Source organism: Homo sapiens, chromosome 5 (assembly GCF_000001405.40).
Source record: "Homo sapiens chromosome 5, GRCh38.p14 Primary Assembly".
Lineage (NCBI taxonomy): Eukaryota > Metazoa > Chordata > Mammalia > Primates > Hominidae > Homo > Homo sapiens.
In genome coordinates this window covers 177,913,517-177,981,545 of record NC_000005.10, presented here as the reverse complement: position 1 = coordinate 177,981,545, position 68,029 = coordinate 177,913,517, and the positions used below count along the sequence as shown (strand labels likewise).

Genomic DNA, 68,029 nt, shown 5'->3' with positions numbered 1-68,029 from the left:
CCCATGACACCCCCGCTACCCGCTGCACAGGCCAAGACCCGGGAGTTCCTATACTCCATTCCTCCTCACACACCTGCCGTGACCTCAGCGAGTTGTGGGCAGGTGAGGTCACTTCACGCACCCGGTCTTCCCGCTTCTCTCCAGCCTTCCCACCATGCCCAGCCCATGCTGTCATCATGCCCACTCCCACCACAGCAAAGCCCACTAACATCCATCCGCTTCAACTTGTGCTTGCCACGGCAGCTGCCCATGTTTCTCAAGTGTGACCAGGTTGCACTGCTGTTGGGATTAAAACCTGCAGCCAAAAGAGAATCTGAAGTGGCCACCAGAGTCCATGAGGCCTGGTCCGACTGGGCGGCTAGCCACTCTGCCCCACTTCTCTCCACCCCTTGTTCTCCTCTCTAAGCCCCACCGCAGCCCTGCCTTTCACCCTCAGGGCTCTGCACTTGCATCCACCTGTGCTGTGAACACGCTCTGCCCAGTCCCGGCACGGCTGGCTCCCTACTCGTCAGAGACTCTGGCCTCCTCCTCTAAGACAGCCCGCCCCATCTCTCTCCCCCGCTCAGCCAGGAGAGCCACCCCCTTCCCAGTCTGGCTTCCACCAGCCTCTGAGTCTTGGCAAACCAGAAACTCCCCGCTGGCTGGGGAAACTGACTGTCTGATTGGCTGGGGGCGGACAGAGCCTGGCTAACCCTGACTAACAGTTGGAGGGCTACGTGAGAAAAAATGGCTCCAGTAAGTGCTTGGAAGCCTGTAGTTTGAGGCAGCAGCAAGCTGGGGACAGGCCAAGGCTGAGGGTGGGACAATGGGCATCAGGCCTCAAAGAACCTGGATCCTGTGCGATCTCGCTTTTCCTTGCTGCCATCTGGAGCCGGGGAGAAATGCGCTCCCACGTGCTCTGTGTGTCACACACACACACACACACACACACACAGGGAGAAATGGGCTCCCACGTGCTCTGTGTGTCACACACACACACACACACCCAGGGAGAAATGGGCTCCCACGTGCTCTGTGTGTGTCTCTCACACACACACACACACACACACACACACACCCAGGGAGAAATGCGCTCCCACGCGCTCTGTGTCACACACACACACACACACACACACACACCCAGGGAGAAATGCACTCCCACGTGCTCTGTGTCTCTGTCTTACACACACACACACACACCCAGGGAGAAATGCGCTCCCACGTGCTCTGTCTCTGTCTTACACACACACACACACACACACACACACACACCCAGGGAGAAATGAGCTCCCACGTGCTCTGTGTCTCTGTCTTACACACACACACACACCCAGGGAGAAATGAGCTCCCACGTGCTCTGTGTCTCTGTCTTTCACACACACACACACACACACACACACACCCAGGGAGAAATGAGCTCCCACGTGCTCTGTGTCTGTCTTTCACACACACACACACACACACACACACACCCAGGGAGAAATGAGCTCCCACATGCTCTGTGTCTCTCTCTCACACACACACACACACACACACCCAGGGAGAAATGAGCTCCCACGTGCTCTGTGTCTCTGTCTTACACACACACACACACACACACACACACACACCCCCAGGGAGAAATGAGCTCCCACGTGCTCTGTCTCTGTCTTTCACACACACACACCCAGGGAGAAATGAGCTCCCACGTGCTCTGTGTCTCTTTCACACACACACACACCCAGGGAGAAATGAGCTCCCACGTGCTCTGTCTTTCACACACACACACACACACACCCAGGGAGAAATGAGCTCCCACATGCTCTGTGTCTCTGTCTTTCACACACACACACACACACACACACACACACACACACACCCAGGGAGAAATGAGCTCCCACGTGCTCTGTGTCTGTCTTTCACACACACACACACACACACACACACACACACACACCCAGGGAGAAATGAGCTCCCACGTGCTCTGTGTCTCTGTCTTTCTCACACACACACACACACACACACACACACACCCAGGGAGAAATGAGCTCCCACGTGCTGTGTCTCTGTCTTTCACACACACACACACACACACACACACCCAGGGAGAAATGAGCTCCCACGTGCTCTGTGTCTCTGTCTTTCACACACACACACACACCCCCAGGGAGAAATGAGCTCCCACGTGCTCTGTCTCTGTCTTTCACACACACACACACACACCCAGGGAGAAATGAGCTCCCACGTGCTCTGTGTCTCTTTCACACACACACACACACACACACACACACACACACACCCAGGGAGAAATGAGCTCCCACGTGCTCTGTGTCTCTGTCTTTCACACACACACACACACACACACCCAGGGAGAAATGAGCTCCCACGTGCTCTGTGTCTCTGTCTTTCACACACACAAACACACACACCCAGGGAGAAATGAGCTCCCACGTGCTCTGTGTCTCTGTCTTTCACACACACACACACACACACACACCCAGGGAGAAATGAGCTCCCACGTGCTCTGTGTCTGTCTTTCACACACACACACACACACACCCAGGGAGAAATGAGCTCCCACGTGCTCTGTGTCTCTGTCTTTCACACACACACACACACCCAGGGAGAAATGAGCTCCCACGTGCTCTGTGTCTGTCTTTCACACACACACACACACACACACACACACCCAGGGAGAAATGAGCTCCCACGTGCTCTGTGTCTCTTTCACACACACACACACACACACACACACACACACACACACACACACACACACACACACGGCTGCAGGTGAGTTGTTTCTAGAACCAGAGCTTATATGAAGAGAAAAATAGAAGGGACAGAACAGTGTGTTCCCAGATCACACCTGCAGTTCCCACAGGCTGGGGTGGGGGTCTGGGGCCCGGCTCTGCTGGCTCAGTCACTTTGCTTCTCCTCAAGTTCCCTCTGTGGAACTGGGCGCTGTTTCCACCAAACCGTCTGCTCTCCAGTCCCACAGGGGCTGCTGTCAGTCACCCTACGGCCTCTCTGCCTAGGCTTTGAAACTGATTCATTGTTCTTTTGCTGTATTTTTCTTTGTAGGTTTCAGAATTCTCTGTTTATTTATGATAATTTGGGAAGGATCCTGGGAGAGTGAAAATAAATGAAGTGCGCAATCTGCCAAGTTTCACTGGAGGCTCCACTGATCCTTCCACCATGCTCAAATGCCTGCAGGAAATCTGGGGAATCATCTTTCCTACCCTAAGACCCTGGGACTTAGCACTGGCCCTGAGGCCCCTGACAGGCATAAACTAATCAGCAAATGTGCAGGAAAAATGCGGAGCTGCAAGATCAAAGTCAGATTCCCACTCTCCCTAAAGGCCTGGATTCCCCTGGAAACCCACATCCTCACTGCCTGGAAGGAGCGATGAGGACCCAGGGGAGTGGCTCTGGGCATCAACTGGTCCAGGCAGGAGGCGGTTCCCCATGTCCCATCTTTCCAGCACCGAAGGGAGCCTCTCAGGGGAGTCTCATCACCTCCCGCCCCACCATCACAGAGCAGCCTGCTCCTGGCCTGTATTCAAACACCCCTGGGGGCGGCCGCCCTGGGCGTGCTCCCCTTTCCCTGATGGCCGCTAGAACTCCGTGAGGAGAGGCTCGCCAGGGTCACCCAGACAGTCCCTGATCCCACATTGTCCCGACACATGAGGCTTCACCCCGGAGGAAATAGGAAAAGGGAGTGAATCCCATGGGCTCCCCTCACAAAAGGAAAGCCACGTGCTGTCACTTGGGTGCAAGATGGGCTATGAGGCTGGAGAAAGTCTCCCAGGGACGCCTCCTGGAGTCTTTTTTTTTCCTTTGCTACTGTGAATAGTGCTGCAATAAACATATCTGTGCCTGTGTCTTTATAACAACAATTTATTTTCCTTTGGGTATATACCCAGTAATGGGATTGCAGGGTGGAATGGTATTTCTGTATTTATATCTTTGAGAAATCACCACACTGTCTTCCACAATGGTTGAACTAATTTACACTCCTGCCAACGGTGTATAAGCATTCCTTTTTCTCCAAAACCTCGCCACCATCTGTTATTTTTTTATTTTTTAATAATAGCCATTCTGACTGATACGATATGGTATCTCATTGTGGTTTTGATTTGCATTTCTTTAATGATCAGTAATATCGAGCTTTTCTTTTCTTTTCTTTTTTAAAGACAGAGTCTCGCTCTGTTTCACCCAGGCTGGAGCGCAGTGGTGCCATCTTGGCTCACTGCAACCCCCGCCTCCCGGTTCAAGCAGTTCTCCTGCCTCACCCTCCCGAGTAGCTGGGATTACAGACATGCATCACCACACTTAGCTAATTTTTGTATTTTTAGTAGAGACGGGTTGGGGGGGCGGGTTTCACCATGTTCGCCAGGCTGGTCTTGAACTGCCGACCTCAGGTGATACACCTGCCTTGGCCTCCCAAAGTGCTGGGATTACAGGCGTGAGCCACCGCGCCTAGCCAAGCTTTTTTTAATATGCTGGTTGGCCTCAAGTTTGTCTTCTTTTGAAAAGTGTTTGCTCATGCCCTTTGCTCACTTTGGAATATTGTTGTTTTATGGCCGGGTGCGGTGGCTCAGGCCTGTAATCCCAGCACTTTGGGAGGCTGAGGCCAGATCACCTGAGGTCAGAAGTTCGAGACCATCCTGGCCAACATGGCAAAACCTTATTTCTACTAAAAAAATACAAAAAATTAATGGCCTGGTGTGGTGGTGGATTACAGGTGGGTGCCTGTAATCCCAGCTACTCAGGAGGCTGAGACAGGAGAATTGCTTGACCCCAGGAGGCAGAGGTTGCAGTGAGCCGAGATTGTGTGCCATAGCACTTCAGCCTGGGCAACAGAGCGATACTCTGTCTCAAAAATAAAAAATAAATAAAAAATAAAATAAAGTTGCTTGGTTTTTTTCTTGGAAATTTGCTTAAGTTTTTTTCTTTTTTTTTTGAGATGGAGTCTTTCTCAGTCGCCCAGGCTGGAGTGCAGTGGTGCGATCTCAGCTCACTGCAAGCTCTGCCTGCCGGGTTCATGCCATTCTCCTGCCTCAGCCCCCCAAGTAGTTGGGACTACAGGCGCCCGCCACCACGCCCAGCTAATTTTTTTTGTTTTTGTTTTTTTTTTCAGTAGAGACGGGGTTTCACCATGTTAGCCAGGATGGTCTCTATCACCTGACCTCGTGATCCACCTGCCTCGGCCTCCCAAAGTACTGGGATTACAAGTGTGAGCCACTGCACCCAGCCTTAAGTTTCTTATAGATGCTGGATAGTAGACCTTTGTCACGTGTATAGTTTGCAAATATTTTCTCCTCTTCTGTAGGCTGTTTACTCTTGTTGATAGTTTCTTTTGCCATGCACAAGCTTTTTGGTTTAATTAGATCCCATTTGTCAATTTTTGCTTTTGTTGCAATTGTTTTTGGCGTCTTCATCACGATATCTTTGCCAGTTCCTATGTTCAAAATGGTATTACCTAGGTTGCCTTCCAGAGTTTTTATAGTTTTGGGTTTTCATTTAATTCTTTAATCCACCCTGAGTTGATTTTGTATATGGTGTAAGAAAGAGATCCAGTTTCAATCTTCTACATATGGCTAGCCCGTTATCTCAGCACCATTTATTGAATAGGAAGTCCTTTCTCCATTGCTTGTTTTTGTCAGCTTTGTTGAAGATCAGATGATCATAGGTATGTGGCCTTATTTCTAGATCCTCTATTCTGTTTCATTGGCCTATGTGTCTTTTTTTATACCAGTACCATGCTGTTTTGGTTACTATAGCCCTGTAGTGTAGTTTGAAGTTGGGTAGTGTGATGTTTCCAACTTTGTTCTTTTTGCTTAGAATTGTCTTGGCCATTTGGGATCCTTTTTGGTTCTATATAAACTTTGAAATAGTTTTTTATATTTCTGTGAAGAATATCATTAGTGGTTTGATAGGAATAGCATTGAATCTATAAATTGCTTTGGGCAATTTTTCTATCTATGAGTATGAAATGTTTTCCCATTTGTTTGTATCATCTCTAATTTCTTTGAGCAGTGTTGTATAATTCTCCTTGTAGAGATCTTTCACTTTCCTGGTTAGCTGTATTTCTAGGAGTGTGTGTGTGTGGTGATTGTGAATGGAATTGAGTTTTGATTTGGTTCCTGGTTTGGCTGTTGCTGGTGTATAAGAATGCTAGTGATTTTTTTTGTATGTTGATTTTGTATCCTGAAACTTTGCTGAAGTTGTTTATCAGCTTAAGAAGCTTTGGGGCCGAGAATATGGGGTTTTCCAGATGTAGAATCATGTTGTCTGCATCCTAATACCAAAACCTCGCAGAGACACAACAAAAAAGAAAACTTCAGGCCAATATCCTTGGTTAACATTGATGTAAAAATCCTCAACAAAATATTAGCACACCAAATCCAGCAGCATATCAAAAAGCTTGTCCACCATGATGAAGTAGGCTTCATCCTCAGGATGCAAGGCTGGTTCAACATATGCAAATCAATAAATGTGATTCATTGCATAAACAGAACTAAAGACAAAAACCACATGATCATATCAATAGATGCAGAAAAGGCTTTTGATAAAATTCAACATCCCTTCATATTAAAAACTCAATAAACTAGGTATTGCAGGAACATACCTCAAAATAACAAGAGCCATGGGCTGGGCACGGTGGCTCATGCCTGTAATCCCAGCACTTTGGGAGGCCGAAGTGGGCAGATCACCTGAGGTCAGGAGTTCGAGACCAGCCTGGCGAACATGGTAAAACCCCATTTCTACTAAAAATACAAAAAAAATTAGCCAGGATTGGTGGCACGTGCCTGTAATCACAGCTACTAGGTAGGCTGAGGCAGGAGAATCACTTGCACCCATTAGGCGGAGGTTGCAGTAAGCCAAGATCGTGCCATTGCACTCTAGCTTGGGCAAGAAGAGTGGAACTCCATCTCAAAAAATAAATAAATAACAAGAGCCATCTGTCACAAACCCACAGCCAACATCGTACTGAATGGACAAAAGGTGGAAGCATTCCCCTTGAAAACCAGCACAAGATAAGGATCACCTCTCTCACCACTCCTTTTCAACATTAGAAATCCTGGCCACAACAACCAGACAAGAGAAATGAATAAAGGGCATTCAAACAGGAAAAGAGGAGATCAGACACTTTTATAGGTAATGTGTTACATGCTTCGAATTTTCAGGTATAAGGTCTCATATTGCGGCACTACTCACAATAGCAAAGACTTGGAACCAACCCAAATGTCCAACAATGATAGACTGAATTAAGAAAATGTGGCATATATACACCATGGAATACTATGCAGCCATAAAAAAGGATGAGTTCATGTCCTTTGTAGGGACATGGATGAAGCTGGAAACCATCATTCTCAGCAAACTATCACAAGGACAAAACACCAAACACTGCATGTTCTCACTCATAGGTGGGAATTGAACAATGAGAACACTTGGACACAGTAAGGGGAACATCACACACCGGGGCCTGTTGTGGGGTGGGGGGAGGGGGGAGGGATAGCCTTAGGATATGCCTAATGTAAATGACGAGTTAATGGGTGCAGCACACCAACATGGCACATGTATACATATGTAACAAACCTGCACGTTGTGCACATGTACCCTAGAATTTAAAGTATAATAAAAATATATATATAAAATAAAATAAAAATAAATTTGAACAATTTTTATTCATAAAATATTTTGGAAAGGAACATAAAACATGGTAATAGTGGTTTTCTCTCGATTGGAGATAATTTTTTTTTTTATAACAGCGTCATTTATCCTGTTTTCTAAATAGGACTCCAACACCAGAAAAAAAAAAAAGAGGAAAAAACAGATTATAAGTTAAAACAAAAATCTATCTGTATAAGTCTTTACTTGTACAAGTCTGCACAAGTCAGTAAGTTCTGGTCTCTGTAGAGCCAGAACTTCAGAGAAGGTGATTTAATTGTCATCACAGCCCCCCAACTTGCTTTGGGGTTTGTACATCAAGAGACAACTTGAAGGGAATCACTTGAGACCAAAAGAATTATTTACAAAGAAAGATTTCCTGGAATGTGTAAGTTCTACTGATTGCCCATGGAGACGCTAACAGTTGCTCTAACCCCAAATTTTTTAAACATCTCAAGATGGCAACATGAGTATGGAAAACCCCAACACTCATCACCCAATGAATCATTTCTCCAATCATGGGAATGAGGGAAGGATGTAGGAAAGGCTGTTTCATCAGGACTCATTAGGGAGGGTGTCAGTGCAGAGGCAGCCACGGCAGAGCTTTCCTTGTCTTCAACCTGGGCCAAATGAAGCTCTGAGTGCTGAGGGCCTGACAACAAAGTTCTCCGCAGGTTTGGAATGGCCAATGTGCAATGATGGCATCAGCCACAAGAGTGAAACTTGAATCGTGCATGCGGGTCTATAGATCACTGATTACTGCACTATCAATCTCACCTCCCACCCATAAGAGATTACCCAGATAATCAGCCTGTGGCACATACTACTACTACCTACTTGGGAACAAGGGAGAGGAAGGAATTACAAATGAAAACTTCTGAAATGACCACTTCTTATTCCAGCTTAAGCTAGAATAAATGTTTGAATAAATCACCGCATTAAATAACATTTAAAATATGGTACCTTCAGCACATTATAAATATGAAATGTCCCCTCCCCCAACCCCATTTACTTCAGTGCACAGAGTCTCCCAGGCAAGCTTTTCCATCGCTCAGCCAGTGGAATGGATGGTGTGCACAGATGTTACACAAAGCATTTATTTCTCCAAGAAGGCTGAGAGCCAGGAGAATTCATCTCCTTCTGCTAGGACCTCTGCCCCAAGCTTCTGAGGAAATAGTGAATTGGACTCGACAGGGAAAGTAGCTACGTGATCCACTAATGAAAATGCACTGGACAGTGTATGCCTTCCTGCTCTTCTCCATGGCAGAGAGACTTAAAGATAATTAATAAAAATAGCTGTCCCTTCAAACTCAGAGGAGGTTTTCAAAAACAAGTATAAGCAAAAAACAAAGAAATAAAAGGAAAGTAAATCAAACCCCCCAATACTCCTGAAAGTAAAACAGTCTCATGGTGACTGATGTCTGGAAGAAGTTGAGGCAGAAAAGACTGAGGAAGTTGGAAGGGGCTGGCCACAAAAGTGCCTTAAAGAATCCACTACAATGCTCTCCATTTCTAAGGCTGAGTAGCTACTCCCAGTAAGTTAACATTTTTCTGTTAAGAAGAAAACAAAACAAAACAAAAATAAAACCCACTCCAGAAAAAGGGTCAAGAGAAGAGCACTGTAGAAAGTCAAGCAGCTGAGCGCCGGTGGATGACGAAGAGCCCGCGCTGAAGCTGGCCCAGGTAGATCCTCATCTTGGTGCTGTCACTTGTCTTCCTCACCCAGATCTCATTGGCTCCTACAGAACTGATCACGCAGCTCAGTTTCTGGTTGTCCTTTGACTCCAGATAGATGGCCTGGCTCTTGTGGTACCATCTTTTGTCATAGTGCAGTTTGCCATCTTCTATCCGAGCTTCAAACCTCTGGGCTGGAGATTCCGCGGGTGTCGCAGGCAAGTGCTCAGGAGAGGATGGAGATGCTGGTCTCTTGGGTGACTTAAGCTTATTTAATGTTCTCAGATCCTCCATGATCTGTTCATCTGTTAACAAATAGTTTAGCTGGGCTGGAGCAGGTTTCCTCCTCTTGTCTGGGATGGGGACGGGATCATTTGGTCGCCTCCGCAACTTTCTGGTCATGATAGGTCTCACCTGCATAGAATCTCCATTCAGTTCCATTGTCAGCATTTCGTTTTCAATCATTTTCTTCTCTTCTGCTAGCTCAGCAATCAGGTTCTCTTTCAGCTCAACCTTCTTGTCTTCAAATTCTTTCACTGCTGCCTTCTTTTCTTTCATGTAATTTCGTCCCACTTGTTCAGTTTCCAGCTGGAGGAAGAGTTCAGCATTCCGTATCCTCTCTTTGTACTGCTGACCTAGTTTTTTCATTCTCTTCTGATATTCCTGTAATGTACCTTCTTGTAGTTGTTGCAACTGCCTCTCGAGAGAAGCCAGTTTGTCCTGATACATCTGTTCCTTCACTTCCCCATAGTCTTCTTCATCATGCTTTGCCAGGTCAGTTTCACTAGCATCCTCAGTGTCTTCGTCCGACTCGCGGCCCGGCAGCTGCGCTCGTCGTCCTTGGCGCTCTCCAGCTCTTCGTCCTCCCCGGGGACGCTCCAGCCCGGGCGGGGCCGGGGCCAGCAGCCCCGCGGCGCTCATGTCGCCTCTGACCGCAGCTGAGCGTGGCCCACGGACACCGCGGCCACCCACGCTCGGTACTCGCCGTCTGCCTGGCGGTGTCCGAGGGGGCCCCCAACTCGAGGAGCGGCAGCCACTGCGACCCCTTCCCGTCTCCGCCGAGCTCCGCCCCCCGCCAACTTTTTTGTTTCTTTTTTCAAGATGGAGTTTCACTCTGTCACCCAGGCTGGAGAGCGGCGGCGCAATCTCAGCCCACTGCAACCTCTGCCTCCCGGGGTTAAGCACTTCTCCTGCCTCAGCCTCCTGAATAACTGCGATTACGGGCATCCACCACCACACCCGGCTAATTTTTGTATTTTCCGTAGAGACGGGGTTTCACCATGTTGGCCAGGCTGGTCTCAAACGCCTGACCTCAGGTTGATTCACCCACCTCAGCCTCCCAACGTGCTGGGATTACAGGCATGAGTCACCACTCCTGGCCAAACTTTTCTTTTTTAAAACTAAATGTTACTGTGTATATTTGAGGTGACAGCATGATGTCAAAGGTACACGTCAGTAGTAAAATGGTTACTATAGTCAGCAAGTTCACATACCTACCATCTCACATAGGTACTTTTTTGTGTGTCAAGGGCAGCGAAAATCTACTTACTCAACAAAAATCCCAAGACAGTGTCCTCATGTTATACATTAGGTCTCTGGCCTTGTTCATCCGACGTCTGCTACTTTGCGTGTTTTGGCCTTCATCTCCCCACTTCCTGCTGATTGTTTTTGTCGTCTTTGGAGAAATGTCTGTTCAGGTCTCTTGTTAGCTTTTTAACAGGGTTATTTGTCTGCTTAAGTTGTAAGGGTTCTTCATTGATTTTGGATATTAGCCCTTGATCAGTTAGTGACTTGCAAATATTTTTCCCAGTTTGTAGGTTGCCTTTTTTTGATTGTTTCCTTTGCTGCACAGAAGGGTTTTAGTTTGATGCGGTCCTCCTTGTTGACTTTTGCATGCAGCCTGGCTTTTGGTGGATTATCTGAAAAATCATTGCTAAGGCCAGCGTCGAGGGGGCTGTCCCCTACATTCTCTTCTAGGAGTTTCATGGTTTCATATCTTATTTATGTCTTTTATCTAGTTTGAGTTGATTTTCTATAGGGTGTAAGATAAGGGCCCAATTTCATGGTTTGGCCTGTGAAAATCCAGTTTTACAGCATCATTTATTGAAGAAACTGTCTTTTTTCCACTGTGTCCTCTTGGTTGCTCTTGTTGAAAGTTAGTTGACAGTGTATGTTTTGATTTATTTCTAGGCTTCTTATTCTGTTCCATTGGTCTATGTTTTTGTTTTGATGCCAATACCATATATTGTTCTTATTACTATAGCTTTGTATGTAATTTTAAATCACGTAGTGTTATGCCTCCAGCACTAATTTTTTTCCTCTGTATTGTGTTAGCTTGGGGTTTTTTGTGGTTCCATGTCAATTGCAGGATTGTATTTTTCTATGTCTGTGAAAAATGCGATTAGAATTTTGATAGGGATTGTCTTAAAAACTGTATATTTGCTTTGGATAGTATGCCATTTTAACAATTTTAATTCTTCCAATTCAGAAATGTGGGATGTTTTTACATTGTTTGTGTATTCTTAAATTTCTCTCATCGGTGTTTTATAGTTTTCAGTGTACTAGTCTTTCACCTTCTTGTCTAAATTTATTCCTAAGTATTTTATTTTGATTGGTGCTACTGTAAATGGGATTGTTTTCTTGATTTGTTTTTCAGCTAGATTGTTATTTGTGTATAGAAACGCTCCTGATTTTTGTATGTTGAGTTTGTATGCTGCAACTTTACTGAATTCATTTAGTTTTAACATTTTCTTATGGGAAATCTGAGGTTTTTTCATATGGATCATGTCATCTGCAAATAGAGATAATTTGTTTCTTTTTTTAGTTGCCTTTTTTTAAATTTGTCTAATTGCTCTTGCTAGTACTTCCAGTACCATGTTGAATAAAAGTGACAAGGCTAGGCATCCCTGTCTTGAACTCAATCTTAGTGGAAAGACTTTCAATTGTTCCCCATTGATTATGATGTTAGCTGTGGGTTTTTTAGAGGCGGCCTTTATTATTTAGAGGAGCTTTCTTTTCCATCCGTCTCAGCTCAGCCTGGGGACTTCCCATCAAGTGAGGCACTTGTTCAGCTCTTGCATTAGGGACTGTGATTTCTCTGGCTGACCAAGGCATTGATTCTCTGGAAAGCAGGGCACAAATCAGCTCAGGCCCCAACGGCTAGGGTGCCACAGCAACTGGGAGGGGCAGGACACAGCAGCATGGCCCCACAGGGTGGGGTGTATGCTACGGTGTGGATGTGGTTTGTCCCCACCAAAACACATGTTGAAATTTGATTCCCGATGTGGTGGTGGTGGGAGGTGGGGGCTAGTGGGAGGTATTTGGGTGATGGGCAGACCCTTCATGAATAGATGAACGCTGTCTCGTGGGACTGGATGAGTTACCAGGCGTGGGGTGTTATGGAAGTGAGTTTGGCTTCCTGGACCCTCTTGCTTCCTCTCTTGCCATGTGCTCTCCTTGCCTGTGCTGGTTTCCCCTTCCACGTTCTGCCAGGAGTTGGAGCAGCACAAGCCCCTCACCGTGTGCACTGCCCAATCTCAGACTTTCCAGTCACCAGAATATTGAGCCAAAAAAGCCTCTTTTTTAAAAATAAACTACCCAGTCTTGGCCTGGTGCGGTGGCTCACGCCTCTAATCGCAGGATTTTGGGAGGCCGAGGCGGGCGGATCACAAGGTCAGGAGATTGAGACCATCCTGGCCAACACAGTGAAACCCTGTCTCCGCTAAAAATACACAAAATTAGCTGGGCGTGGTGGCGGGCGCCTGTAGTCCCAGCTACTCGGGAGGCTGAGGCAGGAGAATGGCGTGAACCCAGGAGGCGTAGCTTGCAGTGAGCCAAGATTGCACCACTGCACTCCAGCCTGGGTGAGAGAGCGAGACTCTGTCTCAAAAAAAAAATAAAATTAATAATAATAATAAAATTACCCAGTCTTAGATATTCTGTTATAGCTGCACTGAACCTTAAGTACATTGAATTTTATTTGGGTCTCCTTAGTTTTACTTAGTTAATTTCATGGTTTTAAAGTCTTGTACATTTTTGCAGTCTTTAATAAGACAAAACGCTGAGATGTTGGACATTTGAATGCCAAAGGTGATATGAGACATTTAGCATTTCATATTTTGGGAATAGTACCTTATGATTGAAAACTGGGGCCAGGTGTGGTGGCTTATGCCTGTAATCCCAGCACTTTGGGAGGCCGAGGCAGGCAGATCACCTGAGATCTGGAGCTGGAGACCAGCCTGGCCAACGTGGCAAAACCCCGTCTCTGCTAAAAATACAAAAATTACCTGGGCATCACGTTGCATGCCTGTAATCCCAGCTACTTGGGAGGTTGAGGAAGGAGAATTGCTTGAACCTGGGATGCAAAGGTTGCAGTGAGGCGAGATTAGGCTCCGGCCTGGGTAACAGAGCCAGACTCCATCTTAAAAAAAAAAAAAAAAAAAGCGGGGGGAGAGAGAGAGAGAGAGAGATGAAAGAAGGAAGGGAGGGAGGAAGGAAAAAATTGGGTTTACAAGTATGAGCTACTATGCCTGGCCAAGTGCCCAGAGGCTGTGTGCTGTGGGGAGTGCGGTGCCCCGACTGAGGCAGGCACAGGGTCCCAGCTCCTGTTGTCAGATGTGACAGACTCTCGGAGAATGGGAAAGCAATGCCACTTTTCCCACAAATCACTTTTGCTTTGGAAAATATTTTTCACAAAAAGATGCTATTTATGTTGCTCTGTAATGGTCTTGTTTCTGTTATTTGAAAACAGATTAATAAATATTTTAAATGTGACTCAGCTTCCATTTCTTTTCATTGTTGTTAGTCATGGTTCCTTTTATTCTCTTTTCCCTCAGCTCTATTCAGGTATAACTGATCAACATTGTATATGTTTACACTTTACAATGTAAATTAAAATTAAATTTCTAAGCCCCTCAATGAACTGAACGGATCCTCCTCTCAGCCAAGGGGACCCAAATAAACCTGAAAACTTCATTCAGGCCATGAGGGAGAAGAGGGGTCGGGCACGCCTCAGTATTCCCTCCACCCTTTGTGGTTCAGACCCAACTGAGCAGCAGTGACATGAAAATAGAGATCCTAAGACTGACGGAAGAAACGCCTTGTAGCAATAAGATACCCAACTTCCAATGCGCTCTGGTATAGCATCACCTGAAAGCAGGTCCTGAAGGAAGTCTGAGTATTTTACCCCGAGACAGATTTCTCTGACATTTTTTGGAATGGCCCAACACAGCTGTCTCTTTGTGGGAAATTTGCAATCTGTAGAGCATATGGCTCCATCACTAGGTCTTTCCAGAAAGTCTGTTACCTTTTAAGTCCAATAAGAGACGTTTACGTCTATCCTCTCTGAAGCCCTCTGCCTGGAAGTGTCATTTACGTGACAAGAACCTTGGCTCCCACAACTTCCCAAACTCCCACCCCCGACCACACCATGTTACCTAATTGAAGCTGATTTCAACTTTTAAGACAGAGTTTAACCCTTTCAACCAACTGCCAATCAAGAAACCTTTGAATCCAACTGTGACCTGGAACCCACCCCCAGCACGCCACCCGATTCCCCAGACAGAAGGCATGGAAGCCATGCATCCAGGACCCCCCAGCCCCATACGCCTTGCTCTATGCAGATCATTTCTAATCAAATTGTAAATATAGCCCTTTTCTGAATTCTCTGAGTCATTTCTAGTGAAGTTTTGAACCTGAGGAAGTCATGGTAATCCTTGAATTTATAGCCAGTTTGTCAGAAGTGCAGGTGGCTTGGGGACTCCCAAAGTTCAGCTGGTGTCTGAAGTAAGGGCAGTTTTGTGGGACTCAGCTCTGGAGTTGTGGAATCTGGTGCTAACCCTGAGTGGTGAGGGTCGGAACTGCCTTGCAGTCCACCCGGTTAGGCTCCACATATACGCTGTGGAGTAATGGGGACGGCATTCCTTGTTGAGAAAGCTTACACCTGCAACTCTGCTGTCTAGGCGGAGTATAACACCAGCGGAAACAGACGTGGGCACAGACACACGGCCGCCCCACACAAATCCCACCCCACACAGACACACCCCACCGCCCACGCGCACAAACTCATACCAGCTAAAGGAAACGCAACTGCTTGTGGAAACACGGTCACAGTGCTTTACCTGGAAAATAATGTTCCTTCATCACCACCAATCCTCATTCTAACCAGAAAGCTGGAGTCAGGGTGGCTCCCCAGACGAAAGCCAGCAAGGAAGACTCACCTTCCCTATCATCTAGATTTCTCCTTCACAAGTGGCACATGCAGAATATGCATGAATTTTCCCCTCTGAGGCCACCTACAGTGACAGAAAAGAAGGCACTACAGTACCATAGGTTCCGATGTGTTCTCTAAGCACAGGTGGGTTTTTTTTTTTGTTGTTTGTTTGTTTGTTTCTTCCTGTTGACTTTATAAAACAAGAGGATAAATAGGGGTCAAGTCAAAGGAATCTATTTTTTTCTTTTTTCTTTTTTTTTTTTTTTGAGACAGAGTCTTGCTCTGTCCCCCAGGCTGGAGTGCAGTGGCGTGATCTTGGCTCACTGCAACCTACGCCTCCCAGGTTCAAGCGAATTCTCTGCCTCAGCCTCCTGCATAGCTGGGACTACAGGCACGTGCCACCACGCCTAGCTAATTTTTTGTATTTTAGCAGAGACGGGGTTTCACCATGTTGGTCAGGATGGTCTCTATCTCCTGGCCTCATGATCTGCCCACCTTGGCCTCTCAAAGTGCTGGGATTACAGGCGTGAGCCACTGTGCCCGGCCAAGTCAAAGGAATCTAAAAGCAAGGGTAGAGAAAACCTACTCCTGTCATAGGGCAGACTTTTGCTGGAGAATGTGTCTGTCATGTCTATTGTTTTTTGTTTTTTTTGTTTGTTTGTTTGTTTTTTGAGGTGGAGTCTCCGTCAACCAGACTGGAGTGCAGTGGTGCAATCTCGGCTCACTACAACCTCCACCTCCCGGGTTCAAGAAGTTCTCTTGCCTCAGCCTCCCAAGTAGCTGGGATTACAGGCATGTGCCACGACGCCTGGCTAATTTTGGCATTTTTAGTAGAGATGGGATTTCGCCATATTGACGAGGCTGGTCATGAACTCCTGACCTCAGGTGATCCACTCGCCTAGGCCTCCCAAGTGCTGGGATTATAGGCCACCACGCCCGGCCTGTCATGTTTATTTCAATCAGCAGTTGCAAAATTATTAACCCACGGAGGAAATAATTGCTACTGAGGAAAAGGCTCTCTATGCACAGTGAAGAACCTGACACAACCCAGCTTATGTGCCCTCCTGAATCAGGCCTCGTTTGGTAAGAGACTTCTTTCCCAAGCCCTTGAGGAAACAGCCGCTAACCTCTGTAATGTATGTGGCCACGTTTCCATAACTGAACTCAATTGATAAAACAGCAAAGCACCACTTCTACCTCAGAAAAAGAAAGACAATCTTAACCTGGCATTAGATGGGACCCCTCATCTGTCCTGCCACTAGGAAGCCACTGTAATTCATCCTCTGGAGGAGCTGGGTGGACGGGGCGGTGGTGGGACATCGGGATGCTGCCCGTGCATGGCCCCACCCCAGCTGGACATGAGAGTTGCAAAAACAAGGTGCTAGACGCAAGCTATAACCGACCATGCCGAGTTCACGTTTGTCCCGTCCCTAGGTTGTGTATGTGCCAGGATTTGAGCACTTCTAGGGCATATGCTGACAACGTTATCGAATACCACAAACCATCGCCTCAGTTCCTAGTTTTGGGTCAGATACTGAGAATCAGTCCTAGCACTGACAGAGATTGACAGTTGTCCTTGTCTCCCAACATTCAGAATCTGTGAGCTGCCCAGAGGCATCTGGACTTTCTATGTGCTTTTAATGCATCCCTCAGCATGGCCAGAATGAAGACATCAGAAAATACCAATTGTTGGAGAGGCTGGGGAGCAACCAAACTGTCTTCCTCAGCTGGCGTGATATCCGTTGCACGCTCCACCTGGGAAACTCTGTCAGTAGCTGCTGAAAGTGGACAAGCACATCTGCGATGACCGGCGACCCCTTGGGTGGAGAATATCCGGCAGAAAAGAGCGTGTGTGCTCCCCAAAGACACTCACAGGAAAGCAGCACTTTCATCACCTCCCAAAGCCATAACCACCCAAACCCTCACTGACAGTAGAACCTGTGAACAGATTCTAGGACATTTCAGCCCTGGCACGCTATGTCCCCGCGGGAAGGACAGATCCTTAAACACATGCGACAACGTGGGCCAATCTCGCAAAACAGAGTAAATGAAGCTCACACAAAAGGAGTCCTGATCTCCTTTATTTCCAAGGAGGCTGCAGTTACCCTTGATGGGGAGGCTCACCACAGGAAGCTGGCCGCAGAAGACTTATCGGGGATGGCTTCCAGTCATGGGTTTTGTTGTGGTTTTCATTTCAATCTGGTTAATGATTAAATTTCATGAAAATTCATTGAGCTGTACATTTATGACAGGAATGACTTTTTGCTATGTATACAATATTTCAATTAAAAGTAAAAAAAAAAGAAGAAATAAACAGCATGTCTCAAACACATTATGAAAATCTCAGCTGGGCGCGGTGGCTCACACCTGTAATCCCAGTACTTTGGGAGGCCGAGGCGGGCGGATCATGAGGTGAAGAGATCGAGACCCATCCTGGCCAACGTGGTGAAACCCTGTGTCTACTAAAAATACAAAAATTAGCTAGATGTGGTGGTGGGCGCCTGTAATCCCAGCTACTCGGGAGGCTGAGGCAGGAGAATCACTTGAACCCTGGAGACAGAGGTTATAGTGAGCTGAGATCATGCTACTGCACTCCAGCCTGGCAACAGAGCGAGATTCCGTCCCAAAACAAAAACAAAAACAAAAGAAGAAAGAAAGAAAATCTCAGCAGATATGGAGTGGCAGGTAGGGTAGCTGAAGGATCTGTCATAAACCCAGAGTCACACGACTGTACCCAAGTGCAGAGATGGCATCAGGACTTTTAGAGTAACTGTCTTCACAGCACCAGAAAGCCCCAGATTGCTGCAGGACTCTCCAGCACTCACACCTATTTAACCACAGGGCAGAATACTCCCAAAACAGCACTGACAAGCGCTTATCTGGTTCAACGGAGGGTGGAAGAGGAGAGGGTTGGGATCAACAGGTACCTGACTACCTCACACATCCAGGTGCCAGCAATGGTCCCAGGAGGCTGGGACCTTCTTTCTCCTTGGTCAGATCACAATGCTCCTATAAATCTTTAACAAACCACAGTTAGCTGTTTACATACTTTCCATTAATCCCACAGTTAGTTGCAAAAACTACATGATTACCGCTTTTGCGTTTTATCTTAGCGCTCTAAAATTATGCTAGCTTATATGCAGGGATGAGAAAAAGCCCATTAAATAAAAATGGAGTCAGTTTTGTTAGCACTTTTCCTGTTTCACTGTTGCAGGATCATGGCTCCTTTCTGAGAAAAACCACAGGAAAACTTGACCATGTACACGTGGAACCTAATAAGTGCTGACTCAATGTCACCATGGCCATCATTCCCTCTACCACGCTCCCTCCTCAGTGTCACCATGGCCATCATTCCCTCTGCCACACTCCCTCCTCAATGTCAGCCATGGCCATCATTCCCTCTGCCACGCTCCCTCCTCAATATCACCATGGCCATCATTCCCTCTGCCAGCTCCCTCCTCAATGTCAGCCATGGCCATCATTCCCTCTGCCACGCTCCCTCCTCAGTGTCACCATGGCCATCATTCCCTCTGCCACGCTCCCTCCTCAGTGTCACCATGGCCATCGTTCCCTCTGCCACGCTCCCTCCTGAATGTCAGCCATGGCCATCGTTCCCTCTGCCAGCTCCCTCCTCAATGTCAGCCACGGCCATCGTTCCCTCTGCCACGCTCCCTCCTGAATGTCAGCCATGGCCATCGTTCCCTCTGCCAGCTCCCTCCTCAATGTCAGCCATGGCCATCGTTCCCTCTGCCACGCTCCCTCCTCAGTGTCAGCCACGGCCATCGTTCCCTCTGCCACGCTCCCTCCTCAGTGTCAGCCACGGCCATCGTTCCCTCTGCCACGCTCCCTCCTCAGTGTCACCACGGCCATCGTTCCCTCTGCCACGCTCCCTCCTCAGTGTCACCACGGCCATCGTTCCCTCTGCCACGCTCCCTCCTCAGTGTCACCACGGCCATCGTTCCCTCTGCCACGCTCCCTCCTCAGTGTCACCACGGCCATCGTTCCCTCTGCCACGCTCCCTCCTCAGTGTCACCACGGCCATCGTTCCCTCTGCCACGCTCCCTCCTCAGTGTCACCACGGCCATCGTTCCCTCTGCCACGCTCCCTCCTCAGTGTCACCACGGCCATCGTTCCCTCTGCCACGCTCCCTCCTCAGTGTCACCACGGCCATCGTTCCCTCTGCCACGCTCCCTCCTCAGTGTCACCACGGCCATCGTTCCCTCTGCCACGCTCCCTCCTCAGTGTCACCACGGCCATCGTTCCCTCTGCCACGCTCCCTCCTCAGTGTCACCATGGCCATCGTTCCTTCTGCCACGCTCCCTCCTCAATGTCAGCCATGGCCATCGTTCCCTCTGCCAGCTCCCTCCTCAATGTCAGCCATGGCCATCGTTCCCTCTGCCACGCTCCCTCCTCAGTGTCACCATGGCCATCGTTCCCTCTGCCACGCTCCCTCCTCAGTGTCACCATGGCCATCGTTCCCTCTGCCACGCTCCCTCCTCAGTGTCACCATGGCCATCGTTCCCTCTGCCACGCTCCCTCCTCAGTGTCACCATGGCCATCGTTCCCTCTGCCACGCTCCCTCCTCAATATCACCACGGCCATCATTCCCTCTGCCACGCTCCCTCCTCAGTTTCACCATGGCCATCATTCCCTCTGCCACGCTCCCTCTTCAGTGTCACCACGGCCATCATTCCCTCTGCCAGCTCCTTCCTCAATGTCAGCCATGGCCATCGTTCCCTCTGCCACGCTCCCTCCTCAGTGTCACCACGGCCATCATTCCCTCTGCCACGCTCCCTCCTCAGTGTCACCACGGCCATCATTCCCTCTGCCACGCTCCCTCCTCAGTGTCACCATGGCCATCATTCCACCTCCAGGTGAGTCAGCATTGGCACCATTGAGGACAGATGATAATCATTTTCCACAACAATGACAATCACAACCAATCTCACCGGCCAGTGTGTTGTGGCCACCGCCAGATCCCCAGGGAGGCCTCACAATGGGGACTCTTCCATGGGGACCGGCCATCTGCCTGCTCCACGTCTTCTCATTTGCTTTTCTTAAGCTTCTCACATCTCTCCAATAGCCAGAGAGAGTACCGCGCACCAAAGGGTTAGCTATGAGGCCTGACCCAAGACAGGAGGAAAAGTGGTTCAAAAGTTCTAGCACACTAGGGTGTTCCTCTCCATTGTGGGTGACTTCGCTTGTTCCTGACACACTTCACACCCATGGCGTCTGTGTCTGGGAGGCTGTTCAGATCCACGGCTGCTGCTGAGGGTGCTCCGCATACTTCACAGGACTTCATTTTCTTTCCCCAGAAACACTCTGAAGTCACACAGTGAGTGGCGCACCTCATCACTGACGCTAAATCCCGACTCCTCTTGCTCCTCTTGACAGTCTCGAGGTCTTGCCATTCACGGCCTCAGAAAGCCGGCACAGCCGTCTCAGGCCAGGCCTGTTTTCTCCTGCAGTACGTTCTCGTGTTTTTATTTTTCCTTTTTTTGAGACAGAGTCCTCGCTCTGTCACCCAGGCTGGAGTGCAGTGGCGTGATCTCGGCTCACTCCGAGCTCCGCCTCCCGGGTTCACGCCATTCTCCTGCCTCAGCCTCCCGAGTAGCTGGGACTACAGGCGCGCGCCACCACGCCCAGCTAGTTTTTTGTATTTTTAGTAGAGACGGGGTTTCACCGTGTTAGCCAGGATGGTCTCCATCTCCTGACCTCATGATCCGCCTGCCTCAGCCTCCCAAACTGCTGGGATTACAGGCGTGAGCCACCGCGCCCAGCCAAATAAATCTTTAAGAGATTTTGAAGAGTCTTCACAAATTTTATGTCAATGTGGATATAGCTAATGACTCACATACATTAGCATACATATTTTTGATAATTCAATAAATTTTATTCCCAAGTACGTACAGATTTTATTTCCAAGATGATGATAAGAAAATTGGAAGATGGGAAATACTTTTTAGCAACATGGTTTTTCACTTGTGTATCTGCTAAAATCCTGGGGTGTCACATAGACACGCTAAACCTCGTCTCTACTAAAAACACAAAAAATTAGCTGGGCGTGGTGGCGGGTGCCTGTAGTCCCAGCTACTCAGGAGGCTGAGGCAGGAGAATGGCGTGAACCTGGGAGGCAGAGCTTGCAGTGAGCCAAGATCACGCCACTGCACTCCAGCCTGGGCAACAGAGTGAGACTCTGTCCCAAAAAAAAAAAAAAAAGGAGGAGGGGAATGAAAGGAGATGAAAGAGGAGATAAATTACATTCAGATGGTGGCCTCTTCTGTCGGCATTAAATTGGCCAAATGACCTTCAGGGTGTCCAGAGCAGCAGCGGTGATGGGGCAGCCATGGGAAGGAAAGGGGAGAGTTAGAGTCGAGGGGCCATTTGGGCCCCGCTGTCCTGGGGCTGTGACGCCAACCCCAGAGGCTCTAGTGTGCTCATCTCTAGAGTCCTCTCCACAGCCTGGATCACTTCCTCCCTACAGCGAGGGAGGGGCCTCTGATTTCCCACATGCTTTCCCAGCCTTCAAATTCCATAACCCTCAAATTCCCCAGGGAGGGGAGGCCCGTGTCATCCCCTTTCCCCAGGAGGCGGCCACTGTCTCCATGATGCTCTGTGCCTGGCACAGACTTCCCTCTCTGCTCTAACCGTTAGGGCCTGATTTTGTTCTCCTGATTGATGCCCGTTTCCTTTCTCCATGTCAACCTCCACCAGTGCTACTGGTCTCCAATAGAACAACATTGGAAAGAAGGGCACTGCCAGTCCTTCCAGTAAATCCATGGATCCCACCCTAGGTCAGGGACATGGCCACAGGCCTGGGTTGTGTTGGGATCTGTGAGAGATGATGATGACCAAAGCCTGGGATGACCCTGGAAATGTAAACTATTCAAGCCTAACAAGAATCCCACTAGCATCTCAATGATTGGCAAGGACAGAACGGGATTCCAGGGAAAGCCCGTTTTCCCATTGCCTTAATCCGCAGGTGAAGCCGTGGTTGTTAGCATATGAACGAAGGGGCCCTGCCAGGGTTTGCCTGAGCTGTGGGAGGACTGGGCGGAAGGGCACCTGGCCGGCCTGACCCAGGGAACACGCTGGGCCTGATGGCAGCGTGGGGAACAGGACAAGGCTGCCAGGCCAGAGCAAAGGGCGTGACAAAAAATTGAGCCCTGTGCCGGCTGCCCAGTGGCCCCGTCCTGGGCGTGGTGGATTCCTGGAGCCAGGTCACGGGGAGGGTGAGAGCCAGTGCCTGCAGCAACACAGCAGCCCCTCCACGCATGTCCCCTAGGATTCCTGCCAGCCACGGAGGGCCTCGGTGACAGCTGGACACTGACTTCTCAAATGAAACCCAATTAAGGCTTCATTCCTAACCCAAGGATTTGGGATTGGGTGAGGAGTGGCCAGAAACATGCTGAAGCGTGGGCTTCCCCTCGCGACCCCACGGCGGGTGAAGCGTGGGCTTCCCCTCGTGCCTCCACAGCCGGGGCATACATATTCATCCCAGAGGAAGGATTCTCTGCATCATCCAACCCTGTGGGTGCCTTTCAACCCGGAGCCGATGGTGAGGACGGGACAGGAAGGTGCTGCTGCAGGTCCCAAGGGTGCAGAGGGAGAGGGTGGACTCCTCCCACCTCCTGGCACACACGTGGGAGACTTTGTCTCCAGGGAGACTTAGGGGCTGTGAGGGGCTGTGTCCCACATCACTCCCCGCATAGCACCAAATGCCACACCCACATACTAATCCCGTGTTCTCCATTCACAAAGGATGCCATCCCATCAAAACCCAAGGATTTAGTGCTTTCTGTGGCACAGGCAGGAAAGATCTGGTTTTCTGCAAAAGGTCATCTTTAAACACCAGAGCAAGAAATGAATATGACAAGCAGAGCACACACAACATCCATGCAAACACAACCTCTTAGGACTCTGTCTTAATTAAAATACAAAAGGAGGCCGGGCTCGGTGGCTCTTGCCTATAATCCCAGCACTTTGGGAGGCCGAGGTGAACAGATCTCGAGTCCAGGATTTCAAGACTAGCCTGGGCAACATGGCGAAACCCTGTCTCTACAAAAAGTACAAAACTTAGCCAAGCATGGTGGCATGCACCTGTATTCTCAGCTACTTTCTGGAGGCTGAGGTGGAACGATTGATTGAGCCCAGGAGACGGAGGTTGAGCCACAGTGGCACACTGACTGCACTCTAGCCTGGGTGACAGAGTAAGACCCTGTCTCCAAAAAGAAAAAGAAAAAAAAAAGGAATAAATCAGACTTCTGCACCTGGCTCCTTTTCCATTTACTGATTTTATAGCCCCAATCCTACTGCGCCCGTAAGAACCCTCTGCACAGGCCCCACCTGGAGTCCTTCTCTACCTGAAGAGGCTTCATCCTTATGGCTGCAGTCAGGCAAGCTGTCCTTGAGCCCATCTGTAGAGACACAAACATCAGCAGAAAGGTGATTCCAGAGAGTTACTCACCCAGCTCTTCTACTCTATGTGCAACCACGTGGAGGACACAAGGTCTCCTGCCTTGTCCTGTGTCCTCAGATTCTCCCTGTGCTCTGTGGACTCAGAGGCTGTCAACAAGGCACGGCTCATAGTCGAGAGCCTTCAGGTGAGAGGGAGGAGCTGACGACATTCCCTTCCAGCTGTACACTTCCACTGGACCATTACGGCTCTCACCTGCAAACCGATAACCCTGAAATTCCAGCTTTGATGCATGTGCTTTGAGTTAGATGAGTTCAGTGAACACAACTGATGCGAGGCTCACAGAAGCTGCATGAGAGAAGGTTCTGGGAGGATGGAAATGTTTTCTGCAGTATAGACATATGGCTACTGTGCACTCAAAGTATAGCTCTGGTGAGGAGGTCCTGAATTTTAAATTTTACTATTTTATTTTTGAGACAGGGTCTTGCTCTGTCACCCAGGCTGGAGTGCAGTGGTGCGATCTCAGCTCACTGCAACCTCCGCCTCCCAGGTTCAAGCGATTCTCCTGCCTCAGCCTCCCAAATAGCTGTAACTACAGTTGTGCACCAACACACCCGGCTAATTTTTGTATTTTTAGTAGAGACAGGGTTTCACCTTGTTGGCCAGGCTGGTCTTGAACTCCTGACCTCAGGTGATCTGCCCACCTCGGCCTCTCAAAGTGCTGGGATTACAGGCGTGAGCCACCGCACCTGGCCTCCTCCTGACACTTTTACAAAACATTTTGCTGACCAAGAACGATACAGAAATTTTGTCTCCAGTGTTCAAATATGCATGTCAAGGAGGAAAACAAATTCTGAAGGAACTTTTTTAAAAGGCAACTACCTGAAAAACTGTGATAAAATATGTGTAACACGAAATTTCCCATCTGCATCATTTCAAGTGTTCAGTAATGTTAAGAGCCTTCAATTGGCATGCTACCATCACCTCCATCATCTCCGGAGGTCGTTCCTCATCCTCACTGAAACTCTGCCTGTTAAACAGCCACTCCCCTTTCCCTCCTCCCTCCAGCCCCTGGCTTCCTACTAGACCTAGTATACTTCAAGCATGCCCCTGTATACTTCATAGACACATTCTACTTTGTGTCTCTATGAAATATACTAGGTACTTCATGTGAGTGGAAATACACAATATTTGTCCTTTTGTGTCTGCCTTATGTCATTCAGCATAGTCCTCAAGATTCATTTATGTTGAGGCCTAGGTCCAAATACCCTTTTTTTGTAAGGTTGAATAATATTCCATTGTATGTACATACCGCATGTTATTGATCCCTTCGTCTGTCAATGGATATGAGTTGCTCCCACCTTTTATCTATTTTGAATAACACGGCTATCAACAGGGATGGGTGTCTCTTTATTTCCTTGCTTTCAATTTTTGGGGGATATAAACCCAGAAGTGGAATTGCTGGAGCGTCCCTAGGTATAATTTCCGAGGAACTGCCTTACTGTTTACTAGAGGGGCGGCACTATTTTACATTCCCACCAGCAGCGCACAAGGGTTCCAGTCTCTCCACATCTTCACCAACATTCGTTATTTTCTGGGTTTTCTTTGATACTAGTCAATGTAGTAGGAGTGAAATGGAATCTCGTTGTCATTTCCATCTGCCTAATGATTAGTGATGCTGAGTATGGAAAAATGTCCATTCAAGTCCTTTGCTCGTTTGCTTTTTTTTTTTTAAGACAGAATCTCACTCTGTCACCCAGGCTGGAGTGCAGTGGCGTGATCTCGGCTCACTGCAACTTCCACCTCCCAAGTTTAAGCAAGTCTCCTGCCTCAGCCTCCCAAATAGCTGAGATTACGGGCACGTGCCACCACACCCGGCTAATTTTTGTAGTTTTACTAGAGACGGGTTTCACCGTGTTGGCCAGGCTGGTCTCAAACTCCTGACCTCAGGTGATCTGCCTGCCTCGGCCTCCCAAAGTGCTGGGATTACAGGCATGAGCCACCGTGCCCGGCCTTACTCATTTCTGAATTTGACTGTTAGGTTTTTGTTATTTTAATTGAAGTGTAATATTCATACAGAGAAGCCACCAGTCCCCAGAGGGCAGCTTGGTAAATTATCATAGAGTGAATACGTCTGGGACACCAGCCCTCAGATCAAGAAATAGAATAATACCAGAGCCACCCTCCCCCAGAGCACTAAGATCATCGCTATCCTGACTTCTCACCAGATGTTTCTTTGGCCTGTTTTAGGGCTTCGCAGAAACACAATCGTGCCGTACGCATTCATTTGTGTCTGGCTGCTTCTGCTCAACATTATGTTGCTGAGATTCACCAACTGTGCATGGCGGCTGTTAATCCATTTTCAGTGCTGTAAGAACTTTACTCTATAAATATATTGAGAGGTACTTATCCATTCTCCTGTTGGAAGTTGGGGCTATTGTGAAGGGTGCTGGTATAAACATTCTAGTGCACGTCGCACGTCATTTGGTGAACACGTGCACAGTGCACAGTTCTTTTGGGTCTATGCACAGGAGTGGAATGTGGGGATCACAGGTGTGGTCTCCTTTAGTAGGTATTACCCAGGGGTTTTCCAAAGTAGTTGTGCTATTTTACATTCCCAATAGTATATGAAGTTTCAGTTACTCCACATTCTTGCCCAAACTTGGTATCAACAGTGTTTTTAATTTTAGCCATTCTGGTAGGTGTAATATTGATTTCTCACTGTGGTTTAAATTTGATGGCTTATGAGGCTGAGCATGTTTTAAATGCTTTTTGGCCATTTGGATGTTCATTTGCTCTTTCCTCTCCCTCCTTCCCTCCCTCCTCCCTCCCTCCCCCCTCCTCCCTCCCTTTCTTCTTTCCCTTTTGTGTCCCTCTTCATTTCTTTCACCCATTGTCCTATTGGTCTGCCAGCTTTTTTCTTAATTTTTTAAAAAATTTATTTTACTTTAGGCCAGGCGCGGTGGCTCATGCCTGTAATCCCAGCACTTTGGGAGGCCGAGGCAGGTGGATCACGAGGTCAGGAGATCGAGACCATCCTGGCTAACACGGTGAAACCCCGTCTCTACTAAAAATACAAAAATTAGCTGGGCATGGTGGCATGTGCCTGTAGTCCCAGCTACTCGGGAGGCTGAGGCAGGAGAATGGCGTGAACCCAGGAGGCAGAGCTTCCAATGAGCTGAGATCACGCCACTGCAATCCACCTGGGCGACAGAGCGAGACTCCATCTCAAAAAAAAAAAAAAAATTTACTTTAAGTTCTGGGATACATGTACAGAACGTGCAGGTTTGTTACATAGGTAAACATGTGCCATGGTGGTTTGCTGCACTTATCAACCCATCACCTAGGTATTAAGCCCCCGCATGCATTTTTATTAACTTACAGGAATTCTCTTTATACTCTACATGTAATTTATCTTTTCACCCTCCTCCATTCCCCACCTCTTTTTTTTAAGAGACAGAGTCTCACCCTGTCACCCAGGCTGCAGTGCAGTGGCACAATCATGGCTCACTGCAGCCTCAGCCTCCCAGGCTCAAGTGTTCCTCCTGCCTCAGCCTCCCAAGTATCTGGGACCACAGGCATGCACCACCATGCCCAGCCAATTTTTCATTTTTTGTAGAGACGAGGTCTTGCTAAGCTGCTCAGGCTGTTCTCTAACTCCTGACCTCAAGTGATCCTCCCGCCTTGGCCTCCCAAAGTGCTGGGATACAGCGTGAGCCACCACACCCGGCCCCATCTTTTTACTCTTATTGATGAAAAAATTCTTAATTTTACTATCATCCAATGTATCAATCATTTTCTTTGGGGATAGTGTTTTGTCTTATTGAAGAAATTTTTACCTGCCTCCTAAGGAGCCTTAAAAATCTCCATATGCCCACAAAGCCCCACTGTTCTAACGTCTATTTTGTGCTAGAAAATAAACGAGGCACTGTCCCAGAGGCTATGCCTATCTTGTGGGAAAACTGTCTTCATCATCATTTGCTAAGATGGGAGATGATCGGGATGAGGACAATCTCCATGGCTCCCGGCATCTGATCCCTTCCTGCATTAGAGAGAGTGGGCCTGATGCCATCGTGGGCCCAGCCCCACCTGCACCCCACGGGGAAAGGGCAAGAGGAATGGAGAAGGTGTGGTGTCCTTGGGCAGAGCCAGCCCAGAGATGTGGCTCTGCAAACAGAATGAGGGTACAGATGAGTCTGCCTGCATCGCCATGGGGCTCCGGGGGCTGCAGGAGGTGGGAGAGAAGCAGGTAGAGGAGGGATCCAGCAGGAAGAAGAGCAGAGCATTCTCCCTGGAAAGGGAGAAAGAAGGACGCACCTGGCCGGGCGCGGTGGCTCAGGCCTGTAATCCCAGCACTTTGGGAGACAGAGGCAGGCGGATCACGAGGTCAGGAGATGGAGACCATCCCGGGAGGCGGAGGTCCCAGGAGTCTGGTGATACCCTGTCTCTACAACAAATACAAACATTAGCTGGGCGTGATGAGAGGCACCTGTAATCCCAGCTACTCAGGAGGCTGAGGCATGAGAATCGCTTGAACCTGGGAGGCAGAGGTTGCGGTGAGCGGAGATCGTGCCACTGTACTCCAGCCTGGGTGACAGAGCGAGACGCTGTCTCAAAAAAAAAAAAAAAAAAAAAGGACGCACCTTTCATTTAACAGCTCAGTGTTCCAGTGACCGGAGGTGAGGTCGCAGCTGCTGGTCCCACAGAGCCTGTCTCTGGCGTTAGTTGTTTAGATGTCAGAATTGGTGAAAAGTTTGAGATTGTACCAGCTGGTCCGGGAAAGGTGATGGGGGAGCTATAAAGCTTGCAGCAGGGCAGTCAGGGATGTCCGGTGCACAGGGGCTCCAGGGCACGTGAGCCACACGGTGCTTAGGGCCAGGCCTCCCAGGAGTGACCCAGACCAGCCTTTTCTTTCTCATTCTCTCACTCTCTGAATTCAAAAGCTTGAACATGCCACAAAATGTCCACCCAATAAAAAGAAAGTATTTGCCTACTGGGCTCAGACATGGTATTAAGGAAATTGCAAATCTACTGACTGTGACAGAAAGCAAATCAGTGGCTGCTTGGGATGGGGGGGGGTGGGAGGGGCTGTAGGGAGGGATTCCAAAGAATCACGAGGAAGCTTTGGGAGTCGTGATGCTCCTGGTCATGGTTTTGCGGGTGCGTATGTGTGTCAACATCGATCAAAAAAAAATTTTTTTTTTTTGAGATGGAGTTTCACTCTTGTTGCCCAGGCTGGAGTGCAGTGGCGTGATCTCGGCTCACTGCAATCTCCGCCTCCCGGGTTCAAGTGATTCTCCTGCTTCAGCCTCCAGAGTAGCTGGGATTACAGGCATGCACCACCACACCTGGCTAATTTTTTATATTTTTAGTAGAGACAGGGTTTCACCATGTTGGTCAGGCTGGTCTCGATCTCCTAACCTCACGTGATCCACCCACCTCAGCCTCCCAAAGTGCTGGGATTACAGGCGTGAGCCACCACGCCTGGCCTTGTTCTCTTGTATGTGAGTTACCCCTCCGTGAGGCTGCTAAACATCCCCCCAGCACACACACGCACAGACACACACCTGCACGCCCTCACGTAGTTTGCGAGGCAGTGGTTCAAGTTACACGTTAATCCCTCAAGCGTGCTCATCTCACTCTCCAAACCTGCCCTCTTGCAGGGTCCATGCTTCTTCTAAGTGTCCTGGTCACAAGGCAGCTGGATCGACACTCAGAGGTACAGAGCAGAGCAGAGTGTGGTCCCTGAATCTGTCTCACCCCCACGATCTTTACACACAGAGACCTTCCCAGGAGCTGTGACTTGAACTTCACAATCTGCAGGGTCCACCCAGGAGCCGTGTCCTCCTCACAGGCAATTGGATCCCCTCCTCTCTCAACCTGTGTGGGAAGACTGGAAACAAAAAATAGAGAAAGTTGGAGGTAAAACACTAAGGGGATGGGCATCCCCAGGACAGAGGAAAACACTGAGGGGATGGATGGGCCACACCTGAGCATCCTCAGGACCGAGGGAAACACTGAGGGGATGGATGGGCCACATCTGAGCATCCCCAGGACCGAGGAAAACACTGAGGGGAGGGATGGGCCACACCTGAGCATCCTCAGGACCGAGGGAAACACTGAGGGGCTGGATGGACCACACCTGAGCATCCCCAGGACCGAGGAAAACACTGAGGGGCTGGATGGGCCACACCTGAGCATCCTCAGGACCGAGGGAAACACTGAGGGGATGGATGGACCACACCTGAGCATCCCCAGGACCGAGGAAAACACTGAGGGGCTGGATAGGCCACACCTGAGCATCCTCAGGACTGAGGGAAACACTGAGGGGGTGGATGGACCACACTTGAGTGACCCCAGGACAGAGGGAAACACTGACGGGATGGATGGGCCACATCTGAGAGTTCCCAGGGCCGACATAAAAAACCTATTGGGATAGACCAAACCTGTGAGTCCCCAGGGTGCAGTAAACACTAAATTAATAGACCACACCTGAGGGTCTCGAGGACCGAGGTAAAACACTCAGGGGATGGATGGGCCATATCTGAGGGCCCCCAGGACAAAGGTAAACAATAAGGGGATGGGCCACACCTCAGGGTCCCCAGGACAGAGGTAAACACTAAGCGGATGGATGAACCACAACTGAGATTCCCCAGAATAGAGATAAAACACTTTGGGGATCGACCACATCTGAGGGGCCCAAGGCAGAGGTAAACACTAAAGAAATGGATGGACCACACCTAAGGGTTCCCAGGATAGATGTAAACACTAATGGGACGGATAGACCACACCTGAGAGTCTCGAGGACAATGGAAAAACACTAATGGGATGGATTGACCACAACTGAGGGTCCCCAGGACAGAGGTAAACACTAATGGGATGGATAGACCACACCTCAGGGTCTCCAGGACAGAGGTAAAAACCAATTGGATGGATGGATGGAACCTGAGGGTCTCCAGGAACGAGGTAAAACACTGAGAAGATGGATAGATCACACCTGAGCATCCCCAGTACAAAGGAAAACACTAATAGGATTGACCATACCTGAGGATCTCCAAAACAGAGGGAAACACTAAGGGGCTGGATCGCCCACACCTGAGAGTCCTTAGGACAGAGGTAAACACTGAGGGGCTGGATGGGCCACACCTGAGGGTCCTCAGGACAGAGCAGTGAAGGACGGCTGTTGCTGGGATAATTCCATATCTTTGGAGAACAAGAATTCCAGGTAGTTTTCTTCGCTCCAAACAGCGTGGTTATGAACTAGCTTTCACTCCAGGAGGCTTTAAAGCTTCAGATAATATCTGTAGTAATAAAGAAAAACAGGCCAGGTGCCACGGCTCACACCTGTAGTCCCAGCACTTTGGGAGGCCAAGGTGGGAGGACCACTGAGGCCAGGAGTCTGAGACCAGCCTGGACAACGTAGCGAGAGCCCATCTCTGTAAATAATTTCAAAAATGTAAAAAAAAAAAAAAAAAAAGAAAGAAAGAAAAACAAATAGTGGTAACTGACAACTAACATATTGTTACTAACAAAAATTTACACCAAGGTGAAAAAAATCAACTTTTTTTTTTTTTTAATCAAAACGATGCCTCAGTCTAGGAAGAGGTGCTTCCTCTCTGGAAGCAGCTGAACACCTGAGCTGCTGTCCACAGGCGGACGGACTCTCCAGGAGCCCCCAGTGGGCCTCGGCTCCTCCACGTCAGCTCCTCTCTTGTCCCTCTGCTGGTCCACGGGGGCCGCTGCAGCTGGCCAGGTCTCCTGGGAGTCGGAGGGGGCCATGGGTTCCACCCCAGGGCCCACCTCATCAGCACAGTGCTCTCACCATCTGAGCACCAGCCCAGAGGAAAAGGAGAAAGAATGGGTGATGCTGATCCCCCAAGCAAAATGGAAACCCCTCCACCTCCCACCCTCAAAAGCACCCAACAACGGGCCCTGGGCACTGAGGGCCTCACGGGGAGCTGTTTGCATCACAGTGAAATCTACAAAGTTCCCATGGCACGTGAGTGGACGCTTCCTCCACACGGGAATGTCCGGCTGCCCCAAGGAAGGCTGCAATAATGTTGAGATCTTTGAATAGGAGCAAGGGATCAAGGCCGATGGCCTCTCTGAGGGCCTCAGTTTCCATCCATGTGGGCAAGCTCCCCTTTGGGAATCTGGGTTATGGTTCCCGAGATGGGGACAAGAGGCATCCGCTGACGGCTATATTTACAAAAATCCATCAAGTCGACACGCTTGTGAGAGTCAAAGCAGTACAGTAACTCACTGGAGAAGTGAAAATTTCTCATCTTCACACACACAGAGATAACGGGGGCGGCGTGGGGGCAAGCCGAACGCATGCGTGTGCTCTGTGCACTCACCGCCGCCCTCTCCGCGGCTGTCTGGCTCCTGATTTGCATAGTGAGAGGCAGACACCAGGCTTGAATCAGGAGGGGCAGCGCCTTGTCCCAGTGAGTTTGGGTCTTGAGACAGTGAGTAGCAAGGGTGTAGAAAGGAAGGGATTTATCGACAAAGTTATCTGACTTTGATTCTTGAGCTCAATAGGGAGAGTTTGAATAAAAAGGAACACCGATACTAACACACGTTAAATAGACGAACTGCTTCTAATATTTGATAGGCAATAAATGTCGCATTTGTTTATACTTCCTAAGCAAAGTCAAGTCTCGTTCTCAGTTGCTCATTTTCAGAAAGTGAGAAAGTCCAAGATCTCATGGGCCCCTCCCCTTCCTCGGGTTATGGACACCAGGGCCCTGGGGACTGCAAGCTGGGGAGGTCTCCCGGGAGTCAGAGGGGGACATGGAGGAGAGCGGAGGAGAGAGTGCTGTTCTAGGGTGTCATTAGGTGGCTGTCAGATCCCTGCTCCTACATTCAGTAGGGAGTGACCTTCGGAAAATTATGTAGCCTCCCTAAGTCTCAGTTTTCTCACCTGAAAAATGGAGCTGATGGTAATACTCCTCATCCAGTAGAACAGTATGTGTTGACCATGCTTGTGGCATTCTTTTTAAGAGCTGCACAGCACTCCATTGTATGGGCATTAAATCATTTATTTATTGTGTGCAATCTCGGCTCACTGCAACCTCTGCCTCCCAGGTTCAAGCGATTCTCCAGCCTCAGCCCACTGAGTAGCTGGGATTACAGGTGACCACCACCATGCCTGGCTAAATTTTGTATTTTTAGTAGAGACGGGGTTTCACCATGTTGGCCAGGCTGGTCTTGAACTCCTGACTTCTGGTGATCTGCCCACCTCAGTCTCCCAAAGTGCTTGGATTACAGGCCTGAGCCACCACTCCCGGCCCATAGACCTAAATATAAAACACATTTGTTGAACACCATGAAACCAGCAGCTTTGCTGTCACCACCAGAGGGACTCACATGATTTGGAGAATTTTCAAATAGGGATATCGATGCAAACACACAGGAAGGACCAGTAGCTCTGCTCGTCTCCTCAGAGACCAGAACCTGCCCAAACCACCCAGCATCACTGACTGATGACGGTGCCTGAGCTCATGCGAAGAGAAGACACAGCGAGGGGAGGTGCCTGTGGAAAGCAGATGGCCTGAGCTGTGTGTGCACGCCCTAGTCCACGGGTAGATCCATCAGCCACAGTGGAAGCCTCACCGACTCAAGGTGTTAGTGTACAAATTCAGACAACTGTTGGCAGAATACCAAGCACGCAGATAAAGGAGCGGTTCCTGGGAAGCCATGCATAAGAAACAAAAAATGAGCAGAGACGGCTCCGGCTACACGCTGCTTACAGAATTTACAAATTTAGTGCAGGCTGGTTACAAACAAACGAACAAACAGTAACAACTCTCAGCAGAAAAGAATCAGAATCCAGAGTTGAAGAGTCTATAACCTAAAGTATCCAGTGTTCAATGATAAGTTACAAGACAAAAAGAAACAGGCAAGTGTGGGGGGAAACTGTCTTTGTGTCCCCAGATGTCACACTTAGCAAACAAAGACTTCAAAGCAGTTACTTATGTTAAAAGAACTTAAAAAGGGCCAGGCACGGTGGCTCACTCCTGTAATCCCAGCACTTCGGGCCACCGAGGCAGGCGGATCACCTGAGGTCGGGAATTCGAGACCAGCCTGATCAACATGGAGAAACCCCATCTCTACTAAAAATACAAAATTAGCTGGTGTGGTGGTGCATCCCACTATCCGGGAGGCTGAGGCAAGAGAATCGCTTAAACCTGGGAGGCAGAGGTTGCAGTGAGCCAAGATCGTGCCATTGCACTCCAGCCTGGGCAACAAGAGCGAAACTCTGTCTCAAAAAAAGAAAAAGAAAAAGAAAAATGACTTATGAAACATCAAGCACAATATATGTAGAAAGAGAGTCTCAGAAAGAAAGAAGAGGGGAAACAAAGAACTATTTACAGAAATAATGGCTGAAAACTTACCAAATTTGATATAAAACATTAATCTATAGAATCAATGTTTACTTTTAGTAAAATAAAAATCAAGATATCCACTCCTACACACCTGTGTCAAGCTATGAAAAGACAAAGAGTAAATATTGAAAACAGTAAGACAAAAACTTCTCTTCATGTACAAGAGCACCACGATAAAATTAGCCACTGATTTCTGATCAGAAACAATGGTGAAGCCAGGCACGGTGGCTCACGCTTGTAATCCCAGCACTTTGTGAGGCCAAGGCAGGTGGATTACCTGAGGTCAGGAGTTCGAGACTAGCCTGGCCAACATGATGAAACCCTGTCTCTACTAAAAATACAAAAATTAGCTGGGCATGTTTGTGCGTGCCTGTAATATCAGCTCCTCGGAGGCTAAGGCTGGAGAATCGCTTGAACCTGGGAGGCAGAGGTTGCAGTGGGCTGAGATCACACCACTGCACTCCAGCCTGGGCAACAAACAGAGGGAGACTCCGTCTCAAAAAAAAAAAAGAAGAAGAAGAAGAAAGAAACAATGGTGGGAAGGCAATGGGATGGCATAGTCAAAGAATGAAAGAAAAAAAATTGTCAACTAAAAATGCCGTGTCCGGCAAATCTATCCTTTAAAAATAAAGATATTCCCCAATAAACAAAGACAGAAAATTTGCTGCCAGCACTCCTACCTTATAAGAAATACTAAAATAAAGCTTCTGAACTAAAAGAAAGGCTTGTTTCTTCTATTTGAAAATACTGAATTGATTTGTCACAGATATGTGTGTATATGTGTGTGTGTGTGTATGCTGAATATTCCAAAATTTCTCATGCACTTTAATTGATTTTAGAAGCAAAAATATTGCAAATATATAAAAATATTCTTTGAAGGTTTAATTAGTTCAATTTTTATACTTTTTTAGTCCTATGAATTTTAATAATAAAGAATTGATTTAATTTTTGATTAAGTCTAGCTGAAGATAGTAAAGATTAATTGAAACAAAGTTATAAAAATTTATTCAAAACTCACAATGATAAACAAGTATAAAAATGTAAGCTCTCTGTCTGAGTGGATGCAAGGCAAGAACATACTGTGTGGGGAAGTCCCCACAACCACACAGCCGTGACGCCAGAGCTCCACGGAGGCCCAGGGATGATCTCAGAGCCATTCCCAGGCCTGGGCCTCACCCTAGAGCCAAGGTCCCCTGGGGAAAGTGGAGCCTGCCTCAGGGGGCACAGCATCACCTCCTCAACCCCAAGCCTGGCTGCCTTTCTGATGGAGGAGCCAGGTGGGCTCTGGGAGGCCTAGAACCTTCTCACCCCTCCCAGCCCCAAAGGGTGCAGTTAGTTACTGCATCACAGCCCCCAGGGGACCCCTGACCACAACCTCTCCAAGTCACACCGACCGGCAGCCTCCCAGGGGCCGAAGACCCCCACCCCATGGAGCATGGCAGACAGCCCTGGCAGGCCCAGGTGCAGACACGCAGGGAGAGGTGGCCCCACTGTCGTGGTCCCCTACAGCCACCGCCGGGGTGCACTCCCTGTTTGGCAGCCACTGTCTAGTCCCCTGCGCCTGGCCACACACAGGTGGGGAAGAAATCATGACACAGGGTGTTGACTGCGGCCTCTCCCTGCCATGTGACAGCTCCCGAGGTCCCTGCGGCACTCTCCCCAATGCATCCTGACCTCACTATATTTGCACCCCAAACCCTGGCACCCAGGCCCCACGCGGCACTCCCTGTCCTCAGCGCAGTGGTACCCCTGTACCTGGACCTTCAGCCCGTCAACATTCACCCCGTCCTCAGCACAACAGCACCCCTGTATCATGAAACCAAGCCCCCCACCCTGCACCCTGTCCTCAGCAAAGCAGCACCCCTGCCCCGACACCCATTCCCCCACCCTGACCCCTGAAAACGAGCCCCCGGCCCTGCACCCGCTGTCCTCAGCACAGCAGCACCCCTGCCCTGAATCCCAGCCCCGCCACCCTGAACCCCGCCCTCAGCACAGCACCATCCATGCCTTTTGATGCCCGGGCCACCCGCCCTGCCCCACCTGTCCTCAGCACAGCAGCACCCCTGTCCTCTGACACCCAGTCCCAAAACCCGCACCGGTAAGTGTTGGCCCTGAGCCTCCCATGGCCCTGAAGGCCGTATCTTCAGGTGCTCTGTCCGCAGCAGCACGTAACTCCCAGGCTGCCCGGTGGGTTGAGGCCCACGGCAGCCTCACCAAGGGTTCCACCCCAGAAACGACAGGCTTTTAGATGTTTAAAGACCAGAGTGGCAAAAATGCAGGAGAGCAAAGTAGCCTTGCCTAAGAGACCGCTCCACTCCAGCAGCAGAGCTGGAGGAGGAATGAGGGAGGTAGAGCGCAGAAGGGAACTCAGGACTGGGCCATCTGCTGCAGAAACAGCAGGCCCAGGACAGTGGCGACTTCTGGGCTCCCCGGCCCTCTGCTCATGCTTGCTCAGAAAGGGCTGTCCTGTTTACTTCGGGAGGCGGCTTTGGCGGGAGGGGCAGCCACATTGGGACCTCCGGCTGTGGCTGGGTTCTGGGCACCAAGCCCGCTGCCAGGCCGGCGCCTGCTCCTGCAGACCTGCCATGCCAATGCTCTCCAAGCTGAGGCCGGGTGGCCTGCGACGCTCAGCCCGATGCCCATCACAAGAAAAAAAGCAATTATCAGGGCGCTGTGCGCACGGGGCCACCTTCGCGCTGGCCCGTGAGGGCACCCTCAGCCGGCGGGACTTTCACTTTTGCCGAGCAGCGGCAGCAGCACCGGATGTCTCCTTCGCCCCTGCGCACCGGGGTCGCGCAGAAAGGACGGTGGTTCTGACCGGCGGCTCTGCGGGGCGGGGTGCGGCGCTCAGCCCGGTCGCCCCATGCCTGCCCAGGGCTTGGTGGACCCGAGGGACACTGTGGGCATGGCACCTCTGGGCAGGGACTCCTGGGCAATCTGAGCTGCTGTACGCCCTGCTCTGGTCTCTGCCCGCCAGGCGAGCGCCGTGCGCGAGAGGAGCAGGCAGGGGAAGCACGCAGGCGGCATGTAGGAGAGGAGCGCGGACTGTGCAAGGGCAGGAGCGGGGCGGGGGCCAGGCAGGGGCAGGGGCAGGGGCAGGAGCGGGGAGCGGGCCAGGCAGGGATAGGAGCGGGTCGCCACAGGAGCGGGGCGCGGGTAAGAGCAAAGCCGGCCGGCAGAGGTAGGAGCAGGGCGCAGGCGGGAGCAGGGCGTGGTGCTGGGAAGGCCACCACTAACCTGGGTCCGCTCGCCTTTGCACGCACAGCCCCTCCTTTCACCAGGTGCACCTGCCTGCAGTCCCTGTGCTTTGCCCTTTTTGCTGCACAAAGACAGCAGGGAAGCCGTGCAGGATGCAAGATCTGAGACTGCTGGGGTTGTGACCCGAGGACTCTGAGAACACCACCCTCCCCGCCAACCGCCCATCCCTACCCCAGCTCCAGGCTCCCCCCACCAGAGCGCATCCCCAGCCATTTCTCCTGAGGCAGAGGCTCGGTGGAGCTCAGCCTCTGTGGGGCTAGAGGCCAGAGGAAGGGAAGATATGGGCAGGGAAGGGGGCAGGAGAGCGTTTGTCAGCATCCAGGGCAGTGCAGAGGGTGGGGGTCCTGGAGGCCAGGCCTGGGAAAAATGTAACCAGGTTTGGAAAAACAAGAATTAGGGAGGCGGGAGGCAGAGGCGTTGGTCAACAGGCACCAGGTGGCTGAGGCAGTCCAGAGGGGTGAGGGGCAGGCCTGTCAATGTCAGGCCCCGAGCTGGTAAGTTTCAACTCCCTACTGTTCTCTGGGAGGTTTCCGGAGAAACCAACTCCAGTGAGACAAATGTAACTTTCTTTAAGACTGGGAGGATCAATTTCTACATTTATTCAAAGAAGCAGTAAACATCTACAGGAGAATTTGGCTACTTTCCACCTCATTGGGGGAGTGGGGGGGGCCCTTCCCTCCTCTACACAGGAAAGCACGGGGTGTGGGACTAGGAGAGCCAGCATGGAGCCCCAGAGAATCCAGTTTTCCCCCGAAGAAATGATGCCCAGCATCACATTCACCTCTAAAAAGGGGAAGCCATGGACCTGTCAGGGGGGTCCTGGGGTGAGGTAGGAGGTGGGTTCTGGGCTTCTGTGGGGAAAGTCCCTGTTCTTTCCATATCCCCCAGCTGCCTCTTGAGGTCTGGCCTGCACCCAGCCACAGACAGATGGAGGAAGGGAAGCCCATGGGGCCATGGGGTGGGAGGGCCCAGGAAGCTGGGCCTGGGGTGCCCCGGGGCCAGCCCCTCCTCTTTCTCCTGCATCCTGGCTGAGCTCAGGGCTGAATCAGTGATCTGCACATCACTGCAGATCTGAAAAAGTGAAGTCACCCTGGCAGGCAGGAGGAGGAGTTGCAAAGACGGGCTGGCTCGGACTTGGCCAACCGCTATGTCCAGAGCCGGCCTGCTGAGGGGTAGGTGGTGTGGGCAGCCAGCCCACGAGAGGTACCCTAAACCACTGGACCCTCTGCTGCCTGCCACCCACCCCCGCCAGGCTTTACAGAGCTGGAGTTGTCTCCCTTGGGTGCATACAAGCCCCGTTTCTGTTGCTAGCAGCTACACAGTCTTCACACTCAGGCCTATGCCCAGGGAAGGGACATTGTAGGTAGGGAGGGGCTGAGGGGGACTTTTGGCAACAGACAAGCTCCTGTGACTGTCCCCTAGGAGAATGAAGAGAGAAGGGGGTGGGCCTGAATAGCACCCCCCCGCCCCCACCTCCCAGGAACCTCTCTGGCCACATCTTGGCTGCTGCACAGACTGGATGCCTGGCTCAGCTCTGTGACCACCTCAGGGCCCATCTGAGCCTGCACTCCTGCCTGGCATCCCAGGCACTTTTCCCTTCTCCCCATCCCCACCCTTGGAGGGCTTGAGTGGACACCTGACACCAGGGGGAGATATGGTCTTCTCCTGGGGAAAAGGTCTGGGGAGCCTCATGTGGGTGCACCCCTGTACACTTGCATACGTGCACACATGCATACACCTGTGTTCACATGTGTGGACACACATGCACACGGATGCACACCTTCCTCCACATGCACACCCAGGGACCTGACCAGAGGATCACCCAGTAGAGAACAGAGGTGAAGCCTGCGGCCTGATGGCCTCAGCAACTATAGGGAGAGGAGACAGCCCTGCCTGGGTGTGGGCTCAGGATCCAAAACATCAGGCAGCAAAAAGGAGCTCCTCGCCCGCACAAGGGAAATGGGGCCACCCCGAGGTCCCACAAGGAGAGGTGGAGGCAGAGTGGGTTGCAAGGCAGGCCAGGCCCTGGCCCTGGCTTCTCTCAGTTCCTCGGGTGAGGAGGGCCTGCAGGGGGCTCTGCCTCCCTTTCTTGCCTTCCCTTAGTCGACTCTCTCTGAGCCTCAGTTTCCCCAGCTGGAAACATCTCCATCTCAGAAGGAGGGGTTGTAAGAATTAAAGAGGAGAGAAACACGAAGGGTGGCTCAACAGTCAGCAGGTTTATTTCAAACCTGGGAGGGACTTCTGTCCAAGTCAAGTCAGAAGCCGCACTCCCCTACATGCTAAAAGTTTTTAAGGATTCAGGGTGGGAGAGTTTATCAGAGGCTTGCACTGCTCCTATGTCTCTTTGTTGTGCTTATCTGGGAGGGAGAATTGTGTGTCTGTTCCCATACATCTTGCTTCAGCCGCAGGCATACCTCCCCTCCCCCGAGTCTGCTTTAGCTTCCCTATCTTAGCGCATCTGAAGGGAAAGGACTGTGATTATTAAGGCCCACTGGTTTACTGGGGCCCATTGTATGAGGGTGAAGTTTGGTAGTTACTTGAGAGACTTTCCCCCCTCCCCCCACCTCCCTCTGTGCCCAAGCTGTCTTATCTTTTACTGCCTGCTCTTTCTGGCTGCTGCTTGTAGTTAGAAGTTAAGTGATATCCTTGAAATGCATGGGGCTAGAAAGGGAGCTGGAACTTAAAGTGGCGGTGTTTGTCTGAGATGACGGTGCTCCTGCTCTGTCACCCCTGCCTTTTCATGCCCAGGAACCCTGCCCTGCACCACCTCTGTCCTCTGCACTGCAGCAACTCTGCCCCTGACACTCAACACCACACCCTGCACCTCATCCTCAGTGCAGCAGCACCCCTGGCCCCGACACCCAGACCCAAAACTTGCACCCATAAGTGTTGTCCCTGACCTCCCATGGCCCCAAAGCCACATCTTCAGGTGCCCTCCCAGACAGTGGCACAGAACTCCCAGGCTGCAGGCTGGGTCTCAGCCCACTGCAGCCCCTCCAAGGGAGCCACCCCAGAAACCACAGGCTTTTAGGTTTTTAAAGACCAGGTGGCAAAAACGCAGGAGAGCAAAGCAACCTTGCCAAAGAGAGCCTCTGCACTCCTCTGCCAGCCAAAGCGGCAGAGCTGGAGGAGGAATGAGGAAGGTAGAGCTCAAAAAGGAAACCAGGAATCGCCACACTGTCTTCCACAATGGTTGAACTAATTTACACTCCTACCAACAGTGTAAAAGCGTTCCTATTTCTCCACATCCTCAAGGATCTAGAAATAGAAATACAATTTGACCCAGCAATCCCATTACTGGGTATATACCCAAAGGATTATCAATCATTCTACTATAAAGACACAAGCACACATATGTTTATTGCGGCACTGTTCCACAATAGCAAAGACTTGGAACCAACCCAAATGTCCATCAATGATAGACTGGATAAAGAAAACGTGGCACATATACACTATGCAGCCATAAAAAAGGATGAGTTCCTGTCCTTTGCAGGGACATGGATGAAGCTGGGAAACATCATTCTCAGCAAACTAACACAGGAACAGAAAACCAAACACCACATGTTCTCACTCATAAGTGGGAGTTGAACAATGAGAATACATGGACACAGGGAGGGGAACATCACACACTGGGGCCTGTCGGGGGCTGGGGGGAGGGATAGCATTAGGAGAAATACCTAATGTTGATGACGGGTTGATGGGTGCAACAAACCACCGTGGCCCATGTATACCTGTTAACCAACCTGCACTTTCTGCACATGTACCCCAGAACTTAAAGCATAATAAAATAAAATTTTAAAAAAGGAAACCAGGACTGCACCGTCTCCTTCAAAAACAGCAGACCCGTGCCACTCGTGGCTTCCTGGGCTCCCCGCCCCTTCGCCCACACCTGCCCCGAAAGAGCTGCCCTGTTTGCTTCAGGACACCGGCTTTGGTGCTTGGGACAACCACGCTGGGAACTCCCACTGCGCTAGGTTCTGGGCACCAGCCCCGCTGCTCGCGGGCGCCTGCTCCTGTCAGAGACCTGCCCGCCGCCCGCCACCAGTGCGCTCCCAGCCGAGGCCAGGTGGCCAGTCACACGCAGCCCGCTGCCCAGCGCAAGCAGAAAGGTGCTTCTCAAAGCTCGGCTCCGCCGCTTGGCACTCTGGGCCACCTTTGCACTGGCCGATGCGGGCGCCTGCAGCCAGCAAGACTTACTTTTGTGAGCAGCCTCGGCGCACCGGATGTCGTCTTTGCCATCCCCAGTGGGCGCTGGGGCCGCGTCTGGAGAGACGGTGGCTCTGGCCGGCGGGGTGCGGCGCTAAGCCCGACCGCCCCATGCCTGCCCGGGTGAGGCCGACGTGGGCGTGGCACCTCGGGGCAGGGACTCCAGAGCACTCAGCGGCTGCGCGCCCTGCTCTGTCACTGTTGGGCCAGGCGGGTGCCGGCTGCTGGGGAGGAGCCGGAAGGGGCAGCGCAAGGCGGCGGGTGGGAGTGGGCACGGGCCGGGCTTAGCTAGGAGCGGGGCACGGATAGGAGTGGCGCACGCGTAGGAGCGGGGCGCGGGCAGGTACAGAACGCGGGCAGCAGGACGCGGAGGGGAGCGGGGCGCGGGCTGGCAGAGGTCAGAACAGGACGCGGTAGCAGCGGGGCTCCACTAAGCAGGGATAGGAGCGTGGGGCGGTAGCTGCCAGACAGGCGGGTGCTGGAAAGGCCACCAGTATCCTGGGTCAGCGCACCTCTGCAAGCACAGCCGCTCCTTTCAAACAGGTGCGCCCTTTCCACTGCACAGCGGGCAAGGAAACCAGGTGGGGATGCAAGATCTGGTACTGCTGGGGTTGCTGGGGTTGCGACCCAGAGGACTCTGAGAACAACACCCTCTCCCCAACCCCCCATCCCTACCCCAGCTCCAGGCTCCCCAGCAGCGCACCCCCGCAGCGCACCCCCAGCCATTTCTCAGAGGCAGAGGCACAGTGTAGCTGGGCCTCTGCATGGCCAAAGGTGGGAGGAGGGGAGGAGCTGGTTAGGGAGAGGGAAGGAGAGCCTTCGTCAGCATCCAGGGCAGTGCAGAGGGTGGGGGTCCTGGAGGCCTGGCCAAGAAGAAATGTAACCAGTTGTGGAAAAACAGGAGTTAGAGAGCAGGGAGGCAAAGGCGTTGGTCAACAGACACCAGGTGGCTGAGGCACTCCGGAGGGCTGAGGGGCAGGCCTCTCACTATCAGGCCCAGAGCTCTAGCTCGTAAGTTTCAGCTCCCTACTGTTCTCTGGGAGGTTTCCCAAGAAAACTCCACTGAGACAAATGTAACTTTCTTTAAGGCTGGGATGATCAATTTCTATGTTTATTCAAAGCCGCAGCAAACTTTTTCTATGGGAGAATTTGGCCACTTTCAGCCTCATGGGGGGGAGTGTGGAGGGGGTGGCCTTCCCCCTTCTACACAGGGGAAGTGGGATGTGGGACTGGCAGCCTAGGAGAGCCAGCAGCAGAGAGGAACTGGAGCCCCAAAGAATCCAATTTTCCCCCAAATAAATGATGCCCAGGATCACATTCACCTCTAATAACGGGAAGCCACTGGACCTGTGCTGGGGGGTCCTGGGGTGAGCCTACGACCCGGGGCTTATACCCAGCGCCTAGGACCCGGGGCTTACACCCAGAGCCTAGGACCCGGGGCTTACACCCACAGCCTAGGACCCGGGGCTTACACCCAGAGCCTAGGACCCGGGGCTTACACCCAGAGCCTAGGACCCGGGGCTTACACCCAGAGCCTAGGACCCGGGGCTTACACCCAGAGCCTAGGACCCGGGGCTTACACCCAGAGCCTAGGACTTGGGGCTTATACCCAGAGCCTAGGACCCGGGGCTTATACCCAGAGCCTAGGACCCGGGGCTTATACCCAGAGCCTAGGATTTGGGGCTTATACCCAGAGCCTAGGACTTGGGGCTTATACACAGAGCCAAGGACGTGGGGCTTATACCCAGAGCCTAGGAAACAAAGCTTATACCCAGAGCCTAGGATATGGAGCTTATACCCAAAGACTAAAACACAAGGCTTATACCCAGAGCCGAGGACACAAGGCTTATATCCAGAGTTTAGGACCCGGGTCTTATACACGGAGCCTAGGACATTGGGCTTGTACTCAGAGCCTAGGACATGTAGCTTATATCCAGAGCCTAGGAAACACAAGTCTTATACCCAGAAAAAACGTGAGGCTTATACCCAGAGCCTAGGACCCAGGGCTTATACACTACTTATATTCTACTTTTAGTAGAGACGGAGTTTCACCATGTTGGCCAGGCTGGTCTTGAACTCCTGACCTCACATGATCCACCCGCCTCGGCCTCCCAAATGCTGGGATTACAGGCATGAGCCACTGTGCCTGGCCTAGAACTGCAAAATTTAATTCAAGAAAATATAGGTCCTATGAAAGATTTAAGTTTTATAAAGCTAAAATCTAGTGTTTTCTGGTAAATTGCACTTTAGCCAAAACTCTCCCAATGCTTCTAAAATAATACTAAAAGGGGCATCTGGTAATACAGGAGCAATTTTTTTTTTTTTTTTTTTTTTTGAGATGGAGTCTCACTCTGTCGCCCAGGCTGGAGTGCAGTGGCATGATCTCAGCTCACTGCAACCTCTGCCACCCGGGTTTAAGTGATTCTTCTGCCTCAGCCTCCTGAGTAGCTGGGATTACAGGTGCCCACCACCATGGCCAACTAATCTTTGTATTTTTAGTAGAGACGAGGTTTCACCATGCTGGCCAGGCTGGTCTCAAACTCCTGACCTCAGGTGATCCACCAGCCTCAGCCTCCCAAAATGCTGGGATTACAGGCATGAGCCACTGTACCCAGCCATACAGTACAGAAGCAAGTTTAAAAATTAAATATTTATTTGAATAACAAGCTTACATTGGAGCTGCAATGTTGGCAATGCAGATTTTGAACACGGATCACAAAAAGCATGCATAAAATCCTACTGGCCCAGAGAACAAACCACTGCTCAGAATTAGGCTAAATAGCTGCTGCTTTTAAGAAAATAAAAGGCCTGAAATCAATATACAACATTTTTTAAAATGTATTGGCTGGGCGGGTGCCTGTAATTCCAGCACTTTGGGAGGCCAAGATAGGAGGATCACCTGAGGTCAGGAGTTCAAGACCAGCCTGGCCAACATGGTGAAACTCCGTCTCTACTAAAAATAAAAAATTAGCTGGGTGTGGTGACACATGCCTGTAGTCCCAGCTCAGCAATTAAAGGCTAACGTGAAAGCCAGAGGCCCTTCTGTTGGCGTTTAAAGAGGCTCTCATCTGCACCAGGAGGACGGAGAAAGCAGAAACCAGGCTCAGGATCCACAGAAGATGCAACTCCAACCAAGGCAGGTCTACTGTGCCAAGGCCAGGGCCCTGGTTAGAAGAGAGCGCAACCCTGTGGCCTGACACAGTGGCTCACGCTTGTAATCTCAGCACTTTGGGAGGCCGAGGTGGGTGGATCACGAGGTCAAGAGTTAGAAACCAGCCTGGCCAACGTGGTGAATCCCTGTATCTACTAAAAATATGAAAAACCAGCCTGGCCAACATGGTGAATCCCTGTCTCTATTAAAAATATGAAAATTAGCCAAGTGTGGTGGCATGCACCTGTAATCCCAGCTACTCAGGAGGCTGAGGCAGGAGAATCACTTGAATCCGGGAGGCGGAGGTTCCAGTGAGCTGAGATCGCACCACTGTACTCCAGCCTGGGTGACATAGCGACACTCTGTCCCCCTACCCCTTGCCAAAAAAAAAAAAAAAAGGAGAGAGAGAGAGAGAGAGTACAACTCTGACACACAGGCTGGGAACATTTAGGTTGAGGTCTCTACAAACGATGGACTCTCTATATCCCCACTGAGCCCTCTGAGCTGGCAGGAATGCCGCCCCTGCCGCTAAGGGCTGGCACTCCCTCCCTCCTTGCCTGGACACTGTGCAGAGGCCTCTCCCCAGCCAGACAACACGTCCCCGGCTCAGGCTCTGCCTTGTCTGTCCTCCTGGTCATTAGGCCAATGACTAGGATGAAGTCACAACAGCAACCAGCTGTGGGCATGTTGAGCCTGGTGAGGAAAGATGGGGCTATACCCCAAAGGAGCTGTAGGACCTACCCAGCACAGGTCTGCAGGAACATGGGACTGGAATCCAAGGGTGTCTGGTCAAGGAGGTCAGAAGGTAAGGTTAGATAAGGGAGTATTTATCAACTTGGGAGAACTCTCCCAGGATACAGGATTTAATACTCTCACCAGTGTCCCAGGAGATGGTGCAAACTCACTGCAGATGATTCCTAGAAACATGGGAAAAAGCAGCGGCCAGCATGAAGTGAGAACTGCTGGAGCAGACGGTAGGCCCTTGGCACTTAGGCTCAGAGAGGTGGGCCCACCAGAGGAGGTGTGCCATGTAAGGCTGGAACTCCCAGAGGCCTGTGCTGCACACAGGACCCAGATGATAACCCACTTACCAAGGCTGTTAGGAATGGATCACTTAGAAATTCAGTGATGGCTCCTCTCTGGGGACCAGGGCTGGCAGGAGGAATTGCCACTGTACAACCAGGCTTACTCACAGAAATGATCCCAAGGACCTTGGAAAACTAGAAGCCATCTACCTTAGTGCTGCTGTAACAAAATGCCATAGGCTGGGTGGCTTATAAAGAAATTCATTTCTAACAGTTCTGGAGGCCGGGAAGTCCAAGATCAAAGTAGATTTGGTGTCTGCTGAAGGCCCACTTTCTGGCTCATAGATGGTGCCTTCTCACTGTGTCCTCAGAGTGTAGAACAGGCAGGGCAGCATGCTGGGACATCTTTTCATTAGGGCACTAGTCCCATTCATGAGGCTCCACCTTCATGACCCAATCGCCTTCCAAAGGCCCCACCTCCTGATACCCTCACATTGGTGGTCAGGTTTCAACGTATGAATTTTGGGGAGACACCAACATTCAGACCATGGCACCATCAGAAGGCAGGAAGATGTCATTGTGGTGAGTGGTAGGGTAGAGAGGAGGCCAGGGGAGCCTGACCTACAGAGACCTGTGGAGTGAATAGAACTTGGCACCCCTAGGGGCCACATAGATATGGAGCCAACAAGGATACTACTGTATCTGCATAATCAAAAACAGCACGGATGGATGGCTGGGAAGCTAAGGACAGTCACCTTAATTTAAAAAAAAGTAAAAATCCCTTCCCCAATGTCCATCCCTGAGCAAGTTCTTGGACGTGGAAACTTGATTGACAGAAAGCCTATGTCCCCAGGAGGAAGAACCCCATGACTGCACACAGCGAGGATTCCTCCATTTCTTCCCAACGTTACTCAGGTAACTGTGTACTGGGGAAGGGGAAACCCAGAGCATTAGCATGGCCCCTCCTAAGGGAGCCAGGTGATAAATGGAGTTCTAGCTTAGGTCCAGCTCACCCACAGTCCAAGGTCCCACCCTCAGTGGTCTCCAAATGTATAACTGTAATTGACATACTTAGTAATTGACACAAGCCCTTTATCCTGTGAGGTAAGAGCTATCATAGTGGGGAAATCCAAGTGGAAGCCTCTGAAACTCCCCCTTCTGGCCAAGATAGCAAATAAAAAGCAGTATTACATCCCAGGGGATGGCAAAGATGAGTGCTGTTCTTAAAGATCTAAAAGATGCATGGATGATCATTCCTATTATAGTCCCATTTAATTCACCAGTCTGTTCCCCATGGAAACTACCAGAAGTGCAACAACTAGTAGCCCCATTGCAGCTTCCTTGCTAGGTGTGGTATTGCTGCTAGAGAAGATTAATATGAATTCAGGGAGCCAGGCGAAATGGCTCATGCCTACAGTCCCAGCATTTGGGAGGCTGAGGTTGGTGGATCATTTGAAGTCAGGAGTTTGAGACCAGCTTGGTCAACATGATAAACCCCATCTCTATTAAAAATAACAAAAACTGGCCAGGCATGGTGGCTCACGCCTGTAATCCCAGCTACTCAGGAGGCTGAGGCAGGAGAATCACTTCACCTGGGAGGCAAAGGTTGTGTGAGCCAAGATCACGCCCCACTGCACTCCAGCCTGGGTGACAGAGTGAGATTCCATCTCAAAAAAAATTGAATTCAGGTACATGTTATGAAGCCATTAATCTGGTGAATATGCTCATTTCCATCTCAATCAAGAAAGAGAATCAGAAAGAGTTCACATTCACATGGAAGGGACAACAGTATACATTCACAACTTTCATCAGAGCTCTGTCATGACCATCCAAAAAGATCTGGATCATCGGACATCCTGCAGAACATCACACTGATCCAGTACACTGATGTCATCATGCTGATCAGGCAGATAGACAAGCGGTACCTAGCATGCTGGAAGCCAAAGGGTGAGAGAGAAAACTACTGAAGATCGAGAGGCCACCACATTAGTAAAATTTCTAGGAATTCAATGGTCTGGTGAATACTGGGACATACCTACAAAGCAAAGATAAATTATTTAATCTTTTACCTCCCACCATGAAGAAGAAATCCTAACACCTGATAGGTAGATCTGGAGGCAACATATTTCATAGCTAGGAATACTGCTCCAACCCCATATGCCAATGCCATGAAAGGCTGCCAAGGCCCAGAGCAAGAAAGGATTCTGCAAAAGTGTCAGGCTGCTGGAGCCATCAACCCCATCCCTTGAGCCATACAGTACTCAGCAGACCCTATGGTGTCAGCCATGTGAGTGATAGGAAGAGATGCCAGTGAAGAATGCAAGCTCCAGTGGGAGAATCCCTTAGGATCTGGAGACTCCCTAAAATTTGGGAGTGAATTACAATTAGCAGCAAAGGATTATTCACCTTCTGAAAACAGGTCCTGGTGTGCCTGTGCTACTAGCCCTCATGTGACACACAACACCCAGACATGAGACACCGAGTGATCAGGCAGCTGGAACTGCCTGTCATGAGCTGGGTCTGCCAGACCCAATCAATCAATCTAACATGGTGGGGACATCCCGGGTCAAACATGAGCACGCCTTGAGGACACCAGCAAGCTACACGGCAGGTAGCCCAGACCCCACATCATCCCCACTGAGGCACCAGCAGCCTCAGCTCATTCGAATGGCCACATGGGGGACTCCCATGTCACCAGCTGAAGAGGATAAAACTGAGATTGGTTTGGCTTGGCATGTGGCAGATGACTACATTGGACCCTCTCCTGAAAGATCAGGAATAGAGACCAGTTCCAGATAGAGATTTGCCTTTCCTGCCCATGGATTCTCTGCTCAAGGGTCTATGAAGTGTTTGATTCACTGGCACAGGATGCCACATAACATCACTTCTGACTCAACAGCCCATCTTATAGCAATAACCCTGCAGGGGCGGGAGTGGGCTGGCCCATGACCAGGGATCCACTGTTAATACTGCACACCACATGACCCCAAAGCTGCTGGCCCGATGAAGACAGAGCTGCAATGCCAGTTCAGAAACAAGCCTTCACAAGGTTTCAGTACCATCCTCCAAGATGCAGTATCACTTCAAATCAAATACTATATATGGCACTGCATCCCCACTGGGCAGAATACACGGGTCTAGGAACCTAGGGGTAGAAGCTTAAGTGGCCCAGTGGCCCACTTAAAGAATTTGTGCTTTCTGTCCCTCAACTCTGGGTTCCGTAAGTTTAGAGGTCCTTGTTCCCAAAGAGAAAATACTTCTGCAAGGTGGCACAGCCAGAGTCCCTCAAAGTCGAAGCACAGTCGCCTCCTTGGCACTCTGGGTTTCTTGTCCTTGCATCAAGGGGCCAGCGGTAAGAAGAGGAGTCGCATCCTGGCATCCAGAAGCGGTTGCATATGGGGTCTGGGAGGAATATGTTTGACATCCAGGCGATGCCCTTGGGTGCTTCTTGGTACTCCCTTGCCCAATTTTGATGTTAAGTTGACAAGTGTAGCAACCCTGGCCTGAAAATAGCATGGTGACCAGGGTCTCAGTTCCCTCAGGTAATCAGGAGACCAACAGAGATGTCGTCTGAGAGTGAGGTGGTCTATAATGGGTAGTGGAGTGGGCAGGTGAGGATGTCAGTTGCAGCCCTGAGACCCCAAAACTTCAGAGGTAGGGGTTGGAGTTCATCCCAGTAATTTTCCTCTTCAAGTTGCCTCCTAGAAGAGCTTCTCGCAGAACTTACATGAAGTGGATCCAAGAGGTGACTGTGAAGGACTCTGTAAGGTGCCACCCAGGTCCCTCTGCAGGAATAAAGGACTTATTACCCCAGCTGCTGGGAGTACTGCCTGCAGAAAGTTGACAGCCCTCATGCTCCATTCCCAGGGAGGCCTACATCCAATGACCCAATGTGGGGTCCCTGGCACCAATGTGGGGTGCCAAGTACCCGAACTTTTGCTTTGACTCGGGACAGTCCTGAGGGGTCATCCCATCCTCAGGCCAGCTGAGGCTTCTGCTGAGATAGCATCATAGGTCAGCCTCCCCCTTTGCCCAGCCTGCTCCTCCCCGCTCCCTTCCAATGGTATTGACTTCAGGAGCACTGGCCAATGAGCCCCAACACACTTCATCTCAGAGACCTGCCCAAGCTCATACTTAGACCTGAAGTGGCAGAAACAAACCTCAGACTCACTGTGGCTGTCCAAAGCCCAGAGATTGGAAAGGTTAGCACGTGCAGGACTCAGAAGTGAGAAACAGAGCAGATACCTTGGATGCAATGAAGATTTGAACTCCATACAAGGAATGATAGTCTAATTACCTTAGGCTGCTTGTGATGTTGCTCAGTTTCTGCTCACAGGATGGGGAAGGGGAGATATTCCAGAAGAACAGAGCAGCCCCCTCACCCATCTCAGGCTTGGGGGTCATTCAGATCTGAGAATGTCAGAGCTTTCACTTCCTAGCTGTGGGGCCTTGAGCAAACCGCTCCACCTCCCTGAGCCTCAGTTTCCCCCACTCCAAACTGGAGCCAATAAGATGCACCTGTGATTCTTGCGTAGATCACATTTGCAGGGCTCCTCGTGCACAGAAATCTCTCGGTAAATGTGGCCATTATTATTCAAGAGCCGAGGAGCTAATTAGCTTCACTGCTGATGCAACAGGAATTCACAGTGCGGGGACTGGCCTGCCGAAGGGAGGACGAGGCTGGAACATCTCATTTTGACAAATGGCTTTTGTTTACCCACGACTGGCAAACAAACGCTCCACGACGTGCGGCTAATCACCTAAAAATAACAGCACATATGTTCCCTCTGAGGAGTGTTCCTTGCTAACAAGCACAGCGGCCGTGGGCTGCTGGGGGTGGGGTGGGGACACCCTGCACTCCTCTGAGGCAAATTCAAAAGCCTCTCTCTCTGCCCCCAGCCGTCCTCCTGCACCCCACATCCATCCTGCTGCCCAGCCCTGTCCGCAGCGCCACACACAAACCACCCTCCCTTGTGTCTCCCTGCACCACCCCCCACCAAGTCCCCGGCTGCTGTGCTGGGGCAGGGCTGGTGCCACAGTCCCCTTTCTGCCCTCCTGGCCTTGCTCCATCCCCTCCACCCTGCCCCGGAGGCACCCTTCTAAAACACACACATCTGACTAGTCACTCCCCTTCTTGGAACTCCTCATGGCTCTCTCTGCCTCCAGGCCATGCCGGTCTCATTTCCCACACTACATGGGCCTGACTATCAGTGTGCACCAGGGCCTTCCAGCCTCCAGGCCTCTGCAGATGTTGGAGTAGGGCTGCTTCTCTACCTACACACCTCCTCTGCCCTCGGGCAGGTGCTCAGCTCTAAATGACATCCAAGCTGATGACGAATGAATGAGTTCTCTCTGAACTCCTGCCCACTGCATGTCTCCTCCTGGTTGTCCAGTGGGCATCTCTGAACCGTGTCCAAAAGCACACGCAAACACACACACACAATCCTCCTGCAATCTTATCGGTTGCTCAGGCCAAAAGCCTTGGAGTCCTCCATGTCCCCCACCTGCCATCCCACAACCAACCCATTAGCAAATGGGGTCAGCTGTCTTCAAAACACATGCAGACTCCCCTCAGCACCTGCACACTGCCTCCTGGAGCCTCCATCCCACCTCTCACCTCCAGCGGCTCCCCCCCTTGCCAGCCACAGTCCGCTCACGCCCCAGGACCCTTTAAAACTGGTCACGCCCCGTCTCTCCTGCACCCCAAAGCTTCCAGTGACTTCCATCTCAGAGTAAAGCCAAAGTCTTGTAGAGGCCACAGCTAGGGTGGCCAGATTTCACAAACAAAAAGGCAGGATGCCCGTTAGGTTTGAATTTCAAGGACATGTTAAGTGAAATAAGCCAGACACAGAAAAACAAATACCACGTGATCTCACATGGACAGGCGAACTCTGAAAAAGCCAAATTCATTGAAGCAGAAAGTAGAATGGTGGTTACCAGAGGCTGGCGGACAGGGAGTGAGAATTGGGGAGCTGTGGGTCAAAGGACACAAAGTTCCAGTTAGGGAGAATAAGTGAAAGAGCCCCATGGTACGTCGTGGCAGCATAGCTAATGACAGTGTACTGCATTCTTGAAAATCGCTAAGAGTAGATTTTAAGTGTTCTCACCACAGGAAAAAAAAAAACAAGGTGGAAAGTAATGCATATGTTAATTAGCTCAATTTAGTCATCCCATAAATGTATACATATTCCAAAACATCATATTGTAGGCCATAAGAATATGCAATTTTTATTGGTCAATTAAAACAATGTTTTAAAAAGAAGAAAGGGATATTAGGAACTAAAAATCTTTTTTTGAATTTCAGAGAAAGGCAAACTTGCGTGGGACACACTTATACTAAAAAATTATTTGCTGCTTATCTGAAATTCCAGTGTAACTGGGCATCCTGTAATTTTCCAGCAGCCAGACCTACAAAGCCTGAGATGACCGGGGACACCCCCGCACCCCATCGTACCTCACGCCCCCCACCTCCCCTGCAGCTTGGGTGTCCTGCTTTTCCCGGAGCCCAGAGAGAGTTCCTCCACTTCAGGAATGCGTCCTGCCATCCCCTCTGCTCCTGGTATCCCTGTGGGCCACTCCCCTGGCCCCTGCAGATCTCTGCCCAGATGGCATCTCTCGCCGAGGCCTGTCCTGACCAGCCGGTACAAAACAGCAGCCCTGTCACCGCCCCTTCACCGCTCGGTGGCTTCTATGACCTTCCACCAGAAAGCCGTCTCCTTGAAGGCAGAGTTTCATCTCTGCTGTCCACAGCTGTGTCCCCACACTGACGACAGTGCCTGGCATGTAGTAGTTAGTCAATAAATATTTTTCAAATAAATGATGTCCCTACTGCCCCACCCCAGGCCACCGGCAAACTCCTTAAACCACAAGGACAGCTTTGTGGCCTCTCCTCTGCAAAGCTCTCCCTGACCACACGCGTGTCCTCCAGGCAGGAAGAGCCTCCTCACTAGCCGAAGAGTCCCTCCGAGGTAGCGATGGTGTCCCATCCACCTTTCTATCCCCAGTGCCACATCGATGCCAATGTGAGAGGTGCTCGGTACACGTGTGAGTGGATGACTCAATGAATGAATATCTGAGTGAGTGAAGAAATGAAGAGCATAGGAACCAAGCAAAACTATCTCTAAGGCTCCCTGCGGGAGCTGGTTTGATTCCTGTTGCCCCTAAAGGAAGACTTTTGATATTTATCCCCACTCGGTAAAGAACAATGAAGAAGGAGGAGATGGTGAAGATGCCCTTCGCTCCCCTCTAGTCCACATTCTACAAAATGTGTCCACCTCATTCCATGATCCTCTCACCAGCCTGAGAGGCAGCTATCATCACCCCATAGTTGAGATGAAGAAACACAGAGGCCCAAAGACAGGAAGCGAGTTGCTGGAGCCACAGGGAGAGGGGAGAGGAGATGCAGCTGGGACCCGGCCCCAGCCCATCCAGCCCTGAAGGCCTCCATGCCTCGCTGCCTCTCCAGCCTGCCCAGGGTTTCGGTGACTCAGTGACCCATGCAGGCCCCCCAAGCAGGGAGGAGGGAGAAGTCAGGCTGCACAAGAGGACAGGGACCCTGCCCAAGGCAGAGCTGCTTTGCCCCCTCTTCCCCTCAGGCATCCCGGGGACCCGGCCTGGTTGTCCACCCACATATGCACGGCTCTCTCTGTCTTGGACCACGGTACCATCACCCACACCAGCTTCTGAGCCAGCCCTCCATAGGCGTCTGCCCTGAATCATTGCATTTGTCTCAGAAGATTTTTGATATTAATGTCATTCTGCACTAATGAGTCCAGCCCACTTGGTCCCAGCTGGAGCTTCCATTGTCTGCTGATTAATTGGTACAGAACTCTGGGGGGTAGCAGGGGGAGGTGGGGGAAGAGAAAGGGAGAGAAGAGCCATTTCCAGAGCAGAAATAGGTTTCCTCTGCTCACCAGTGACTATTCTCCTTATCCTGAAGCCTTCAGCTAGGTATGGGGCAGAAACTAGAGGGCCACTCCCTCCTCAGCCACTTAACTGTCCCGCTTCAGGAAAAGTGAGACCCATGGATACTGTCCCAGCGTACGAAGGTAGGTCTGGAGGAAAGCACAAGTTAAGAACTGGTAGACTTGAGCCAGTGCAGTGGCTCACGCCTGTAATCCTAGCACTTCGGGAGGCCCAGGCATGTGGATCACTTGAGGTCAGGATTTTGAGACCAGCCTGGCCAACATGGTGAAACACCATCTCTACTAAAAATACAAAAACTAGCCGGTGTCATGGTGCATGCCTGTAGTCCCAGCTACTCGGGAGGCTGAGGCAGGAGAACTGCTTGAACCCAGGAGGTGGAGGTTGCAGTGAGCCGAGATTGCGCTGCTGCACTCTAGCCTGGGTGACAGAGTGAGACTCCATCTCAATTGGTAGACTTGGATTCTGACTCATCCCAGCTCTGCTCGCTGTTGCCCTGGGCAAGTTGCTGGCCTCCCCAAGCCTCATTTTCCATCTGCAAAATGGGGGACAAAAGTCCCACCAAAGCACAGAGATGAAAGCTCTTGGATTTGACAACTTGGCTTTCAACTCCATATCTTCCATTTAGTGGGGCTGCGTGGCCTTGGGCAAGCTGCCTAACCTCATGTGCAAAATGGAAATATTAACAGCACCCACCTGATGGGGCTGCAGTGAGGACTGAAGGAGAAATGAGGAAGGTGCAGTGCTTGGCCTGGCGCTTAGCAGGATCAGTAAATAGAGGCTATTGTTACCACGTCTGGAAATAGCCACCTGATTAAACAAAGCCTGTGACTCTACTTGGTGGAATATTATGCAGGCACCAAAAAGGATACACAGTAGATGGTGCAGCCCAGGAAATGCCTATGTCCAAATGCCTTCTTCACTAGATCTCTTCAAGGGAATAATTATCTCCATTGACAGAAGGGATAGCTGAGGCTCACAGAAGGGGCCTGAATGGTCCCAGGTCACAGAGCAAGTAAATAGCTGAGCTGGGAATTGAACACAGGGAAAACCTGTCTCGAAATGCAGACTCCATCCTCTTTGTCACAATTCCTGCACATCATATTTTAGAAATTGATTTGCTCAAGTCAGGAGCCTGCAGGCATTTCATTTTGGTTTCTGTCCAGGTGATCATGATGTTTTTTGCCATTGATAATTATTTTTTAAGGCAGATAATAATGTTGACCTGCACTCCCCACCTGGCTGATGTGCAGAGCAAAGGAGCTCAAAGCTGTGTGTGGGATCTGGCAACAGGACAGAGCATGTGAGCAACAGTTAACATCATTCCAGGACTGGGGTGGCTTAGCTTAATACTACACAGTCATTCATTCATTTATTCTACAAGCATTTATTGAGCCTAAAGGTACATGTTCTGGGCTCAGAGGACACAGCAGGGAACCAGAGAAATGACATATTCCTGCCTTCTTAGAGCTGACATCCCTGGGGAAAAGACATACACTAGACAAGTAAACAGACACAAATACTAGAGAGGAAAATAAAGCAGGATCAGGGCATGGGGGCATGGGGTGACGCTCCTTTGTTCATGGTGTCATGGAAGGCCTCTCTGGTAAGGTGCCATAGGAGGCTAAGGTTCAAACAAAGAAAGGAGATAAACCATGATATCCAAGGGAAAAGCATCTGGGCAGAGAAACAGCAAGTGCAAAGGCCCTTAGTCTGTTGGGGCTGCTCTAACAAAATACCATAAAATGGGAAGCTTATAAACAAGTAATTGACTTCTAACCATTCTGGAAGCTGCGAAGTCCAAGATCAGGGCACCAGCAGATTCGGTGTCTAACGACAGACAGCTTGCTTTCTGGTTCCCAGATGGCACTTTCTCACCATGTCCCCACACAGTGGAAAGGACAAGGTGGGCCTCTTTGATGAGGGCACTAATTCCATTTGTGAGGGCTCCACCCTCATGACCTACTCACCTCCCAAAGGCCCCCTTCCTAATACCCTCACACTGGGGATTAGGTTTCAACATAGATTCAGAAGGACACAGTTGGACCACAGCAGGCCCTGAGGCTGAATTATACCTGTGAAGTTCAGGAAACAGCAAGCAGGCCAGTGTGGCTGCAGCGAGTAGGGGAAGGAGGTGGGGAAGGGGTGTGGTGGGCAGCAGATGCTACAGGGCCTCACAGGCCACTGTAGGAACTTCAGAATTTACCATTCAGCATGAAGGATCTGGCTTGTCATTCTCTCATTGGTTGTATTATTTGCATTTTCTTTACCCAACAATTTCCCATTTCTGACCAGATAAAATCTGAACTCCCAGATGTGGCATTCAAAGGCTTTCAGAGTAAGGGGAGGACAGGGAGGTGCTCAGTACCCCACCTCACTTTCCAGCCTCCTGTCCTGCCGCTCCCCACCATACATCGTCACCGCCCCCCTCCCCTCACTACCCTCTGTCACACCTCTGTGCCTTTGCCCATGCAGGGCTCTCTGCCTGCCTTCATTCAGGCTGACACTCAAATACTTGAGGAGCACCTCCCGAGTGCCAGGCCCTAAGGGAGGGGCTGGAGAAATAGTGGTGAGCAAAACTGTCCCTGTCTCTGCTCATCTGGCATCTAGCAGAGAACAGCAACACTAACCTGGTAGGTGGGGAACTGTGGGCCGTGGCAACGGCCACTCTGGAGTGAGGGTAGACAGGGAGGCCCTGAAGAGGGAGTGTGGAAGCTGAGACACAAGAACGAGCAGCAGTCAGCCCAGCAAAGAGGTGGGAAGAATGACTAGCCCCCTTGAACAGCACAGCAGAGGGAGGAGGGAGGGAGAAAGAGGGCAGAGCTCGCCTCACCTGAGCCAGGCCGGGAAGGGAGCTCAGCAAATAGGCAGCGCCCGCCAGGCTCAGCGGCAGGTAAACAGGACTCTGTGCCACACCTGCTGCCCCCTCACCGCCCGCAGCCGCACAGGGATCAATATTTGCCTACAGACCTGTCTTGCCTGATGAGTGTTTGGGCATCCGCCAGGCAGGCCTGGCTGGAGGGGAGCTGGCAAGAAGCAGGACAGTCCTGGGGGATTCCAGCGCCTCACTGCCTGTAGCCCTGAGATGTGGGACCCAGACCAAGAAGAACCACAGCCAGGAGCCATGGGCAGGGCATCACCAAAGTCCTTCACTACTGCTCCAGCGGGGTTAGGAAGGCCTGATGCCAGGAAACCAAGGATAGAGTGACCCCAAAAAGGGCAGCCCACCTCCACACCTGACCACAGCTGCCGACCGCAGAGCAGCCGCTGCCTGTGTCCCCCACCCTTTCTCACTCACTTCTCCTCCTTCTTCTAAATACACTAAATGCATGCCGGGAATAAATTAATTCTGTATCAGATAGTTGAGAGAACTGCAGAATTATACATCTCCACCTTGTACCTTCTGAATTTTTGTGCATTATTGGGTATTCAAATGAGTAAACAAATAGTAAGGTGCTTATTTTCATAATTTTAAAAAATCAAATTGTAAAGATTAATTCATTGAAAACGAAGTCCCCTGACCCCCTAATTCTACTTCACAACTTATCTTCATCTTAACTCTGGTAAGATTTCATTTTCAGCATAAATAGCATCATATCACACATCCGGTTCTCCCCTAACGACATGGTATACCCTGGGCACCTTTCCACCCCCACACATCTGGGGCTACCTCATTCTTTTTTGCAGCTAAAATGTTTTCCATGTCTTGGATGTACTGGGGTTCGTGTAGACCCATTTTGGTGGACATTTGTTTCCAGTTTTGTTTTGTTTTCTTTCAGTTTTGGTTTTGGCTATTAAAAATAATTCTCTACTGGACAGTCTTTTACTTGCATCTCTGCGTATTTGTTGGAGTTTCTTTGTAGAATACATTCTCAACTGGAGGGCAAATGGCTTGTACACTGTTTACATTTCACAGACATTGCCACAGTGCCCTCCAAAGAGGCTGTGCCCCTTCCCCTCCTACTGCCTCAGCCCAGGAAAGAGACTATTTCCCTGCCCTCAGCTGTCAGGAAACCTTTAGCTCTTTGACAAACTCATGAGTGAAAGATGATAGCTGTTTTATTTGTATTTCTTAATTATTAGTGAAGTTGGTATCTTTTAGGGCTAAGTCATTTGCATTTTTTGATGAATCGCCTCATTATACACTTTACACCGTTTCTTTAAAGGGGTATTCTTTCCTTATTTCATTTCAGCGATGTTTTAGCACCTACTCTGTAGTGGTTTACCACCCCCTTGTGAAACAGGATAGAGTGTGTCTGCACGGAAGCAGGGGGCAGAAGCAAACAAGAGTTCCTGTGTGGGGCATTCCCAACACAAAAGAGAGGTCATCAAGCCTTGAATCTGGTGAGACTTGAAGCATCTGATTACAAATGGACTGAGCCTCCATTTCCTTATCAGTAAAACAGAAAAATACAGTAATTCCTGTCCCTTGGTGAAAAAAAGCACAAAACCGTATGTGTAGGTCAGAATACCAGTCAAAACTGACATAAACCAAAAGGGAACTTATTGGTTCATGTAACTAAAAGCTCCAACTTCAGGCATGGCTGGATCCAGGTGCTCAAACACCATCAAGCATCGTCTGGCTCTCTCCACATTTCAGCTCTGCTTTCCTCTGTGTTAGCTGCATTCTCAACCTAGAGATACTGAGATAGCACCCAGGAGCTCCAGACTTATATCCTATTGATTCAACTATCCACGGAGAGCAGCTCCAGCAAAAACCCAGGGATTCGCTGTGATTGGTCTGGACTGGGTCATGCATCCATCCTCAAGCTAATCACTGAGGCTTGGGTGATAGACGATATAGATTCACCAGGCCTGGAGCTGAGGGATGAGAATGAGTCCCATATGAAGCATGTGGCCTGAGCAGGAAGATGAGGAAATTCAGCTGCTGTTACCAAAAGAAAGGACAGGATAAAACTATAGATGTCCCTCTGCGAGATTTTAGCCCTGCCTCAGCTATGTGACCCTGGACAAATTATTTCTCCTCTCCAGCCCTTGAGTTCCCTACCTGTAAGATTCTGACTTCAAACTCAATTGCTGATTTTGATACCTTTTGTAGCAGAAAACTTTTTTACTTTTCAATAAACAATACATGGAACCCAAAACACAGAACAGATAAGAGCTGTATTTTATTAGAAATGTTACTTGTGTTTAATTTTTATTTTACTTTACGCTCTGGGATACATGTGCAGAACATGCAGGTTTGTTACATAGGTATACATGTGTCATGGTGGTTTGCTGCACCTATCAACCCATCATCTAGGTTTTAAGCCCCACATGCATTAGGTATTTGTCCTAATGCTGTCCCTCCCCTGGCCCCTCACCCCCCAACAGGCCCCGGTGTGTGATGTTCCCCTCCCTGTGTCCATGTGTCCTCATTGCTCAACTCCCACTTATGAGTGAGAACATGCGGTGTTTGGTTTTCTGTTCCTGTGTTAAGTTTGCTGAGGATGATGGTTTCCAGCTCTATCCATGTCCCTGCAAAGGACATGAACTCATTTTTTATGGCTGCATAGTATTCCATGGTGTGTATGTGCCACATTTTCTTTATCCAATCTATCATTGATGGGCATTTGGGTTGGTTCCAAGTCTTTGCTATTGTAAATAGTGCTGCAGTAAACATACCTGTGCATGTGTCTTTATAGTAGAATGCTTTATCATCCTTTGGGTATATACCCAGTAATGGGATTGCTGGGTCAAATGGTATTTCTGGTTCTAGATCCTTGAGGAATCACCATACTGTCTTCCACAATGGTTGAACTAATTTACACTCCCACCAATAGCGTAAAAGTGTTCCTATTTCTCCAAAGCCTCGCCAGCATCTGTTGTTTCCTGACTTTTTAATAACCTCCTTCCTAACTGGCGTGAGATGGTATCTCATTGTGGTTTTGATTTGCAAAAAATGTTATTTGTTTGATCCAGTATTAGTCAGGATAGACCAGAATCTGCTGTAATAAATAAACCCCAATATCTCAGTGGCTTAACACACAAAGGTTTGCTTCTTGCTCCTGTCACTGTTCGGTGCAGGTCAGGGAACTCTTCTTAGCAGATCTTCTCTACCCCTCAACCAGTGGTCCAGAGACCCACCCTCCCACCATCTGTGGTTCTGCCATGATACAGCTCTGGCCTCTGTGTAAGGGGAAGAAGCCACAAACTCCATGTCTGCCCACATCCCAGGGGCCCTCAGCATCCAGTCACAGGCCTCTATTCAAAGGCAAGAAACTCTGGGAAATGTAATCTTCCTCTACTGGAAAAGGAAAATGACACTGTATGTTCTATAACATTTACTTATTATAAGGTCAGTCATTGAGAACAATGAGGTTGTTTTGATAGATCAAAAAGAATAAGAAATTCCGCTGGGCGTGGTGGCTCACGCCTGTAATCGCAAAACTCTGGGAGGCCGAGGCGGGTGGGTCGCTTGAGGTCAGGAGTTTGAGACCAGCCTGGCCAACATGGTGAAACCCCGTCTCTACCAAACATACAAAAATTAGCTGGGCGTGGTGGTGGGCGCCTGTAATCCCAGCTACTCGGGAGGCTGAGGCAGGAGAATGGCTTGAACCACTGCACACCAGGCTGGGTGACAGAACGAGACTCTGTCTGAAAAAACAAACAAACAAACAAAGAAATTAGATATCATGGATGACAGATTTAGTCATGTCTCAACCTCAGCACTGACTTTAAGCTTCAAAACTTTTAAACTTTTTAAAGTTGCAAATATATTAAGAAAATCCCAGGTCAACAAGTAATAGCAGTTGAAAATCCTAGCAGTATTTAGAACCTTGCTTTGCTTGCAATTTTTAGGGTCCTCTTTACTTGTACAGAGATAGCAGGACAAACTTCAGTGTCAAACTTACTGACAACTGAGTTAATGGCAGAAGAAACTGTGCTGGCCATCTCCAGATGCTAACATTTAGTATGCAATATATCCAAGGGTTTTTGTTCTGTTTATTACAATGCTCAAATCCATATTTCAAATGTGAAGCTCAAATACAGTGTTTGCGGAGGGCTCTGTTCTGGAGCGCACAGTGCCAGAGGACCTTTGGGTTTCATAATGCATATGCATCTAAGCAGAGAATGGCTGGGTGTCCTCAGGCAAGACGTTTCCCCTCATTAGGCCTTGGTCTTTTCATCTATAATAGGGAAGGCTCAGCAAACCCCAGGGCCTCGACCAGAAAACAAATAAACAAACAGACCACACACAAACACACAAAGATCCTTTGCTTTTGGTGAAGGCATCTGCCACGTTGTGACAATGCTCAGGTAGACTAGATCGGGCAACGGAGAAAGAACCTCAGGCTTCCAGACATCAGCCACTGAACAAGCCTGGAGACGTCTGCTTCAGCTGGAAGCTTTATTGCAACCTCATGAGAGACTCTGAGCCAGAACCATCCAGCTAAGCTGCTTTCAGATTTCTAACCGTCGGGCACTGTGAGATAAAAATATTTGTGGTGTTAAATGCTATGTTTTGGAGTATTTTGTTACCCAGCAGCAGATAACTAATACAGATGATAAAGGGAATGATTTCATCTTCTTAGGTGTGATACTGGTGGTGTGATTATGCAGGAGACTGCCCTTATTTTTAGGAGTTTCAGGCCAATGTAGTTAGTGATTTAGTGGTGAAATGTCCTGATACCTCTACAATTTAGTTTCAAATGGTCCAGCAAATATATAAACATGGCAGGCGTGCGTGCACACACACACACACACACACTCACACACACAGTTCCTGAATCCAGGTGCTAAGTATACAAATAATCATTGTATCATTCTTTTAACGACTCTGTATCTTTGAAAATTCTCACAATAAAAACTTAAAGAATTTCTGCTTCTAGCCAAGATGAAGTAACAGAATCTTGATTTATCCTACCACTGAAAACAACCAAGAAACCATTAAAAATATATGAAATAGGCCAGGGAACAGTGGCTCACACTTGTAATCCCAGCACTTTGGGAGGCCAAGGTGGGTGGATCACTTGAGGCCAGGAGTTCGATACCAGCCTGGCCAACATGGTGAAAACTCATCTTTACTAAAAATACAAAAATTAGCCCAGCATGGTGGCAGGTGCCTGTAATCCCAGCTACTTGGGAAGCTGAGGCAGAAGAATTGCTTGAGCCCAGGAGGCGGAGGTTGCAGGGAGCCAAGATCACACCACTGCACTCCAGCCTGAGCAACAGAGCGAGACCCTGTCTCAAATATATATATATACATATATCTAATATTTTATATATAAAATACATATATTTATATATAAATAAAATAATGAAATAGCAGTTTTCAAGACACTGGACACCAGACAACAACAAAGGACAGTGATCTCTGAGAGATGCAAAATAAGACAAACCCTGTAATTTTCCCCAATCACCGTATTAACAGAGATTCCCAACCATAACCCAGCGCAGGCGAACTGAGGCAGATCCCAGCAGACTCCCTATATTGAGGAGATAGAGCTTCTTCTCAATGTCTGCCTACAAACTCTTGTTTGTGTTAAAATCTTCCATTCATTGAAAGAAAACACTAACTGATGAATCATTTGGAAAGCAAGCTTCTTTTTACTTTCTGGGGCTGAATATCTCCATTGGCCTGTGGATGCATATGAGAGTAAGAAATTTCTTCTACTAGATTCTTCTTGATATCTACCTACGATCTCCCTTTTGTCTTAAGATTTTCCACTCCAGGAAGGGAGACAAAAGCAGAGTTTCTAGAGCAGATTGCAGAGAAAAGGTAACTGCCCAGAGAGAGAGCACCAGAAATCTGCAGTGGGTCTCCCTCATGGAAACGGCAGAGTATCGGTCAACTCATGTATGCAATAAAAATACCTGAGGCTAGGCCAGGCATGGTGGGCACACACCTACAGTCCCAGCTACTCAGGAGGCTGAGGTGGGAGGATCGCTTGAGCTCAGGAGTTCAAGACTGTAGTGTGTGATGATCATGCCTGTGAATAGCCACTGCACTCCAGCCTGGGCAACACAGTGAGAACTCATCTCTAAAACAAACAAAATATAAAAGAAACCTGAGGCTGTGGAAACAAACAAACAAACAAACATCTGAAAGGATTCAAAGCAGTAGTATCTCGCACTCACACAGGGCTAAGAACAGTGCTTACTGACACCAGGCGGACGTTAAAATCGAACAATTCACGGATCATTGGGTGGAGCACTCACAAGGGTCTTTCTTTAGTCATGTGGAATAATTAGTCCTAGACTAAGCATCGCTCTAAACCTTCCTAACAAATAATAAAAGCAAGACCCCAGGAAGATCAAACTATTTCCAAGTAAATTGCATTCCAGAGCAAATATTTATAAAAATACAAACATATTAAACACCTGACAAAGTAAAATTCACATATGGCATTCAATCATCAGGGATTATCAAGCATGCATAGAGGTGGCAAAAACACAAACTATAATGAGGACAATAATCAATAAATCAAACTGACCAAGAACTGACACAGATGTAAGAATTAGCAAAGAAAGGCTGGGTGCAGTGGCTTATGCCTATAATCCCAGCACTTTGGGAGGCTAAGGCAGGTGGATCATTTGAGGCCAAGAGTTTGAGACCAGCCTGGCCAACATGGCAAAACCCCATCTCTACTAAAAATACAGAAATAAGCTAGGTGTCATGGCAGGCACCTGTAATCCCAGGTACTCATGAGGCTGAGGTAGGAGAATGGCTTGAACCCATGAGGCAAAGGCTCCAGTGAGCCAAGACTGTGCCACTGCACTCCAGCCTGGGCAACAGAACAAGACTCCATTTCAAAAAAAAAAAAATCATCAAAGTACATTAAAACAGTTATGAAAATTATGCTCTATAAATTCAACATTAGGTAGAGATATGGAAGATATACCAAATACCCAAATCAAACTTCTAGAGATAAAATTTATAATGTTTAAGAGGAAAAATATATTGTATAAGATTAAGAGCAGATGAGACATCGCAGAAAAAAAGATTAGTGAACTTGAAGACATAGAAATTACCCATAATTACACAGAAGAAAAAAGAAAAAAATAAAAAGAGCATCAACAACTCTATGTCCAAAATTTAATAACTTAATTGAAATTGACCATTTACTTGAAGGACACAATCTACCAAAACTCACACAAAGAGAAATAGACAATCTGATAGGCCTGTATCTTTAACAAAATTTAACCAGAATTAATAACCTTCCAAAACAGAAAACATCAGGTCCAGCTGATTTCACTGGTAAACTGTACCACTTAAGGAAGAAATGATAATCCTCTATCATCTCTTCCAGAACACTTCTTAACTTATTCTGTGAGTCCAGCATTACCCTAATATCAAAACCAGATAAAGAAATTACAAGAAAGGAAGACTTCAGATCAACATCTTTCAAGAACATAAATACAAAAATCTTCAGCAAAACATTAGCAAATCAAATTCAACAATGTATTTTTAAAAAACTACATGCCATGGCTAAGTGGAATTTATTACAGGTACGCAAAGCTGATTCAAGATTCAAATGGCAGCAAAGATGGTGGAATGATCACGCTGCTGCAAACTGGCCTCTTGGCCAGGGGGCCAGCTGCTTTCTGGGAGGCCGAGTGTGTCTGTTGGACTGTGCAAGGAGAAGAAAAAAAGATATCAACCAGAGGAAAGGAATGGAATATTTTTCTTCCCTACCTTACAGCGGGGAGTAATAATCTACTCTAAAGCAAAGGTCTTAAGTAGGTGACTATAAACTATTGGAAATTTTATGCACAATTACACATTTTTGTAGAAAGAAGAAGGTCCATAATATCAGCAGATTCTCAAACAGGACAGTGTTCCGTAAAAGCTTGAGAACCGCTTCTCTGCGACTTCTGACATCTTTTTAAATTAACCCCAGTGCAGCTTCCTTAACACAGGAAGAACATCTTTTCTCGAACTTTAGGTGCCTTGATATGCATCTCAAAAAAAAAAAAATCTGAACTCGGGACGTGGCAAGTATCTCTATGTTGTCTCCTAAAGCGGGCAGTCCTGCTTCTTTTATCCAGTTACTTTCTCTGTTCTTGAAATGTGGTTGTCTCTTCTCTACACATTACCTCCATGGCTTGGAATGGAAAAGGCCACTTTTCTTTTTGTTCTACGTCTCAGATTCAACACAGAGATGCCCCTAGGATTGCAGTTATCCTGTCAACTTCTCCAGGAAGAAAAAAGCAACTAGCATAGGTTTTCTGCTGCTATTTCCTTAATTATAAAGACATTCTTTTGCAAGCTGAAGACTGATGTTTCATTTGAAACAGGGGCTTAGGTGGTAGTATTTGTGAATTATTTACTTTTTGTTCCAAACAAGAAGACTAAATAAACAGCAAGCATGGATAACTTCAGGGTTTTTTTAATGTCTTCTCATGTCAGCCATTATCACGAGACTACAGCAGTAAATTCCAAATATGTGGTTCTAATTTGAAATGAAAGATACTAAAAAGTTACATATATTTACATATCTAAATCCTGGCTCATCTTGTAACACGGATTTACTGAATAAGAACAAAGGTCCAATTTTGCAAGTAAACCTTTGATGTGATAAGCCTGAAGATAACGAAGTTAATTTCATATGCAATTAAAATCATCACAGTATCTGTACAGTTTTAAAAAACATTCAAAAGTCAATAAATATAATCTGTCACATCAAGAAGCTAAAGAAAAAAATCATATGCTCATATGAATAAATGGATAAAAAGCATTTGACAAAATCCAACCTCCATCTCGATAAAAATTCAGCAAACTAGAAATAGAGGAGAAATTCCTCAGTTTAATACAGAACATCTATAAAAAACCTACAGCTACTGTCGTACTTCATGATGAGAAACTGGATGTCTCCCCCTAAGATTAGGATGTACTCTCTCATCATTCCTATTCAACATTGTACTGGAAGTTCTAGCTGATGACCTAAGACAAGAAAAGGAGATAAATATACACAGATTGGAAAGAAATAAATGAAAACTGTCCTTGTTCACAGGTGACATGATTTTTATATAGAAAAATCCTAAAGAATTAACAAACCTGAACCAATGATCAATTATAGCAAGCTTGCCAGGATAAAAGGTTTATACATAAGTCAATTGTTTTCCTATATACCAGCAACGAACCACTGAAATTTGAAATTTCAAACACAATACCATTTATATTAGCATTAAAAAATACTTGGTTATGAATCTAATAAAATATGTATAAGATCTACATGACGAAAACTACAAAACTGATTAAAGATATCAAAAGAAATCTAAATAAATAGATACTTCATGTTTATGAAGAGGAAGACTCAATATTGCCAAGACGTCAGTTGATCTATAGATTCAATGCCATCCCAGTCAAAATTTCAGCAAGTTATTTTGTGGATTTTGACAAACTGGTTCTAAAATTTATATGGAAAGATGAATGACCCAGAATAGCCAACACAGTACTAAGGAAAAACAGTCAGGGGACCAATAATATCTGATTCAAGACTCACTGTAACGCTACAGTAATCAAGACAGTGTAGTATTAGTAAAAGAATAGATGAATAGATCAATGGAACAGAACAGAGACCAGAAATAGACCTATACAAGTAGTCAACTGATCTTTGACATAGGAGCAAAGGCAATTCAAGGGTAGCAAAGGCAATGGAGCAAGGGGTAGTGTTTTCAACAAATGGTGCCGAAACAAGTGGACATGCAACATCACATGCAGAAACAACAGGGAAGGAAGAAAGTAAGGAAGGAAGAAAGGAAGGGAGGGAGGGAGGGAGAGATGGAGGGAGGGAAGGTTCTAGACACAGACCTTACACCTTTCATAAAAATTTGCTCAAAATGAATCATAGACCTAAATGTAAACTACTAGAAGATGACATAGGAGAAAATCTAAATAACCCTGGGTTTGGCAATGACTTTTATTATACAACACCAAAACCCTGATTCATGAAAGAAATACTTGAAAAATTGGACTTCATTAAAAATTACAAACTTCTGATCTGAGAAAGTCCTTGATAAGAGAATGCAAAGACAAGTCACACAGTAGGAGAAAATATTTGCCAAACACATAAAAGACTGGCATCCAAAATATGTGAAGATCTTTTAAAACTCAACAATAAGAAACAAACAAGCCAAATTTAAAATGGCAAAAGATCTAAGCAGACATCTCATCAAAGAAGATACATAAATTACAAATAAACATAGAAAAGATGCTCAACATCATATGTCTTTAGGAAACTGCAAATCAAACCAACAATGGGATAGCACTATATACCATTTAGCAGAATGACTAAAAATCTGACAATACCAGAGGCTAACAAGGATCCGAGGCAACAGGAACTCTCAGGAACTCTCATTTATTGCTGGTGGGAATACAAAATGTTGCAGCCACTCTAGAAGACAATTTGGTAGTTTCTTACAAAATTAAACATTCTCTTACCATACAATCCAGCAACCATGTTCCTAGGTACTTAAGTAATTGGGTTGAACACATATGTCTACATAAAAACCTGTATATGAATGTTTATTATGGCTTTATTCATAATTGCCCCAAACTGGAAGCAACCAGGATGTCCTTCAATAGGTGAATGGTAAAAACAAACATATATACAATAGAATATTATTGATGGATAAAAAGAGATGAGCTATCAAGCCATAATAAGACCTGAAGGAAGTATAAATGAGTATTGCTAAATGAAAGAAATCAGTTTGAAAAAGGCTACATACTGTGTGATTCCAACTATATGACATTCTGGAAAAGGCAAATCTAGACAGACAATAAAAGATAGTGGTTTCCAGGGAGAGGGGAAGCAGGTACATTTAGGGGAAGCAGGTACATTTAGGGGAAGCAGGTACATTTAGGTGGAGCATAGGGGATTGTTTTCAAGGCAGAGAAATGATTCTGTATGATACTGTAATGGTAGATATATGATATCATCATTTGTCAACATACCTAGAATGTACAACACAAAGAGTGAACCCTAATGTAAACTATGGACTTGAGTTAGCAATAATGGATCAGTGTTGGTTCATCAATTGTAACTAATGTATAACACTAAAAAAGCTATAGGAAGGAGAGGGGAGAATGGACATATGGGAATTATCTACATGATTTTTCTGTACATCTAAAACTGCTCTAAAAAATAAAGTCTATTAATTTTAAAAAAGTATCAGTGAGTTGTGGGACAAGGTCAA

At 48.7% G+C, this 68,029-nt stretch overlaps 2 long non-coding RNA genes and 1 pseudogene across 2 annotated transcripts, besides 5 other annotated features; 1 reads left to right on the top strand and 2 right to left on the bottom strand.

Moving 5' to 3' along the window:
* Window positions 737-1,481: an enhancer, noted in NCBI's record as "H3K27ac-H3K4me1 hESC enhancer chr5:177407066-177407810 (GRCh37/hg19 assembly coordinates)". NCBI's record gives its function as "activates a minimal SCP1, AML or CMV promoter by ChIP-STARR-seq in primed H9 embryonic stem cells {active_cell/tissue: H9 hESC(primed)}" and the evidence as "EXISTENCE:reporter gene assay evidence [ECO:0000049][PMID:30033119]".
* SUDS3P1 (SDS3 homolog, SIN3A corepressor complex component pseudogene 1) lies at window positions 7,725-10,366 on the bottom strand (annotated as a pseudogene).
* Window positions 14,810-15,310: an enhancer, noted in NCBI's record as "H3K4me1 hESC enhancer chr5:177393237-177393737 (GRCh37/hg19 assembly coordinates)". NCBI's record gives its function as "activates a minimal SCP1, AML or CMV promoter by ChIP-STARR-seq in naive H9 embryonic stem cells {active_cell/tissue: H9 hESC(naive)}" and the evidence as "EXISTENCE:reporter gene assay evidence [ECO:0000049][PMID:30033119]".
* LOC100128340 (uncharacterized) lies at window positions 21,746-42,019 on the bottom strand. Its single transcript, NR_149047.1, has 4 exons — window positions 41,780-42,019; window positions 29,590-29,829; window positions 23,884-23,937; window positions 21,746-21,827 (listed from the first exon to the last, which is right to left on the bottom strand). It is a non-coding gene; the product is annotated as an uncharacterized LOC100128340 (long non-coding RNA).
* Window positions 22,961-23,480: an enhancer, noted in NCBI's record as "H3K27ac-H3K4me1 hESC enhancer chr5:177385067-177385586 (GRCh37/hg19 assembly coordinates)". NCBI's record gives its function as "activates a minimal SCP1, AML or CMV promoter by ChIP-STARR-seq in naive H9 embryonic stem cells {active_cell/tissue: H9 hESC(naive)}" and the evidence as "EXISTENCE:reporter gene assay evidence [ECO:0000049][PMID:30033119]".
* Window positions 41,398-41,998: an enhancer, noted in NCBI's record as "H3K4me1 hESC enhancer chr5:177366549-177367149 (GRCh37/hg19 assembly coordinates)". NCBI's record gives its function as "activates a minimal SCP1, AML or CMV promoter by ChIP-STARR-seq in naive H9 embryonic stem cells {active_cell/tissue: H9 hESC(naive)}" and the evidence as "EXISTENCE:reporter gene assay evidence [ECO:0000049][PMID:30033119]".
* LOC124901146 (uncharacterized) lies at window positions 42,076-52,425 on the top strand. Its single transcript, XR_007059075.1, has 3 exons — window positions 42,076-42,131; window positions 46,818-46,879; window positions 52,364-52,425. It is a non-coding gene; the product is annotated as an uncharacterized LOC124901146 (long non-coding RNA).
* Window positions 50,417-51,224: an enhancer, noted in NCBI's record as "H3K27ac-H3K4me1 hESC enhancer chr5:177357323-177358130 (GRCh37/hg19 assembly coordinates)". NCBI's record gives its function as "activates a minimal SCP1, AML or CMV promoter by ChIP-STARR-seq in naive H9 embryonic stem cells {active_cell/tissue: H9 hESC(naive)}" and the evidence as "EXISTENCE:reporter gene assay evidence [ECO:0000049][PMID:30033119]".
* Window positions 52,426-68,029: the final 15,604 nt, after the last annotated feature.